This window comes from Cyrtonyx montezumae, unplaced genomic scaffold, assembly GCF_038088225.1.
Source record: "Cyrtonyx montezumae isolate F1298 unplaced genomic scaffold, pur_monq_1.0 scaffold_9, whole genome shotgun sequence".
Classification (NCBI taxonomy): Eukaryota; Metazoa; Chordata; class Aves; order Galliformes; family Odontophoridae; genus Cyrtonyx; species Cyrtonyx montezumae.
In genome coordinates, this window is record NW_027072100.1 from 11,929,689 (window position 1) to 11,993,851 (window position 64,163).

Genomic DNA, 64,163 nt, shown 5'->3' on the forward strand with positions numbered 1-64,163 from the left:
GTGCTCATGGTTGGCTGATCGAAGTGCACACATGGGAATGCTGCCACAAAGCACAGGGCTCCTGCAAAACCGCTGTGAGCTCTGCAGGCCCTTCAGTGGGCTCAGCAAAGGGACAGCATGCAGAGGAGAAAGCCCCAGCACAGCAGGCAGCGCTCACTCCTGCACCCATCCATGTACCTATGTGGGTACAGAGTGTACGTATGCTATCTCCCCTCTTCCAATTTAAAGCCATTTCCCCTTGTCCTGTCACTACATGCCCTTATATGAAGTCCCTCTCCATTTTTCCTGTAGGTTCTGGAAGGCCTCTCTCAGGTCCTCCCAAAGCTTTCTCTTCTCCAGGCTAAACACAGTGCACACCCCTCCATGCATACATGAATTCTCACATAGATATGAATACACGCGCAGCTGTTGATAGAAAATGTGCTGTGCATTCATGCATATAAGTTTCTAAAGAGATTTTTTTATGGATAAATATATAACTGATGTATAAATATATACACACACAAATTTGATCAGAAACAGGAAACGGAACTAATTTACCTTACTAAAATGAGTCCTGAGTAGTGCACAGTATTGAAAATAAGGTAGGATCTGAGGTTTGAAGGCTTTTTTTTTTCCCTTGAGGGCTCATTCTACATCTTTATGCCTACGATCTGCTAATTTTAAAGCCAGACCTCAGCAAAATAATGGTACCATGTATTCCTTTCATTTCGCTTTCATTTTGCAGGGCTCCAGGTTTACTTAGTGTGCTAGCATGTAAGAAGCAAACGTAAACACGAGAGGCTGATGTTACTCAAGAAAACAAATGGACGGCTGTATCTGTGCGCTCCCCAGTGTTTATCCACAGGGAGAGATTAAATGGGAACCACTCAGGCGAGCTTAGTCCAATTTTAAAAGGTCTTTTGAGTGTTGAACATGTAATAAGATGCTCAGTGCTATTTTGGAGGCACGACACTCCTCAGTGGTTTATAAAAGGCCACGCTCTCCTGCTTTGCAGGTCTAAAAGCTCCTCAAAATCCGCGGCTGGGACCCTGGGGCTCATCCTGTCAGTGGGAGATAGTGCCAGGCTGCTCAGCCACCTCCAAGCATGGGGCTGGAGCTCTCCTCTCACCTCGCTGCTCTGGATTATTTCTCCTTAAGCTTCTTTCCTGCGCTGCTGATGGAAGCTGGGTATGGTGGCTCGTACAGAAAGGTGCAGAACACCGTCCTGCAAGCAGCCAACGCTGACGTGCCCACACACAGCATTTCCTCTGCTTTGGTGGCTGAGGAGTTTGTGGCTCTCAGGCTGTCGTGCTTTTATTGCCCAGTTTCACCCTACATATTGCAGCACATGAAGCTCAAACCTCATCATCTGGGATGTCTCCATCTCCCCCCTCCCCATCCTGTCCCCCAGCCCCAGGGCTGCCAGGCTCTGAGCACACAGCTGATAAATCTGAGCCTGTCATTGCCCTCCCAAGTGGGGCCTTATCTGTGCCATTGTCCCTTGCTGTGCCATGGCACACCTCTGTGTTCCCAGGTTTGTGCCACGCTGTCAGCACAAGGATGAGGCTGCAGGGTGAGGACAGATCACCCAGTGGGAAGTGTCTGAGGCAGCGAGGTGGCTCAGGTCCCAAGAAGAACCTGCTCCTCTGCTCCCAAAGGGACAGTCAGTGCTCCCCCACACCGTCCCGCAGGGCTGCAGCTGTTGTATGGGTGCAGTCCTATCAGCAGTGTGGGGCTATCAGGCTGAGCAGAAGCTTTGCCAGGAACTATCTCGAGCAGCACATGACCGTGCCCGGCCGGCGATATGTGACAGGCATGAGGCAGCCCTGGTGCAGGCAGTTGACTTTGTTATTCAGACTATTTTAGTGATGGGGTTTTTAATCCCAGGCTTAAGGGTTTTTTGTGTTTTTTTTCTCTTTTTTTTTTCTTTCCTTTTTTTTTCTCTGAACAAGGGAATCTCTGCGCTGGCAGGATTCAGAGAGGCACAAAGGAGGGAAAAACAAGTTTCAGCCAGAAGTGAGGAAAAAAGAAAAGGATGCTGTTAGCATTCCCTGTATGTGAGGGGGTAAAACTGTTTTGCTGTGAACTCCTCATTTTAAAGGGCAAGTGCCACCAGCATCCCTGTTACCATGCCACCAAACCCCACCTCAGGCCTTTCCCTCGCAGACATGAAATGCTGGCTTTGCTGCAGGACGGGAAGTTGAGGGACGGGAAGTGATGCCCAGCTTGGCCCAGGTTCAGTGCTGGCACTGAAGGTGATGCTGACGTGTGACAGCAGGAGGATGTGCTGCAACTCAAAGCTCACCTGGATAGCCTCAGTGTGATGCTTTCCTAGGAAAAGCATTTGCATCTGTCTTGCAAATGACTGAGCATACAAGCACAGCTGCAGGGAGGTGGCCTGCAGCAGCATGACAAAGGCTGCCCAGCACAAGCTCTGGTCCCAGCTTGATGCTGGGACAGCATAAGCCCCACACGGCACAGGGAAAAGATGAGGCTGCATCAGGCAACCAACACACACAAAAGAATAATTAAGTCTTTAAACGATTGTAAGGCCATTTAAGCACTTTTCCTGGCAGATGTGTCTTCAGAGGCCTCGGTCTTCCTACTGAGGGAGAGGCAGGGCCGAGGTGCAGGCAGCAGCCGGTGCTCAGCCCTGCTGTGGGACTGCGTTGGGGCTTGGGGACAGGGATGCTGCAGGGCCAGGCACTTCCAGCAGCTCCCAGCCCCAGAGTGTGCCCCCACCAGTCACTCGTAACAGGGAGAAGGAACTGCTGAATAATCCCCATCCCAACAGGACTTCAAAGCCAGGCTCCAATGCCGCCAGCGCTGCGCTGGACGCGGTGCTCGGCTCTTACTCGTTTGGCAGCCCCACAGCTGTATACAGAAAGTAATTACTTAAAAAGGAAATAAATGTCACCCGCATGGTTGTAAGTAAAACCCCAAGCAGAGCTAACAGAGCACCATCAGGCTCTGCATTCTCATGCAGTAGAAGAAGGGAGGAATGAGCTGTTTCCATTCATCTAGATGGGCTGTTTACTCTGAAGCCTACTGATGACGTTAGACATGCCCGCTCTGTGCCTTCAACTTCAGCAGGGCAGTTGATCAGACACAGAACTGTCCTGCCTCTATTTCTGTCCTACGGCACCCTCCTCCCCATCACAGCATTGGGCATCATCACCTCTGAGCAGTAACACAACCTGGTGCCAAAGATGCAACACTTCTTGGCACCAGTCCTGCCATGGCCTTTGCAGAGATGAAATAGATTGCTGGCATGTTCAAGCAGAATCATTTTATTTACTTTTAAAAACAAATATTGGAAACCTCTCATCGTAAAACCTGAAAACCAAATTTCTAAAGCAGGTCAGTGAGGCCAAGTCACACGTGGCCACATGAGCAAAGCACAGGGGGCCCAGGGGATGCAGGCAGAACACTGCCTGCTGCCTGACAGCTCTGGGCTGAGCGGGGACCGCAGCTGCCTAGCTTTGCACTGAGGCTGCACGAGGTGTAAGCACTGCTGCACAGGGCAGCAGCATCCATCTGCCCTGCTCCACGCAGGCTGGCTGTGCTCAAGTACCAGAGCTGGGTGTCAGCACCAGAGACCACGCGGCCCCAGCACGGTGCTCTCAGAGCTCAGAAAGCCCCAGGTGACACGGGAGACACAGAGCAAACAAAGCACATGCTGTGCCCAGGCAGCACTGTGTTGAGGTCCCACCCTGGCACGGTCACAGCCCAGCTGCAGCAGCTTGGTTAGATACTCCCTTTGATGCTCTCCAGCCAAGCAAACATGACTCCATAACAGCATCCAATCATTTTAAAAGTTAAAATAGTTTATTGCTGTTCTTCGTAGAAATGCACTTAACTTACATTGCCTGTTCTCTCCCTTTATTTGGCTGTTGCATAATAAGCATTAAAAGGTCACGTTTACTCATTTGTTCAGTGACGTAACACCTTTCTTCCTTTTGCTCCACTCATGATATTCTCCTAAGCTTTGCTGGCCAACAGCCCCAAATCTCCGACATAAATACTGTCAATGTCTCCATAGTTTGCAGCATTGTAACAAAAGATCTACTGAAGTAGACAAAATGTTCTGTGTTCTTGGTTGGTTGGTTGGGTTTGTTGTTTGTTTTTTGCATTTTAAAAATATACCTAAATTTGAGATAATCTTAACAGAGTAACAATTACAATAAGAAAATAGTACAGTGCGTTGACTAAAGGAATATTCCGCTCTCCCTCGAGCCCATATTCCCTTTTGCAAGTTGAAGTGATTCAGCAATTACTTAGGAACTTTTAACTACATACAATAATTTAGTAAAATGAGAATTAAACAAGGCAGATACTTACTACTATTCTTCTGTCTGCAATTCACAGCTCATGCGAATAAAATCGCAATAAATATTAAAAAATAGTTTTTCTTTTTTTTCTTTTTTCTTTTTTTTTTTTTTTCTGTAAGGCATCTCTGAGTATTACAAAGTTTTTGTACAACCAAAAAAATAAGATTGCTTTTTTCCATGTTCTCCGAGTACCTCTGTACCTCAACAGTAAATAAGAAAACTGCAGGTTGGATGGGGGCAGGAGGAAGCCCACGGGTGATGGAAGCAGACTGCGACGTGTGCTGGGAGCTGCAGTTTTCCTGTGAATCATTTCAGCCACTTTAAGAGCATCTCCAAGACACGATCTGTCCAGACTGAAAAACAACTTACCCAAAGTCCTTCTTCGTGAGCACAGTCAGACTGCAAGGGTTTGGGTTTGCCCGTAACACTATAAATAGCTTAGGTATTGATATGCACCTAAATGAATGGGATAGAGGGTCAGGGTGATTTTTTTTTTCCTTGGTTTTTTATTTTTGGGTTGTTTTTTTTTTTGCCTTTTTTTTTTTTGCATCTTGGTTTTCATGTTTTCTTGGTGGTTTGCTTTTTGCTGCTGCTTTTGTTGTCCTAGTTGTATCCTTCCATTGCAAAGGACTGTCCCAGCTCACTGCATGCGGTCGGGCTGCAGCTGCTGGGGTTGGTACTGCACGAAGGCGGTGGCGGGCGCTGCCGGGGTGCTGGCGGTGATGGGGGGCTGCACAGCTCCTGTGTAGCTGTATCCCACGAAGCCTGCAGCAGGAGAGGCAGCGTAGGGGTACTGATCGTAGGCAGCTGTGGTGTACTGGGAGTAGGCTTGGCTGGCGGCGGTGTAGTCGATGTAGGGAGATGTGATGGACTGCACGGGGGTGGGGATCACCACGCTGGGCTGAATGATAGCTTGGGGGTAGACGTAGTGAGGCGTGAGGCTGTGGGAGGAAAGGGAGAGGGTCAGTGAGGGGTGTGCTGCCCGTGGCCATGGCCTCCAGGTCCACGCTCCCTCCCCAGGCCCCATCACGGCGGTGCTGGGAACAGCCTTCCTGCTGTTATCAGTTAGCACACATTTAGGCTGGTGTTTCCATAACATGAGATGTTTAGGGCAATGCTACAGGGTGTTTGTTGTAAAACACGAGATACTCATTCTGGTTTCCTTCCCTCCCTCCCCCCCCAACCCCCCCAAGTAATGCTCTTTGGTGGCTGCTGGGTCAGAGCCCCCCCCGCAGTGCTCCAGGACCACCAGTCTGTGCCCCACGAGCTGCAGCTGGCAGAATCCAAGCCAACTGAGCCATCCTGGGGATGCTTAATGCAGGATCACCTACTCATCTGCTAGGACCTGCTAATAAGGAGCTAATAAATAACTGAATAAAAAGAAAAAGAAAAGGCCCGTGAAAAGATCTGGGGCTGCCAAAGTAGCAGCTGACAGCATATTACAGCCAAAGAGCAGAGCCCCATGCCCCACAAGGGGCCTGCCATGGGCAAAGGCTCTGCATCCAGCTGCCAAGCTGCACTGGGTGACAGCAGTGACCCAAAGGCACCCCCAGAGAGCTCCTTATCCCCACCCCAGAACCCCACTTGCTTTGGCCAACAAAAACCAAAGTGAACTCTGCGCACCACGCTGATGTGGATTCAAACATTTGGGAGACTTTTGTGTGGATGTGTGTGACAGCACATTTTCAAACACAACCACTTTTAAAAGCCTCCCACAGGCTTTTCACACGCTGCAGGCTGCTGCGTGCCCGAAGTGCTTTGCAAAGCGGAGCTCAGCTGCTCAGGGACCCACTCATCCATTTGATCCCTGTCAGAAATAGGGCAGCAGAACCCCGTGCACTGTCCCAGCCATGGCCTGGAAGCTTCTGCAGGGCCTCTCATCTCCCTCACCCCATCTGAGCACTGCAGTGTGCTGGGGCTGTCCCTGCCACCACCTACAGGGCTGTTCCCTTTTGCTCTCCAGCCCTCACTGGATGCTTTCATCTGCTCTTCAGGCAGGAGAACGGCTTCTCCAAAACAAGCATACATATTAGCTGACTTCTCCTCTTGTTTTGTCACTCACACACTGTTTTTTTTTTTAGGCAATTTGCATGATGAGAGAACGATTGCTATCCTTCCCCCTCACAGTAACGCTGCCTCTGAAATCAGCATCCTCGAATGAAAGGAGGCGGCCCAGAGGAGCAGCAGCAGGCTGGGGGAAGGATGCGTGGCAGGGAGCAGCACCTCCATCCTTGGCTGATTAAATGCATGGCCACCTCCAGAGCTGTACAGAGAGGGAGCCCAAAGCCCTTCAGTCCAGAAATACACAGTACTCGATATCATCCTGTGACTAACAAGAACGAAATGAGGTGACAGACATTCCCCAGATCATTTCTGTTGCAGTTGTGATCCAAATTAAGACCAGCGTGGCTGAATCAGAGCAGGAGCTCCTGCCAGAGCTCAGACCTCAGGCTCAATGTCTCACACCCACATGGGGTCGTGGCAGCAGGCACCTCCTCCTCAGCCTGGCCATCCTCGCCTGCAGAACAGCCCCGATGGGCTGACAGCCCCAGCAGAACAACACCCCATGTGTGTGCTCCAGGAGCTGTCTCTAAGCACACAGCTCCTCTTGAAGTGTGCTCCAATGAGACAGGGAGCCTGCAACATCCTGGACTACCACTTCCTCAGCGAGGAAGATTTCCATCTCTTCAATGCCTCTTTGAATAAAAAAACACCATTAGCTGAGAAGACAGTAAGTATTCTTGCCCTCTGCTTCCAGAAATAAACCCCAGGCATGTTCAGATGCCTCCCCTTTCCATGTCTGCACAACAAGGCCCTGCAAAGCCACAAGGGAACTTCGTCTACCAGGCACAGCACGTGGAGGAAACGACACCCAAATGAGCAGCAATTGCCTCCATCCCATCATCCCCCACCAGCCCAAACAGCAAGCAAGGGAAATGGGCTCACTGGGCTCCCTCCCATCCCTCTCCCTCATTAGCAGCTCTGTCAGGCTGAGCTCATCTCAGAGGCACTTTAAATATATTTGATTATTTTAGGCCAGCTTTACACCTAAAATGTGCTTTATCCGCGCTGTCTCAGCTCCCTGCCATCCTGCAGGACTTCCTAAGCAAGAGTCACAGTACTGCTGCAAAGCACATGGGAATGGGAGGGCTGGAGCTCCCAGCCCCCCCCGAGCTCTGCCAGCCATACAGCCTTTGCCAAGGTGGGAGAGAAGTGCAGTCCTCAGTCAGGAGGGACATTGCATCACGCAAACACTTGGGAAACAAGCAGGGGCACAGGACTCCTGGCAGCCTCACAGATCAGCACACAAATGCCACTGCCATGGCCAGCCATTAATTCCTTGAAGAATACAAGAAACAGAGCCCTTTGTGTCTGTCACTGAAGGCACAAACTGCAGCATTTGACCCCAGGAATTTGGCCTCCATTTCCACCAGAGCTGACCTGTCAGCTGCTACAGGACACCCACACTACTCCAACATGTGATGCCAGGACAGACCGATGTGTCTGAGCCCTCTGGGTACTCAGCACCAGCAGTGGTATCACAGGATGATGGGCTCCCAAGAACGATGCCCCAGGGACAACATTCCTGAAGACAATCACACACACCTCGAGGAGCTGCCTGGGCTCTTTAACCCCAGGTGGAGCACTGGTGTCTAAACAATACCTACAGTACAACCAGCACCAGGCTGCAGAAATGCTACAAACTCAAGTCCTGTTCTCAAATCCAAACACGATGCAGAACAGTTTGGTGCAGACTGGGACACTGATTCTGCACCGACCACTCTACAGTCCATCAGCGTGTACTGCCACGGGCTTCAGCCACTGACATGACAAACTTGTGATTCCTGAAATGTCCCTATTAAAGTGTGCACTGAAATGTCAATGGCTTCTGCCTCCAGTCAGATTCCAAACAGACGAGGGTGAGCCCTGCAGCACCGTGGCTGTGGATTTTCCCTCACCTACTATACTGTGACACAAACCAAATTCTGCTCATCTTGTAACTAATTCACCTGCCTGTCTTCAGCTCATCCTCCTCTCATCCTTTAAGATTTACACAAGCAAACAGACACATGACTGGGTTTCCTGCTTGGCAGCCACAGGACCTCGATGTGCTAGTGGCCAGAGTGTCCCAGGCAGGAATCAGCACAGGGAGAAAGTGGTTATATTGCAGGATTCAGGGAGGACCCCTCCTGACTGCTGAGCCCATCACTGCTTACACAAACGTCAACTCAGAGTATCTATGATTTCAAACTGATATCATTTTGTCTGGAGAAAAAATAACAGCCCAAAAACGGAGGGAATAGGGAGCACTGCAGTAGCTGAGAACCCAACACAGCCCAGCGACGCCATCACTTTACAGCGTCAGCTTATCTTGACTTTATGATGCAAACTAACAAAGGTGCATCCCACAGAAACAAAAATAAACACAATCTACGCCTTCATCAGGAAGCACAGCCAGTGCAGAGGTGTGGAAAAGAAAAAAAATAAAAGAGGATGTCTATCAGAGCTGAGAACGCACCTCCTCCCAAAGATCCAATCCTTTTTCTTAACCACGAGCCAGAGAGTCACATCCTGAGCTCCACCACCAGCTAACCAGGCTCAACAATTCACAGCTGCATCCTCTGCATCTCGCTTCCCCCAGACTCATGGGAAAAAGAAGAGCAATAATAATCCCAAACAAAGGCACGTTGGGCCAGACCAAAAATAGTTTTGGAGAAGCAGGCTGAAAACTACTCAGGTAGCAGAGGTGGAGATAACATCTGCCTGAAATAAGAGCCATGTGGCACCAAGGGAAAAGCCACATGGAAGCTTATCCACAGCACAACCCAAACAGACACAAACTGACAGAAGAAGCTGAAAGCTCTTCACTTAAGACATCTGCAGGTGCCTTCAGCATCAAGGTGAGGAAGCCAGGAGGATGCTACACTCATTGAGTCCACACCAGTGGAAAACTAATGGCTTTGAGATTTTAATGTCCAGGAAGCCCCAGAAATTCCACCTTTAACTGAGCTTCCCCACGTTCTTCTGCAATTTGGGAAGGAGCAAAAGCTGCACAAACAACTTTAAAGTCTTCTCCAGAACCTGACAAGCTCGATTATAATAATATGTATTAAGTTGCCTACATTTAACTGACTCCATTTTTAGCAGCCTTCTTTTTATATGATTCTTTCCACTGTTTTTTAATTAAAACCCTCATACATTTACTGAAGTTCTTTTTTGGATATGCAAAATATTTTGAAGCAGAATGCTTTCTCTATGGCAGAAGCAATGAAATAATAGGTTTTATTTTATCAGAAATAGATAACTGATGAAACGAGCAGTTCCTCAGACAAGAAAGAAATTTTGGTGGTAAGAGTTTCTGGGGTTTCTCTCTCACCAACTGTACCTTTGGTGACTGCTTGGTGACTGCCCCAACCCCCAGCAAGGGCACAGGAGAGCTGACACACACAGGGAATCGCAGGGGTCAGTGTGATCCTGATTACGGGATCAAGAAATTAAGGAATAAGAGAGTGAGTTTTAACTCCGAGGTCCAGGACTTTCCCTCTTTTGTGATCATAAAGTATATTTAGCTCTGGTATGTAGCCCGCTCCATCTGTGGGGAACAAGTTCTTTATATCAGTCATATTTAGAAGTGACCCAGTGTCCTTGCTACCAAATTATCAGCACAACTGTTCCCTCCCTGTGTCCCCAGCTCAGAGGCAGGCTGGTCAGAGCTGCATTTATCATTCAAATGACCAGGCATGCGTTTAATACCACAAAGTCAGGGACCAGCAGCCAGCAGCTGCACGCAAGAAAGGCGAGAGCAGGAACAGGCTGGGCTGCCCTGAAAGTTCAGGCACGTGCACAGATCTGCTGCACTGGGATTAAAGTGGCACTGCATCAGAAGAGGACAGGCTCACATCTGCTGCTCCTCAGCTCCTTGCAGCCAGGGGAGAGGACCTGGGTCGCTGCTGCTTTTTTTTTGGGGGGGGGACAGCAAATCTGGTAATGTTGCCATGCAGAGGAGAGAGCACAGCCACGTGTTAATGAGACAAATCCAGGGCCAGCTCAGCCTTGCTGTCCTTCACGCACATCAGAATGGCACAGTGAAGCCCGAATCCACAGCTCAGCCCCTACAAAAGGTCCAGTGCTGCCCTGAGCTCAGCACTCAGCTGACACACACGGTCAGTCTACCAGGCTGTGCTCTCTTTTTGCAGCGTCTTTAAAGATGCAGGGCACGGGAATACTGCATCCAAAACAACAGCACCAAGGCTTTGGCCCCAGTACCAGCATTTGCCATCCTAAAGTAGACGTCTTAGAATAACTGCAAAGCCATCAGATCCATTTATAAATACAAGGCTATTCTTAAAAACAAGAAAAAAAAAAGGAAAAGATTTCTTCCTGACTGGGAAGCCTCGGGTCTGAACAGCAGTAAGCAAGCCTGAGAACTAGCAGCTGAAGCCATTTGGAAAACAAATTTGAGTGTTTCTTAGGAAATCATCCCCCCCCCAAAGCTTTCATGTTATTGGCACGCGACACACAACAGGTGCTGGGTGAGCCCGTCCCACAGGAGCAGCCAGGGGTCCTGCAGCAGCTTTGGGACGTGGTGCAATGGCAGTGAGAGCTGGGGGTGCCAGCTGTCAGCCCCAACAGAGCAAGGGCAGCCTGCGCCTGTCTGCGAGCATCACCACTCAAAGATGGAAGTTTGTTTCCTTTCATTTTTAACTCAATAGAGAAGTTTTAAGGATAAGCAGCTGCAAGGCAGGGTGGGCTGACACTGAGAGGGACCTCCTCCACTTCCCACTGCAGCAGGACCAATGCATGAAATGTGAAAATCACAGAGATTTAACCATTTCCAATGTTGCCTGCAATCACAAGCCAGCAAAATAAGCAACTGCAGAAGGATGGGAGCTGAAGTCTCTGAAGCAACAGATATGGAAAGATATGGAAAGAGCTGGATACTGCTGCAAGAGACAGCAGTTAAGTTTCCAAGAGCTCAGTCACTTACTCAGCCACTGGTAGATCTCCCACACAGATAGTTCATTTGCTGAGGCACAGCCACAGGAATGCAGCTGCCATGCACTGCCTGCATACAGAGCTGAGAGCGTGGCTGGGAAGAAGAGAACCAGGGAATCCCCTTTTCTGAGGGCTCAAGCCAGCCCAGAGCGCTGGGATCACACAACCATTATGGTTAGAAAAGACCTCGAAGATTACTGAGTCCAACTGCTGACCCACTCCCACCAAACCATGACCCTCAGTGCCACATCTACTTGCATCTTGAAAACCTCGGGGATGGTGACTGCACCTCTTCCCCGGGCAGCCCGTGCCAGTGCCTGACCACTCTGAAAAGACATTCTTCTTAATAACCAACCTGAACCTTCCCTGAGGAGGAGGTCCCAGAGAAGAGGGGGCACAAGGCAGCTCTGCCACACCAACGCCCCCAGCCAAGTGGCCTATGCAGGTGCTCCCAGCAGCTTCCAAAGATGCTTCAGACGTTTCTCAACATTTCTTTAAAGGGACATTTCTGCACTAAGACCTAAATCCATCTGCAGAGTCTCCCCATTCTCTGGTCAAATAAACACAGCTCCACGCTGGCTGGTAACCACAGCCAAATGCTGTGGCATTCCCACCTGCCTCCAAGCCAAATGCAACCTACAAGCCACAGGCTGAGCCCCATGGCTGCCTCCCTAGCCCCAGAAGCCAGATCTCCGAGTCACCCTGACACAGCCACATCCCTCACCTCACATTACTGTTAAGATCTCGGGTTACCACAGCCCAGAGACGTTCAGAACAGGATTTACTACCGACTCCGTGCTGTCTGCCATGCGTGTGCCTCCCCTGCCAGGACAGCAGGAGGAAGGAGAGAGGCTGCTCGTGCTTTCTCTTTCTGTTCCGCATACGCTGGGCAATATTTACAGCTGCATGTGGGTCCCTGGGGCTGGGGGGGCAGCCTTTGCTTTATAAATAATCTTTACCAATGTTTGGGTAGCTTTCATAGTTCCCATTCAAGTTTTACCAAAACCCCTGCATTTTGCAGCTTGTTTTCTCTTATCTGACTGCCTCACAGATGGTGGGTTGTTCATTCATTTCTTCCTTGCCACATCCAGCTTGCACACATAATACCTCACGTCCCATAAACAATCGTCTCTTGGAAACTGGATGGCAGTCCCTGGATCCAAGCACTTCACAGAGACAGAAGGTACAGGAGGGAGAACCCTGCAACACCTCACGCGTGGCAAAGCAGAGAAAACAGAGCTCTGTTTTGGGAAGACCGGGATTCACTCCACAGTGTGGACAGCAAATGGACAACAGCAAATTGGCCACGCTTCCGAAGACTGCCAGACCCCAATAAACTCCATCCTCAGACCCCACAGAGGACAAAGAACAGTGTGAGTTCAGGAGAGTATGAGAACAGAGCCCGGAAGGCTCTTGTTTCTGCTGATCTACTGACAAGACAAAGGGGAAACCAGCAGCCAAGCCCCACTGCTTGACTGAGCACCTGATGCTGTGCTCAGAAGCTGCAGAGCAGCCCCGGCCATGGTGCTCAGGTACACAGCTCCATGCTGTGCCAAACCCACACTTGTAGCCATTCTGCTCCAGCAGTGACCGAAAGCAATGAAATTCATGTTTACTGATGCTTGCAAATAACGATATATAATCCCCTCCCCTTCCACCCCTCCAGTCTCCAGGTTCTTGTCTCTTGGCAACTGATAAATAATTTATAGTGCTCTCTGCTGCACGCACTGAGCACAGCTCTGCTGGCTTAATGATGAAACCAATGCCTAGGAACTGGAACAGTAGCCACCTAGATCACAGGGAACACCTAGTCACTCGATCCCACACTTCTCCGGATTTGAAGCTAAAAAGTAAATTGCTCAAAAAGAAAAACCACGTTCCTCACAGCTGCAGAGCTGTGGCTGCTGGGAGGCACGCAGGAACAGCAGATTGTCTGCAAAGGGAGCAGGCGAGGGCCAGCTCCTGCCAGCACGCTTCTCCTGCTTGCTCTCCTCTGTTGGTGTGCATGGCAAGCCTCGTACCACACTGGGCTTTGTGTGGATCACTCATCTCTATTGTGAGTTCCTGTGCATTTTGGTGTTGCCTACCTCCAAGGCCCCAAGAGCTGCAGTAACTCCACTGCTCCTGAAGCACAGCAGCTTCTCCAGCCGTGCTGTTGAGGCCCTCTCACACACAAAAAAAAACCCTCCTCATTTCGCGACAGATGTCCTCCAAGCCTCTCCAACAGAGCTGTAACCGCTTATGAAAACCAGCATGTTTGAACCACACATCCACTGGGAGTGCACTATTGTGGAAACACAGCCTCCTGCACCCATAAACTCCTGGGAATGAGATGACCCAGGCAGTTGGCAACTGCAGGCACGAGGGCAAAGGAGTGAAAGTTTCTGTTTTGTTGTTAGCTCGGTTTTTTTTTCCCCCTCATCCCTCAAAAAAGGCAAAAGAAATGCTACCAACAGAGAACGGGGAAGGGATGAAATATTTCTGTTGACAAAGGCCAAAATCCCATCTATTTGTATTAGTCACATAAAAACCACAACAGAGCGGTGCTCAAAAGCCTTAAAAAATGCACCACTTTCCTAATGCTCTTAGAAAATCATAATAAAAAACCTTATCAATATTCACTTTCTGAAATGGTGTAAAAAAGGAACGGCATCAATCATTAAACAGTTAAATGAAGGCAGTATGACAGTCACTATTGTTCTCGTGAAGCACACTTGTCTTTTCCCGAGCAGCTGCCAGATCCTATTAGATGTATAAAAAGAGGACTTTTCTAACCGAGTAGGGATGGTATAAGCTATTGAAAACAGCAGACAAAAGCCCACTTTTGCAGACTATTCAAGCCTTGTATAACATCTGTCCAAAATCAATTTTTGACCTAGTGTTACTTTCATTAAGTAACAGACTTTGTTTCCAATGCAATTTGTTTGCCAGGATAAAACTGTACCCCAAGCGCTGTTACGTGGGAAACGGCGCAGAGGAAGCAGCTCTTATTTGGGAAACATGAGAACAGAATTTGCTTAATTGCTTTGACACCTTAAGTACTACAACAGAGGAACTATTTTCCATATATCTGAATTCTCGCGGATTCCTGAAGCCGGCAAAGAAGCGAGCAACACGCCGGGTTTATTATGACTGAGACTTACTGAGGATAAAGGAGGATCTCTGGGAATTATGTGAAAGCTGACAAATGCACAAAACTTCTGAAACCTCCACCAGAAATAAAGCACTCCCAGCACTAACAACAGCTGCCACAACTCCTCGCTCCTGAGCTGAGGCTCTTTTCACGCGCTGTAGATAATGAGGAAGCTGATTTGTGAATCTGATTTCCAACCGACTGTTAAGAAGCACTTCCACTTACCCAAAGGGTCTCTGGATGAAGGCTGGGTGGAGCTGCTGCACACCTATGGTAAAACCTGGAAAAAAAAACAGCCAGGAAAGCAGCGTGACCAAACAGCAGCCACTGTGCCCCTCAGCTCACGGTACACACAGCCGCAGCGCGCACGCACATCCATCTTGTGTGCAGCGTGTGTGAGCAAACTCTGAGCCCCGTTCAGAAGCAAGTTCGTGTGCACACATGGCACATACAGCAGAGGGGAATTCGGATGAAAGGAGGGTGTGTAAGTGCAGTTATCAGAGCAGACAACGGGCACAAGACTTGGGTTGTATTAAGGGGACAAAAACAATGAAATGGATCCTAGTGCTAATGGGGGTGTAACACAGGGGGGAGCAGGAAAGCAGATTGGCCACGGAGGAAAAGGGCTTTAACTCAGATCCACGAACTTGGGTGTGCTACACTGGTGTAACAGGTACGGGTAAGGGGACGTGGCACAGAGGCAATGCCACCACAGCGTGCCCTCTGTCAGCAGCGCCCAGGGACGAGCAGGCAGCAGGCTGGCACGGCACGGCACAGCACAGCCTGGGCACTCCTTCCCGTGCCACAGCAGCCCTAAGGGAGCGGGACGGACCTCTCGGGCTCCTCACCGGTTTGAATGCTCCTCGGCTTCGCTCCCAGATACGCCAGGTTCACGTTTGCTTTCCTACCATCGATGATGGGGTTGGGATCTTTGCACGCTCTCTCAGCCGCGGCTCTGTCTGCCATGGTCACCTGCGAACACAACCGCGTCGTTGGGAGCGACCGCGAGCACTCCGGCAGCCGGAGCCCGGCGCGCTTTGTTCGGCTCGGGCGCTCCGCTCCCCCCCGGCCCCGGAGCGGCCGCTCCTCCCCACTCCGCGCTGCGCTCCGCCGGCGCACGGCGGGGCCGCTCCCGGCAGTCCCAGCGGAGCTCCGAGGACCGCGCGTGGGGTGGGAGCGGGCGCGGCACTTACAAAGCCGTATCCCCGGGACTTGCCGGTCTGCCGGTCGGTGATCACCACCGCCTCCTCGATGTCCCCGAAGACCTCGAAGTACTTCCTGAGGGAGGAGTCGGTGGTGTGGTAAGGCAGCCCCCCGACGAAGATCTTGGTGAAGGTGGTGTCCTTCTGCACGGTGTGCATGGTGCCGGCCGCGACCGGCATCCACCCGCGGCCAGAACCCCTCCCCGGAGGCGGCGGCTCCCAGCGGCCTACAGCGGGCTCATGGCCGCGCTTTGTCCCGTCCGCGCGGCCGCCGCCCGCCCTCCCCTCCGCCGGTGCCGGTGAGTAACGGCCGCGCGCAGCACCGCCGCCTTTGTAGGGCCGCGCCCGGGCCCCGCCCCGCGCCGCACCGCCGCCGCGCAGAGGCGCTCGGGGCGCGTAGTCCGACCCCGGGCACCGGGCGGGGACTGCGAGGGCGCGGGGTCCCAGGACCCTCACCCTACCCCCGGGATCCGTCAGCCGGAGCCGCGGTGCCTTGGGCTCATCCCGCGGTGGAGGAAAGGGTTCTTGCCGCGCTGAAGTGCCCGGCTCCGTCCTTCGGCTTCTGAGCACACGCAGCCCCTGCGGACGTTTTCCGTCTACGCGGAGAAAAGGCGGTGGGATGCACTACTGTCTGCACTCCATCGTTATTCGTTAATATCTCTTTTCTTGCTGCTTCCATGGCTCCAGGCAGCCTGTACTTCGTAAAAGAAGAGAGGAAAGCCATTAAGCTTCTCGTTCCTGAAGCCCCAGACCTTAATGCTAGGACTCATTTCCACTGATGGCTGTAGAAGGCAGGCGGAGCCGGGCTGGCACAGCCCGCATCCCACAGCAGCATCCTCTGAACAGCAGCACAGGGCACGGCTCTGGGCTCAGAACGCAGCAGGGGCTGCTCCTCAGTGACACCACATCACTGCCCTCTGCCTGCGTGGCTTCCCCCACAAACTGCACATCAGCTGCTCTCTGGGCAGCCCGGTGAGTGACAGCCCAGCTGGCATTCGGTCACCGGCCCTAACAGAGCTCTCTGCTCTGAATGGTGGCAGAGATCAAAACCATGCACACGGGCTCCTGCCCCGAGGAAGGCAAGGTGCCTCAGAAGGGGGTCCTCAAGAGCTGCCACAAGCATCTCAGCTCCCGATGCTCACGTCCATCAGAACAAAAACCATCACACCTTCTGTTCTCTTTTCTGCCTCGCTGCACTCTCCTCTCTCTCAGGAAGAGTCCCAGATCCTCTTCCTTCACGAAGACAGCTCTCTCCAGCCAGAAGAAACGAGGATTAAACCTGCACTCCCAGTAGCACTGGCACTGCAGGGTGCAGATGTTTGCCACAGCCCACAAGCAGGACGGGAAATGAAATCTCCTGTCTCGTGGTGCAGCTATTACAAACACAGCCTGAAATGAGATGTTACCCAAACACAGCAAGAAGGAAAAGAGAAAGAAGAGAAAGTGAGTACGGGTAGATTTATGAGAGTTTATATGTATTGTAAATAATTGTGTATGTGTATATTATAGAAATACATATGATTACTTTTTTATAGGCCTCCCTATAACACCAAGCAATTCAGTTCAGCCACCAGGTCTGAAGGAGCTGGGCAGAGCTGCTTTGCTGACATCTTCCTGTGCTTTTATTATGACGAGGAGCACCTGAGAAGAACACATTGTGAGCTGCCTCGGGTCTCCTGCAGAGATTGGATGTATCTCACACTACAAAGCTGCCTTGGGAACACTGGCCAACACTCAGCACAAAGCTGAGGGAGGACTGCAAGCAAGAAGTCACACAAAACAGCAAAGTACCCCGCTCACTCCATACAGAGGCTGAGAGAAAAGTCATATCTGGCAGCAGTGTGCAACTGTCCCTGCTTCTGATGTACATGAACTGCACTGCACATCCAGAACGTCCCATTCTGATATGCGTTGGGAAGATTAATTTTATGATAATTAGACATCATTAAGAGAACTCGCTGATTTCTTATTTACATTAATACACTTCTACTCACATCAGCCTCCTCCTTGAGGCTCACGCAGAAGTGATACACAAAGGCTCCTCCCCGTGGGCTCCAGCAGCAGCAAATCCCACACCCGACACGGAGCAGCTGCTCACCAAACCGAGCTCCCGTAAGATCAAACAGGTAGAGGACCACAGACACATCCCTGTCTAAAGGGAGGAAAGCAAATGGTGGCAGAGGCAGCTGTGTGCCTGGCAGCACGAGAGCAGGATCAAAGAAAAGAGAGACAGCAAACTCATTGCAGGGGAAAAGCTAGCCCTGTCCCTTGCCTGCGGTACAGCCTCCCCTGCTCCTGTCCCCATCTTGCAGGGATGGGCAGAACAGATGCCACTGAGGCTCACTGGTGCTGTCCTCGTGTACGTTTCTCCCTTGTTTGGGAGAAGTGTGTTGAGACAGCACACATCTGATCTGAAAGCTATTGAAGAACATCCCTCGTTTCTTAAGAAACCAATGGGCTTTATTTTTAGATTGGAGCAGTGCTACTGTGCAGCTCTGACCTTTTTCAGTTTCTGCTGCTGCTCTGCCAAGGCTTCGTGGCTGCAGGGCAGTGCCCTCGGATTTTGTCATGGATACCCGCTCACTGGTTATTGCAACAGTAGATGAAACATGCCTTTCAGATGCTCAGCAGTTAAATAAGTTAGCTCAAGAGCAAGGGACTTAGTGTGGGAACAGTTTGCTCTGTTAGTTTTACTAATGCTCAGTCTGGATGCTGGCCACCAGCTCGGCTGTGAGCAGCAGTGTTGCAGGGAGACCTCGGGGGAAGCTGTGTTCAGTGGCATTTGGTTTAGGTTATGGCAGGAAATTCTGCATCTGGGCCCTTTGTCTGATTTTCTGCTTTGATGCCCTGAACACACCATGACCACTGCTTAATTCAGAGCTGCTGCAATGAGAATTAAAAAATAAGAATTCTTTCTCTTCAGGCCACTTTTAATAAAATATTTGAATAGAGGATGTTCCTAATCAGGAGTGCTCTTTGAATAGGCTATTGCATTAGTAGGAGTCTTCCAAAGGCATTAGTTTCTGTTCTGAAATATTTCAGAACTGGGGATGCTGGGCAAGCTCCGTATCCTTTGCTGGCTGCACTGGTTGCACAGAGGCAGACCATTAGCTCTAGTCGAACTGATTTAATGCTGCAGGTAACCTGCAATGAACCAGCACAACAGGATGCCCCATGGACATTCTATAGTCCAGAGAGCTGTGCTTTGTCCTTTGTTGATGGCATGCCTCCAGATCTTGCTATTTCTGGATTACCCCCCTTCCTCCAGTCCTGTACTTCATGGGCTCGATATGCTATGTCAGGAATCAAATTCTTTTGGATGGTAAATCACTTCTGATTGAGCTTCCCTTTGCTCCCAGCCACAAGATGAGCTGTGGCAGTAGGATCCCCGCAGCTCACTGGTACCCTCACCATCACTTTCCCTACGAGTTTCCTTAAATCAGGCTCAGCTGCAACACAGCAGCTTGACACTTTCACCTCCACCTGCTCTGGCACTCGGCATACACGTTACAGATCACCTGCACATTAAGACCATGCTTGGGACTGAGAGGTGTGGCTGTGAAGCACCTGTTGGGTAACAAACCCTTGATCAAATTGGGCCGTGGTGGTGAGAAAGGGAAAATAATCCAGTGACAATGTGCTGAGGACACAGGCAATCCGATCAGACCTGCAAGCTGGGAATGGTCACAGTCTGACAGCAGGAAGCTATGCTGGCTTTCTGAGTGATGAAAATTACAACAGTGATGTGTTTGCTGGCATCACTGGAATCAGTTTTATCGTCATCACTATGATGGTGTCTTTTCCATGAGTGATGTAGCCCTCACCAGCTGAGGGAGGACGGCCCTCTGGCCCATTTAGGTTGCTCCTTGGGATGCACAATGTAAAGGAGGCAGTGTCCTTCCTAAAAAAAAATCCCACTTGAGTCCAACTGCAAAGCTTTCCAACTCGTCCAACAAATGTTTTCACTAGTTAAACATGTAGTACGTAGGAGAAATATTAATTGTAACTTCAAACTTTTGTTAGCATTTTTAAAATCAATCATGAAATCCATTAGTTTAAAATGAGGAAGCAACCATTTCGTGTTCTTTAAAGGAAGGAAGCAGAACATTTCGGGCAATTTGAAACAACTTTTTTTTTCCCCTCCAAATATTTGCTGAGCTGTTAAAACCAAGGGGTATTTTCTGGTTAAAAGGAAAAAAAAGAAAGAAAGAAAGAAAGAAAAAATGCCAGAAGGTTTGTAACAATCTGCAGCAGAGCTGACGGCCACATCCCATGGCCTTTCCATGCGTTGTGTGTGACACCACAGAGCAAACAGAGCAGGAACTGTCCACCCACTCCAACCACAGAACGGTCACAGCGATGTAAAGCACTCAGCAGGATGTCTCACCTCCGAGACTGACAGCACGGTGGTACACACCTAACATTCCTAAGAGCTGAAGTGAGTGCAGAGCTGGAGCACATCAGCAGCGCTGGGCTGGAGCTGAGCTGGGCTCTTCTGTCCCACTTCACACAGATGAACCGTTGGCTCTCAGCCTTTAGACCTTCACAACACAAACTTGTCCCCTGCCACATCCAATGAGACAAATAATCCATCTACCCTGATATCCCTCTTCCAAACAAACTCTGATACTTGCAGAGGATATTTAATGCCTGCAGTGAAGCTGCCAAGCGCAGAGTGCCGCACACCAAAAAAACAGATGATCAGCATGAGGTCTAATTAACCTTCTTTGGAGATGTGGTTAGAAACTCTCAAAGCCTTCTAGTTGCCATGTCTACTCTGTTCAAACACCAGGCAGCAAAGATTCGTTGCAAGCAGTGGCTCTGCCCAGGGTATGAACACAATTGAGCTGTCTAGACATCAAAACAACATATCAATATTGGATACCAAAACGGTATCCACGGAGTCCAGAAAGGTATTAAAAAAAAACCAACAGTTACCTGGACTGAACTTCGGGCAGAACGACTCCAGCTTCTACACGACCTTGGGAGGCCTGCAGCTTGCCTTGGCTAAAAAACAAACCCTCAGCCACCACATTGCCACAGAAGAGCAGCAGGGTCATAGGCCACAGGAGCTCAAAGCTCTCAGGGCTGTGGCACCCAGCCCTTAGAGCACCCCTGCACCCAACTGCTGGCAGTCGGCATCACCACGAAGGGGGAAACGTCATCAATATCTTACCAAGCAATTGCCAGCCACACAGCAACAAAGAGGGTATAGAGAGAAGGTGGATGGATTAATTTCTATTTGAAATAAATTTGAGCTCGTGAATGGAGCATGTGGATTGGTACAGTATCAGGAAATAATTCTTCTGAAATAATACACCAGGACAGAATGGAAATCATCACCTCAAAGTAAACTTTCCTCAGTCTGCAAGGATAAAAAAACAACAGTAGTCTTTCCTTCCCAGGATTAACAGCACAGCCCAGGAAGATAAGGCCTTGTAAGAGCAAGAGAGAAGGAGGTATGAACCTATGAACCTATGAAGGTACATTCTCAGATGTCTCCATGATTGGAAACTTCCTGGTGGAGAATTCACCACATTCACCACAGTTTGGAGTGCTCAGTCTTCTTCTGTCAGTTCTCCACTGCTGCTGGCAAAACCACCAAAGAAAGGTGAACACCAAAGAAAGGTGGTGAACCAAACGACCAAAGCCGTTGTGAAAGACACGGGGCAGCGTTAGAGAAGCACTCAAACTGCATCACACAGCCCGTGTTTGAACAATAGCTCAGGAGAAAAAAAGGTTCAGTGAAAACGTTTATACGAAGCTGTTCTCTTTGAACAGACACTTCCCACCTTTCTGTGTTCTTGTGGAAAGCCATTTCGTCCCAGTGAATGTGTTTCTGAAATGCTACACGCTGTTTGACGTCGTCTGGCAGCTTTCAGCAAACGTTAAGTTGTTCTTCACACATAGAAACCGGTCCCTAAATTAAACATCAAAGCACAAACAATTAATTACTGCCTGCAGCCCTGCTGATTTAGACCAGAAACTAGCGGTACATAGAAAAAGGAGATCTCAAAGGGAAAAAGTGGTATCAGTCAGTACGTGGTATCAAAACGCATCTCCCTTCGTTGGGGGTTTGTAGCTGTATTGGAGGCTGGTGGACAAAGGTTGCTGAACCTTTTGACAGTGGCTCAGAAAAGGGCATTTGATCTTAAACTTCTCTGGCAGAAGGCACAACTGTGATTAAATACCATGGAAGGGGTTGAAGAAAATCTGTGGCTTGACACTGAACAGAAAGCATTGTGCCTCAGACTGAAAAATATTTGTCAAAACACCATAAAGTGAGACAAGAGACTCGCCTGTATTTAGAAGGCAGTTCTCAGCCTTCTTCCATTGTTCCAGCAGGCTCATCATTGGGCCTCAGCATACACATACTTCACATTTATAAAGCAGTTGTTGTCTGCAAAACATACACTGGACAGTAAAGGGTAAACTCCCATTTCAGAGCGAGGAGCATTACTTTAATCTTTTATCTGGGCCTGCTTTCCAGTGGCACTTGATACAGGAGCTATACCAAACACTTCCTTGAATACATAAAGCCAGGGATTGGGTTACACATGATCTGTGCCACTAGGAGGACAAAAGCTCCTATATTACCTGGCACATGCCTGCTAAATTATTGAAGTGTCTCTTCAGACTGAATATTCAGTGGATAATTAGTCAACAGAAGAAAACGGTCTCTCTTTACCAAGCTACTGCTGGCAGGTATTCTATCTTTTATGTACTGTAACAAAAAGTATTTGCAGGACTGCTGCAACACAAACATTTGGGGTTGCTCTACCCATGTGAAACCGTTCCAGAGGCCTCACTGCATCCTGCCTCCACCTCCTGCTGCCTCACAAGCAAGTCTTGAACTTCTTTCACCAAAAGTAGCACTATCCCTATTTCAGGAGCAGGGGGACGGTGTAAAAAACCAAAGGTTTCCTTTGTGTTTGAGGAACCATGGGATGGAAATGAAACAGATCCTTCAAGCCTGAGTCCAGCACAGCATCAGGTGGCAGTGCAGCGCTCTGTATTGCCTGCGTGGACAGTACTTCAGTTTACCTAGAAATAAGAAGAGGAGCACTCAGCTCCTGGAACACACACTGTCAGTTCTCCAAAGTTCAGCTCACGGTGGAGCTGAGCAGTGATGACATTCTGCCAATGCACATGCTGTTGCTCTTTGTTTTAAACCATGCCCAGCTATGTGAGGAAGCTACGTGAGGAATCTTAAATCATACTCAAACTTTATAACTCAGACTATTTCTCTCCTTCAGCGTCTTGCACGCTTGTTAGTTTTGAAAATGAAAATCCAAAGGCACATAATACTTTTGCCAAAAAGTGCACTTGTTTTTAGGTAACAGCACTGAGCTTACCTGCTGGTTACTGAAGCATGGGGACTGGCTTCTTTCTTGGCCCTGGTTTACATTCTCAGATTGATAACAGATACGTCCTTCTAAAATTTGAATTAAGACAAAAGCATTACAGTCTTACATACGTCCTTGCACTCTGTCAGTATTTTTGGGGGGATAGCTGGATGCTACAAACACAAAGTTTTTGTGACTTCTTTAAGAATTCAAAGCCGTATAAGCCAGTACAAAGGTGAGAAGCAACGAAGGTGCAGCGCTGTATTCCTGCACAGCTGCAGCTCAGTGTTGCACTGCGAGGGCAGCACAGCCGGGCTGCAGGGACGCATCCTGCCACCAACGCTGCCACCTCCTGGCTCAAAGGGAGATACATAGCCACAGGCTGAGATGGCTTCATGCATTCTATGCATTACCGCAGCTGTCAGCGTAGAAAATCTGTATCCCATCCGTTGTGCTTCGCTGCAGCGCTGCTGAGAGGTGCAGCTCTCACTCGGCTGTGAGCACAGGAACAGGGGAACGTTCTGCGGTGAAGCTCCACCGAAAACAATTCCTTCCTTTGGAAATAAGTGGGAATGGGGAAAGACCTCCAGCCTGTATGCTTTGCTGAAGCAGGTTCTGATTAAGCGATGAATCGTTGGGTTCCCAGAAATACAAAGCTCCAAGGAAAAGCTTCCACTCAATCAGAAAGTGAGTGTCAGTAACACGTGAAGAAATCCATCAGAGATGTCAAGTGCATCCAAACATCGCTCACTGCTTGGTGTGCCACATAGGAGACAGTGCAGAAGATCAGTTCTTTCTAGCAGACATCAGCAGCACTCGTGATCAGACATGATCATCTTTTCAAGCAGTGCCATCTCCACAGCAACATGTGACCGTGCTGTGCAGCCAAGCCTCCCTCACGTGGCTGTGAAAACATCTTCCCCTTTTCCTTCCCATTCTGCAGATGACAACAGGGAAACAGTAAAAGTGTAGAAAATTTGTTTAAAAATACATTGAGAAATGCATCAGGGAGCTGCAGGGTTTGGATTCTAACAGGTAATTCTGCTGTGCTCCAATATCAATTTAAGCTAGCCAGCGTGGGGACGTAAAACCCAACAGCATTACCCACAGGAAATTCCCGTGCCAAACAAATCTATTTTCTCTCTTCATTCACAAAGTTGTGTACTTAAAGCACCTGAGATTTTAAACAAGAGACAGCCTACACATTCCCCTCTTCCCTGTTTACCCCAGTGGGAGTTCTGCACATGGGACTGTTTTTGTTTTTCTGCCACCAGCAATCGCACACTCAGCCTTGAGGGCACTGCCTGCTGGCACTGAGCTGACTGCAAGAGCATGGGAACAGCCAAAGATCACAGCACAGTGAAAAGCAGCCCCACACACACAGGCCTAATGAAGCAAGCAGCTATTGCTGCAGCTGTTGGGAACTCTGCTCTACCTTAAAGAAAACTAATAGGCCATGAATGTGAAAACCAAAATCACACCATGGGAGCTGGGAATAACCTATCTTGAGAAACAAAGCCCAGAAAAGAGCACCTCTAAACAACACCAGTATGGGCCCTCCTCAAAGATGCACCAAGAAGGAAACAGACACCAAGAAGGCAAGCAAGGACTGATGAACACAGCAGAGAAAGTCTGGAGTCACAGGGCCAGCAAGCTAGAGGCTGCGAAGGGACTATTACTTTATGCTACCAGTCCTCAGATGTCTGGCTGCTACAACAGCAAGCAACTTGATTCACTCTCATAAAACAGAGGGCTCTTAATGTTACTCCTCTTAATTCTCTAAGGCAAAACCACAGGCATGATTCATAATGAAACAGCAGCTGGAAAATGCATTACATTTGCAGATAAGGCAGCTGGGGAAGAACTTTACTTTTAGAAGATGGATGAATTGCAGCAGGACATGAAGCTGCTCAGGGAAGCAGCACACCAACCCGTCCATGTGATTATAACACAGCTACAACATATAAAAAAGCATTTCGTAAAAACTTTATTTGAAACACAGCATGATTCCATGACCATAACTGTCACAACATTCAGTTTTACAGTTTGTACAACAGGACAAGTATTTTTACACATGCATCCCCTCGCCATGTTTATTTAGTTATCAAATGAGTTGAACAGGAACAGGAAGCATTCACCTCTAGGAAGAAACTTTGGCATGTATACAACTGGACAGTTCAAAGTAAACAGTGGTAGATTCAAATCAGAAAGAGATGCACATTGCTTTGCCTTCGCTTCACAGCATCTTTGATAGGGAGCAAACTCACCAGTATTATTCTCTAGTTAATACAAAAAAGAGCTTTCTTTTCAGTCCAGAAAGCCCTGTTAAGGGACAAGAAGTGTTAACAGAGATGCAGAAACTAACTCTTAGCTCAAAAACTGCCAGCTTTAAACAGTTTAGGCCACAGCTATTTTGCACTCACTGGTTCAGTCACAGACAGAACAAAACTTTCAACGGATTGCTCACATTACTGAACTGCAGCACCAGGCACACCTGGCAGTTTGGACTTTGGAACAGAGTGAGCATCGTTGGCTCAAAGGTCTTGTGGCATTGCTGGAGTGTAAAAGTAAAGGAAAAGAGAATTTGCACTTGTGTCCATCCATCTTCTGTCTTGAATTCATCACTGCTATACATACCTACCAAATTCATTAAAAAAAGGAAAACCATTTGCAAGGCATTTCCTCCCAGCACACAGCAGGCAGTACTTCTGTTACAAAAAATAAAGTCAACCAATGGAAGGATCCCTCAATCGTAAGGAAAAGCAAGCCTCCTTTGAGAAGAACTACGTGCAATTCTTCAAGAACTTACAAAAAACACAGCATGGTTACAAATTCTCCAGAACTATTACAATTAACAGATTTTAATTAGTACCAGTTAAAAAAAAAAGAAACGCCTGAGCTTCTAAGCAGGAATAACTAATGGGGATGTAAATTTTGCTGCAATTTCATTATTGCTTTGGAACAGACAGTGCTTGAGTCACATGAACACCACCCTCCCTTCCGATGCACACAAACATCATAGCGCCTAGCTCCACAAAGTCCTCCAGCAATCAATGCACAAACACATCACTGTTACACTTCTGTGACAAGTTAGGGATCCAAATCTGACAGAACTGCGGTGCAGTAGGGCACAAGTGGCAGGAGTATAGGCATGAATGGCAGAGACACAGCAGAGGAACACAAGTCAGACTCATACTCACTACTTCTTATTCCGAGGCTTTAACTCTTCTGCTGCATTTCGCAGAAAAATGTAGTTTTTCTTTTGTGGATTATAAAATTCGTGACCCTAAAAGAGAAAAATCATCTCTGTTTACTCTCTTCAAATGAGACAGTATTACCTTAAAACACAGGAATATGAATATCCCATTAGCTTTGTTTATTGAGATACACTCTTGAGGGCTTTCAGGTCAGGTTATCAAGCAACAGCACTGGATTATGAACAGCTCACCAGATGAGTAACTACAAGAATTGTGTAGAACTACTGAAGCCCAATGCACAACTTGAAACTTATCAGATCTACTTTATAGGAACAGATACAGAAAACAAACCTAGCATCTACTGGTGAACAGATCCAAAAGCTACTTTGGTACACACACACGTATCATTGCAGCCAAGCTGAGTACCTAGAACAGAATAATTCAGCTGCCAGTGTCTAACAAAGTTATTTTACTCTGTACAGCACTCTAAGGACTAGACATTAAGAAAGGAAATCAAATTTTGACTCTTTGGGACATGTGACAGAGCTCATTTGTGCTGTTTCTGCATTTGTTGAAGTAAAAAATGCAATGAATATAATTCTCAAATTTAAGAGTGTGAGCTACAACAGAAAATTAATACTTTCCTGTTGTTGCAATCCCATTAAAAGTCAGCTACAACTGTCCCCTTCATAAACTATTAGAAGAACTGATCCTCTGCCTCATTGCTTTTTCATGCTCTCGCACCTAGAGGAATTCTTGTTGAGTCAAGTTTTATCCAACTGCAGCTAAAAACCATACTGAAGAACACTGCTCCAGTGTTAGAATTCATCATTTTTCTGCCTACAGTGACCACTGTGAATTTTCTTGCATGGCTATGAAGTTAGAAAGCCTCTGTTACTACCTACAAAGAACAGTGTGATAGGATAATCATCTTAGTCATTGAGTACAAGAGTGAATATGGGTTTAAACCTCTCTTACCTTTGACCAGTCATAACTGGAAGCATATGCAAATATATTCCCATTATGGTTGAAGCAACAAGCAGATATTGGCTGGTCAAGTTGTTCTGATGTTTTTAGCTTTGTTCGAGCATCTTTATCCCAAAAGCTGAATCTGCCATCAGATCCCACTGTTGCAAGAGTACCATGGACAGGATGAAATGCTATTCCATTTACCTGCAGAAGCACACAGAATGCTAAGTACAACAGCACACTGATGCAGACAATTGGAACAAAACACATGCTGAATCCTGAGAGTAAATACATAAGAAAGGATTTTTGCAACTAGAGATACCTCTTGTTTTCAACAGTGTTTTACCAGATACATTCTTGAAACTAGGCACTGGAACAAGAACACCTTTACTGTAGCACCTAAATATTAAACGGGCAAGCCATTACACAACGTAATGAGCACTGGCTCAAAATCAGCAGTAACAGCAAGATTAACAAGTTTTATCTCCACAAAAAGGATGAAATGAGTAACTAATCTGACTTCTGTTTTAAAGAAAGTGCAAAGAACTGCTTTTCATCAAAGCACGACAGTGACTGCACTTTAAGCAGAGACCAACACAACTTCTACCCGAAGCTGAAGGAAAATCAGTAACTCATAGCAGGTTTCACGTTAAGAACTTACATTTTCCTACACATATGAGCTAGACTTGTAAGCTCAGAACTTACAGCATAGATATCCTGAGGTGCTGATGTGTTTGTTCCATTGGAGCGATGACATTTGAAAGTGAAATTATCTTTTGCACTAAAAAACAACAACAACAAAAAAGAGGTGGGTTTTTGTTCATGTTCTTCATTGCAAACTGAGCAGTCAAGAATGATTTAAAAAGCAATACTCACGGATTCGGAGGGTTGATATAATGAATTGCTACTCTTCCTTCAATACTTCCAAGGGCGAATCCTGTAGGTTTGTTCACTTTGTCTTTAAAAATAGCAACACAGCGATGCTGAATTTGAGAAAGATACAGAGTATTTTAGACAGAAACGTGAGGGCCACATTTTCTCAACGCTGCTTTGCATTGCTCCATACAATGATGCAAAGTAAAGCACACAGAAAAGATCAAGAGGCAGATCAAATTCTATTGAGAATTGGGGGCATATTGCTTACATTTGTAAATCTTTATCAAGATCAGCAATAGGAATTTCTCCAACAGAAAATAAAGTCCATATACTTAATCACTCAGGTGAAGAAAAGACCCAAAACATTATGAAGTCCAGACAATATGCATTTAGAAGACCTCACAGAAGTCCATTTCTGCTCTGATATTAATGAAATATTGGCAGCTCCACCTTCTCAGAATAAGTATTATCACCATACTCATAGACTATAACCATTTGCAAAGTTTCAAACAACCAGAAAGAAACAGTCTGAGTTCAGCACACTCGGTATCTTCTAAACCCTCTCACAAAAGCCCCACATAGAACAGATCTGCAGGGCATGACAAAGCTCAGTTTAAATACTGAGCATACAGGTAAAGAGATTTACGTACAGCAGTAATAACTTTGTGATTCTTATGTAAAGAAAAGACAAAAAATTGCACTTATTTCTATAAAGAAGGCTTCTGAAATTACTTGTGCTTCACATACAGCAGCTTCAGATACAGAAAGATGGATGAGGGAGGAAGGAAAAAGGTAATGCCAAAACACTTCTGTTGAACTCAAAGAGCGTACCAAGGAACTCCTTTCAGTCCCTGCAGTCCCACCACAGGGAGCAAACAGACTCCAAGATGCAGGAGGGGGCAATTTATTTTAGTACAGCAACACAATAAACATCGAAGTAGGACATGTGCCATACCAAAGAAAAGCACTCCACCTTTGAAATAATCTGCTCTTTTCATCAAGAACCGCACACACAATTTCAACAGTCTGTACAAATGCACTCATACCAAATCCAACTATTTACCTGGTGTTTAAGAGGTGACTCTATTCTTCTAAACTCAGACGGTTGGTTCTCTAACTGATAAACTATCAAACCCCTTTCTGCGGTGGCCACAGCAGCCATAGGATGAACCTAGATGAGGTTACAGAACAGGTTGGAAGAGAGGCAGTTGTGTTCATAGCACGACAGAGAACTCTACTTGTTATTTTGCAGAAATCCCTGAAGAATTTTACAGCATCATTTCTCCCTGGGGAGGTGAGAAGAGTTCACCTGTACGCAAATCTCCCAACAAAACAAATCAGCTCTCCACTGCCACTGAGAGCCACACCAAAGCCCCCTCATTATTACATGATTTTTCCAATGTGAATTCCAGCAGCAGTATTCAACCTCATCTGCAAATAAGGGAAGGCCAGTCCTACTGCTAATTTGTCTTTGGGATGGTGCAGGCATGCCAAGCCTACTTTTCTTTCCACAGGTCTGATCAAGAACATCGTGATCACTCAGAGATCAAATACTAACAGCCAGCACTTAGTGCAAACCTACAAAACCCCCAAAGACACCCACTCCACTCACCCCGTTGACACTACTTTACTACACATCATGGCTTACCACATCTGCACAGTAACATCTTTCAGGGAGCTGCAGTGTCATCATAGGCGTTGGTGAACGGGTATCCCAGAACTGATGGAACAAAACCAAAACAAACACAGGCTCAGAGTCGAGCAAGCAGTACCAAGCTGTGTCATTCCCGTTACAGTCAGACACTACAACTCCCCATGAAGCAGGGCTACATTTATCTGCTTCTGTAGCAGCGTGTTTAAGGAAATATTTTCACTCACATAAATACTGTCAGGAACAGACTGTTAGCACGCTCTGCACCCACTTGTTCAGGTAAAAGTCGTACCTTCAAAGTTTTATCCCAGCTTCCTGTCATCACACAGCTGTAATTTGGTGCTTTAATCCAATGGATAGTCTTCACAGGAGCATCATGCTGTAGAAGAAAATAAAAAAGAAAAAAAAAACTAGGGCAATAACTCACATTCCTTGTTATCCCCCTCATGTGTTTGAATATATTTACGCTTCAAAATCATTCAAGAAAATCTCTCTCATATTACTACCTACCTCAGAAGCACTAAACATTAGCATAGCTAACAAAGGTAGCTTTTAATCAAAACAGAAATTCACAATAGCTTGGGACTTACTTGTGCAATCTGAATAGCCTGATTACTGTTGAGATCCCACATTTTGGCAGTTTTATCACAGGAAGCAGTAAATACTTTACTGCCATCCTGAAAAACAAAAGAAAACCCAAGAGATTAAAATATCTGCATCAGAAAATTGTCAAGTCTTACTCTCCTCCACTACGATAACAGTAATGTAACACATACAGGCACTGCAAGACAAACTGAAGTTTATTTAGGGTTATGATTAAATATCATTGCTTATTTTTAAACTGAAACATACATCACTCCAGCAGCCATCTAGTACAGGCCCCGTGTGCATCTGCTGAGCCTTTGGGATCGTCTGCCCATTATCCTGAACTTCCCAGCAGCGAACCTGGAACAGGAGACACGTATACAGATGTGACACACAGAAGTAACACTACAGAGATACAAGACTTCTCATCCTGACGATTTCTCACCTTGAAGATCCCAACCTCACTTAATCCAATCCAATTGTGAACACTGAGCTCTTTTTCAGAGCTACTGAGACCCTATTTCCTCTGGCTACGCTCCCTTCACCCACACTCAGCCCCCAACTTCCATTCCACTTCCTCATGTAGCACCCTGCACTGTTCTCCTACTGAACACGGGAGCCAGGAATGAACTGCTGCAGGCCACAAGGCCAGAATGGTTAAAACCTGCACTTGTGTTTCAGTCCTACTCTCTCTCTTTGCTGGTTCGTAACATGCACTTCAATCCCAACAGAAATTTCAGTAAGGCTGTAAAAGCCTCTGAGACAAACCTGTCAAACCAGCTAAGATTTATCTGCATTCACGGTTCTTCCACTGTGCAAAGATGTCAAAATAACAAAAACTCAGCATAAAATATATTGATTACACATTCTGAGCTGAAACAAAAGTAGGTAGAGGAATGACTAACGTGAGATCACAACTCAACACTCAGCTGAAGCTGCTGTGTCAAAGATCTTAGTGCCAAGGCATTAAGATGCACATTTTGCAACTGCAAAGAGGAAGACTTTCAGTTCCATGGCATTAAGCTTTAAGGACCACATTTTGCATTTCAGGCACTGACGCTTTCACTTTGTTCATCTGTGTGACTGTGGGTACTCACATCATTTGCCCACGATCCTGCGATAAGGAAATTGCCCGGCAGCGTTGGTGGACTGAATGCTAAACAAGATATGCTGTCATCAGGCGGAGACGTTACTTCAATATCCTATACAAAAACAAAGGACACCATAAAATTAGCCACATTTGGGAACAGCGTCGCTGAAACCTTTACCTCTCCGGGGCGTCAGGGTGCACTGCTGCGACACACGGGAACACAGCAGAACGGGCAGGGCTTCCCACGGGGCTCTCGCACGCGCCTTCATTGGGTTGTGGTTATCCGCCGTAGTGCTGCCGAACATGCTGGTACCGCCGGTACCGAACCCGGAGGTGGACCCGAACAGACTCATCCTCGCTCTGCGAACACGAAAGCGGCACAATGAGAACAGCGCGCGGTGTGCAGCCGGGGTGCGACGAAGTACGCCATGCCGAGAACCTCGCGCCCTTCCCGGCAGAGCCCCGGCATGGCCTCGGGCACCGCGTGCCTACGGGCCGGCCGACGAGCAGGCCGGCACGGCGGGCGGGCGGGGCAGCGCCACGCCGCGGGCTCCGCTCCGCTACCGGCAGCGAGAGGGACGAGACCGCCGCGAAGCGCGATCGCTCAGGAGCCCACCGGAATCACCGAGAGCGGAGCGACGCGAGGCCGCGCGAGGGCTCCGGGTACCGCCCGGCCCGGCCCGGCCCGGCCCTCACTCACCGAGCACCGAACGCCGCCTCCCGCAGTACGGCCGTGCGGAGCGCTGCGTGCAAGGCAGGCCGCGCCTCTCCGCGCAGGCGCCACGAGCGGCGGGGCGGTGACAGCGCATGCGCACTGGCGGCGGGGGCGGGAGGGGGCGGGGCGGTACCGCGCGGTGCGCGGTGCGCGGGCGCGGGCGGCTCCGCGCGTTCACCCTCAGCGCGCTGCAGTGCGGCGCAGCCCGAGGAGCTCGTGGGGTTACCGTGGCAGTCCTCATGTAGCTACGGGCACAGGCAACCCTCACCTCGTTACAGTAACACACCGACCAAGATGCTGATTCGCACTCCTTCATTTCTACACTTTTTTTTCTAAATGTAGTCAAGAAAATAAATCAAGGCAAAGAAAAGCAGCTCGTTGCCAGACGGGAATTCATATCCATCCGCGAAATTGCAATTTGTTTGGTAGATACACTCTGGAAAGATAATCTGATGAAAGAGAAGTTAAAACTTGGATTTCAGCCTTCATTTTAGATGCTGCCATAATTTCCAGCTGAAAAAAAAAAAAGAAAAGAAGAAGAATGAATCAGTGTGTGACGGTGTAAGAGCCAGACCCAGCAGCAGGGAGTTATTCGGGGATTACACCTGCTGGATGTGCACGTTGAGCTGCAAGGTTAGCGTTACAGAAGTGGTGCTGTGAAATCCTTATCACTGAGCTGAGGCTCATCCTGTGTTTGTGCACCTCACAGGGCCACGAGACATTGGCACAGTGCATCTGGGCAGGAAGGGGGAAGCACACAGTACTTCAGAAATCAGTAGAGCCTCAGGTACAGCTTCAGATCGTTAGAGGACCGGTGCCAGGACAGCTTCAAAAGCTGCCAGTGCTGGGCCCTGAACCACTGAGTTCCAGTGACCTGGGCAGACAGTGTGCATAGACTTTCTCAGTCGTGTCTTTGTTTACTGTCATAAAACCCTTCATGCCCTACTAAGAGTTTATAAGAATAAGAAGGGACAGGATTGCAGGTGTTAGGAGCAGGAAACCACCAGTTTATACATACCTCTTTTTTCCACATTGGCTGATGAGCCATGTAAGGTCTCTTCTGTAAACTTGCTAACTTATTTTCATCTTGCTTTGTAAATGGAATCAGGACATCTTTCTGTATATTTAACCTGAAAAGTAAATAAAGTTATTAGATTTTCTCATATAGCTCAGAAGTACTGATCCTCAGTGAGTTCCTTATAAGCCAAAATAATGGATGAGAACAGAGAACAGTAATAGATTTAAGTGTCAGATATCAGTTTTGGTGCTGCTGCTTTGTTTGTTTGATGAATTAAGTCGGATTTTATTTACTATGGAAGAGAAGAAGGCTTTCTTTCCTTTCGGGGAATAACTAACCTCTTGATATCAGATGGAAGGAGGCCAAGCCACTTTATGCACGGAACGGTGAGTTGGTGAGCCTCAAAAGACATTGACTAGAACAAGAAAAGCCAGCTGTAACATCCAGCAATCAGAACTTTACAGGAGGAGAGAGTGCAACTGGAGCTTACCAAACCCCATTACTGAGAACAGTTTCTCTTTTATGGCTTCAGCCATGAGAGGTTAAAGTCTGGTCCATTTTAGCCTGATCTAGTCTGAATAGTTTTATTTTGTTCTCTGTCCTTTTTATTTTGTTTTTGTCTGTTTGTTTGCAGTCAGCGTGAGTTTGATTGCCAAACAAAGCCGAAGCCAGGAGAAACAGTAGCAGCTACAAGTGCCAATTCCTGATCTTCCTGCTGTGAGTACCACGTTACATATGATCAGTGAATTTCACCAGGTAAGATTATCAGAAACCTGGTCATTTATTTTAATCTTGGAAGACACTGTTCTATGAATTTACACACATTTCTGGGAGGGCTGAAATCCTGACAGATCACCTGAGAACGCACAGCTTGTTTCCACAGAGGGCCCTGAGGCATGTGTTATGAGATCCTACACTGCCATTTTCCAGAAGGTGGGTTTTGTTCACTTGTTTGTTTGTTTTCTTTAGATGTTCTTTCTCTATCACCCTAGCAAACTGTTTCTGCTCTCTGCCACCTGCCTGCCTTCCACACTGTCTTTCTTTACGTATTCTTTTAGCGACCTAACACTTGGTTCCCTTTGCCTCTTCCTCCATAATATTCCACACTAAAATATGTATCCATACACAAATTCTCACCCTAAACTAAAACCTTTACCAACACAGTGAGATTCTTTGGAGAACCACACCGTGTACCCGTCTCACAAGTTATGTCCTTTTCCTCCCCAGCTCCTTCCAGCCATCATTTGTCTTCTAAAGCAGAAAGAAAGCAAAATGCAGAATGCTTTCATATTTGGCTTTCCAGAAAACTGTTTGTGCAGCAGGAAGAAATGGAAGTACAGTAAATGAAACACCTGACATTATCATCCATTTTCCTTTTGTTACAGGAAGAAGCTCTTTTTGCAGATACACAAGACCTATAAGTGGTGCCTGTGTTCAAAGGAAGTATGAAGAGGTAGTAACCATTCTAACCCATCATACATCCAAACTTCAAGAACTACAAGAACTACAGAGCAATGTATTGGAATGAAAATGATACTCACCACGGATCCATACTTGTAGATACACATTATTTCTACACCTGCATTGAAGAATACCTGTTGTCAGTTATCTGCTATCTTCTCACTGGGAATGCTTATGAAGACTGCATTAACAATCCACTTTTATGGCATAACAGTTGTGGCACTATGATTAGTGAGGATCTTTGTGGTTTATAATTACTTTTAGAGCATGTCAGAACAATCAGAGTTTGAGCACTGTATGTCACCTTTATATAGTCAAGTGTTTCATACTGTTAGTGCAGTCATTTCAGAAACAAGGATAATCAGCTCTTTTACACATCGTCCCACATCTGTCAGGAAAATTGCCTTCTGTTTTTAACCTGTGTAATCCATGTATATTAACAGTATTGCTTTGGGCTGATATTTCTCCTTCAGCAGCGATCTCCCTAATTTCAGCTGGTTTCAGTATAGATATATGGAGAGAACTGCTACATTGGTGTAAGTCAATCTGCTGCTTCAAAGAAATCTCACACTCACTGCTGATGTAATAGAGCAGCTCCAGTGAAAACATCCAGAACGTGTCTTATCTGTATTACTACAAAGATAGTTTGAGGTGTTTTCATCTTTACCACTTCAGGTCCTCATCAAGAGCCAGATTTGTTCCTAAAGCACAGTGACAAATTCAGCTCCACTGGAGAAAATTATAGCAACTGCAGTGAGTATGTACCTTCTTAAAGTGGATTATAGGAATGTTCTGTACTTAGCTTGGTCAAAATTTCAGTTACAGTCTGAGAAGTGGAAAGTGCTCACAGAAGAAAACCACCCAGCTGTGTACTCAGCTTTTGTTAGAACACCGTATGCTCTGGCTAAGTTAGCTCTGTTCAGATATTCCTAGGACCTCCTGAGACTTCTAATAGTGTTCAAGTGCATAACTCATTAAAATCAGCAGGTTGTAAAATTGCACGATAGTTACTTCCATTTTTAGGCCCACAGGTACTTGGAAAATCTAACTCCAATCCAAAGCTGCAAATTCTATAAAAAAAAATCTTTCTCTTTTTCAGGTACAGTGTAAGGTGTTATTAAGACCTCAGGGAACAGCCAATGGTCACAGATAGTAAGGGCATATTCAATGTGGGCATGACAGTGCTGATATCTTGGTTAAATTTCCACGTCTACATGCATTCTGCATAGATCAGGATCATTCCAATTCTGATTCCCTGTCTATGTCATCCCGTAAAAGTGCAAAATGAGACTCAAAGTAAATCCTGCTCTCTTCTTACATTATAGAACCTCTACAGACTTACCGTGTGGATCTGCATCCACGAGGGTGAAAATTGGAACTTGAAACGTATCCCACAGCTTTCTGACCAGAAGTCGTGTATTAAGATCTGGTATACCTCTTCCCTAAGGAAACAAAATAAAGCAGACAGTTTTAAATGAATTAAAACAACATCTGGCTCCATATCTGTTTACATTTGCCATGTAAAACGAGCAAAGAAAACGCCTGCAGAATTCCTGCAGCAGCCCTTAAGCATTAAAAGGAAACGGACACTTTTTTTCTTCTCGGAGGTGTTTGTGGCACTAAAGAAACAATGTGAAACAAGGCACAAACGGTGTGCTACACAGTATAAATGCTTGTCTCTCTCAGGTGCCGGACTAAGTTCGCTCACTGCCCAACGCTTTGTCCAGAACATGCAGGTAAGAATATTTACACATCCCTCCAGTTCTTAATTAATGAATTAATTCTCCAAGCTTCACCAGTACAAGCTCTTTTAGTATAAAAATATATATATTTGTATTTCACTTGGGCTTGCTAAGTTCAGGATCCTGGAGGACAGAAGATTACTCAAAGTCAGGTCTTTCTGTGCCTTTGCAGCACCTGGATGAGTTAGGTAAGCTAGTGGGCACTAAGCAGTATAATAAATCAGTATGAATATAGTAAGATATACTATTTTATTACTGTCTTTTGACCAAGTTTGGGCACCATTATGAAGCATCTTGTAAACTCTTACATGTAAGTGGGCAATGCAAAATGTAAGCTACATACCGTAATCATTATACATGGGGCTGATTTAATGCAGAACTCATCATCCAGGAGTCTCTGAAAAGTTGCATCTTTTTCTACAATTAATATAAATTTGGCATGTGAGTATAAATCTTTGATGTTAAGGCTACCTGTGTGTAAAACAGTCCGTCACACCAATCAATTCAGTCTGAACGTTCTAAAATAGTGATTCTGGAGCCAAAAGCAGCTCGTGACTCAATTTCAGAGCCAACAGGCAGAGAAAAAATTACCAGAACATTGTTTAACTTGGAATATTCTTTGTTTTTACTTTATTTTTTTAGTCTACAATGAGAGTTTCTGCTCAAAGGATACTTTTGATTCCTTGAACATTAGATGGCACAGTAACAGCCTAAAACAAGAAAAAGAAAATCAATCATTTATGGTAGAGAAAATGATACATTCTACAATAACAACGTTAGGTAACGAAGGACACCATTACACCCTAAAACAACCATTCATCTCCTAATATACAAGATGAATCTTGACATTTTCACTGCTTTATAAATACATTCAACCACCTATGTCCTGCTCTATTGCATGCTTTTCTAAAAGTGCATCTGTGCTGCTGCCACAGAAGATCATTCAGCGTATGGGCTTTACAGAGAAAACAATGTCCTGATTCATTTTGTATCTCTTTTGGCCAGGACAGAAGTCAGCGTGGTGCCAATTTAAGATTGCAAATGTAATCCAGGTTTAAAGCATTTGGGCATTCACTTTGGAAGACCATTTAATCCTTTCTTTTATTAACCTGTAACCTGCTTTTATAACTATATTGCTGCAACAGTTTAAGGCACGGTAATGTTTACTTTACATCTCATATTTAGGATAGGGTCAATCTGGCAAGCATGTGGATAACAGAGCAGGAACTGGAGGAAGAACTTGGCAAAAGAATGTGTCTATATTGAAGTGTGTGGTCTGTTTTTATTTCTGACTGCTAAATCACCTCTGGTGCCAACAAATAAAACCATGAAGAGCTGTAGAAGAGTATTAACAACAGGGGTCTTCACGCTTTGCTTAAAAACAAAGTATGATGGGCAGCTGAAGTAATCTTCCCATTTGGAAGTGACTGGATTGAGCTTACAATGAGCATGTTTTTCAGGAACTCATGACCACAGTCAGCAAGTTCTGCTTCCACTTCATAATCTGAACAGCGATAGCAATCAGCTCTTGACTGCTTATACAGCTGTGGTTATAAACATCTCTATAGCTCAGTATCACCTATGATAACATCAGTTGACAATACAAACCCTTCTAATGCTTGCAAGTCCTGTATTAGTGATATTCTGAGACTAAATAGCCTGATATTATATTCTTTGACTTTAGTTGTACGTTACTGGGCATGTGATGAGGATATTACCTTTTATGCTAACAGTATTATTATCCAACTTGTGTAAATGAGAACACAGTTCAGGTCCAGAAATATAATTAATTCTCTAACAATTGTTGCTCAGTTTAATCCTACTTCTGCATTGTTGCTACTAAAGAAGTTAGGTAGGGTTAGTGTCAGGTCTGTTTAATAAATGTATGTAGCAACCTGAGCTACATGAAGGACAGGGTATCACACAGAGGCAGTTGATCCACGTAGCTCCTTTCCAAATGCAGCTATTCTATTTATTCTAATTACTGTTATTGTTACATAATACATACTGTTGCACCACAGGTACAATTCACTTTTGTACCATCTTCCTCAGTATAACTTAAATTGCCAGCAACAAAACCTCTATTTGTAGATAGCTGAAAAAAATAAAAATAAAATAAGAAGTTGCATACAGTACATTGGAAATTACATGCTTTTATTTTACTGCATTGCATAGGCAATCCAAGAAGCTTCTGGAAAAAAATCTGACTGGTAACAAGCAGTTAAAGGCAGACACCACCTTAAAACACTAAGCAACGTTGTTGACATCTTAGATATAAAGGTAGATTTACAATAAGTTATAGTATCAAATGCATTTGAGTACACAAAAGAATTCTTGTGAAGCATGAGGTACAAGGAAATTAGAAGGTTATATCTCTGAGTCACTTGAAATTTACACTTAAACCCCATGCTACCAAGTTATATAAACTGCTAAGCAGATGGCTGGTGCTCTGAAGATGAAGCCTACCCAGGCAATAGCAAAAGGCCTTTTGATTTTGGCTAGCAGTTTGTGCCACTCTTTGAAGCAAGCAAACTGTGAATTTTCTCTGACGACAGGAACCTTTCAAATGTTATGGTAGAACTTAATCAGGTTTAATTGATATTTCAGCTTAACACACAACCCATTTGATTTGGGAATAATTACAGAGTAAAAGCACTAATCACAAGCCACTTACTATGTGTAGACTTCTTCGAGGTATCTTAAGCATGCAAGAGATTTCATTGATTAAATTGTCCACAACACTCTGGCTGCCAAACAGGAGCGTATCTGAGTAGTATATGTCTCTGTCACAAAAAAAAAACATGTGTCTGTTACTCAATATTGAAAAAGTGATCAGGTTGTCAGAACTCAGCTGAGGGCATGGATGATCAAACCACTGTAAAGCTTTTCACACGGACAAATCTGTTATCTGCAAGAGTTGCATCCCACACTGTTCTCCTGCTAGCATTCTTAAAATACAACTGCATTTGAAATTACAGAAACATCACTGTACCTTTTGGTTGCGTAAGAATTGCTCTGCACCATCTTGTAGATCATAGACAATATCTTGAGCATTAGAGCTGAAAAAATGCAGAACAGATTTATTTTTCTCAATTTTCAGAAATGCACATGCAATAATCTGTATTTATGTTGACCAACATTTGTGTCTCGTACAATAAAATAGTGAAGAAGGAATGTGATCAGTGCACATATTTTAACGTGTTGTGAAATACTGAGTCACTGCTCCACTCAGGACACTCAGTAATTTGTAGCATAGTTAGAAAACAGTATATATAATGGAGCTGAGTGAGGGAATACATGCCCTACTAAGAAATACACTGACTGACATGGCAAGTGAAATGAGCTTCTCGTCTGTATTGCAGGAGTCCTTCACCAGTTGGCTCTTTGAAGGAGAGTGGTGTTTTTCATGTAGGCTTTGTGCATATGCCTTCATCTGATGTTCTGTCAGGCAGGACAGAAGCTGTACAAACCTTGTACAGTTATGTATGATGCAATAGAGAAAAGCTGAAGAGCTTTTCAATAATAAGTTATATTAGTCTTTCACTTCTAATGCACAAGGCATAATTTATTACTTTTACAAAGTTTCAAACTAAAATACAAGAAAAAAAAGTTGAGAATTCTGCTCTGGTACTTACCAAACTTCATTGCTGTTTCAGGGCAGTCACTTCTTATTTTTTTTGTAGTAGAACGTGGTATCATTTGTAGACCTACAGAATCTTTAAATCTGACATATTGCAAACAAATGCAGTGAAACAGTAAGCTTACAAAGGAAGGATACGTAAATGGTTCTATCCAAGATCATTGAGACTAAGACCCCTCTCCTAAAGTCAAGGATGCTCCTTGTATTTTCAGGCTCAATGGACCAGCAATGAACAAAGGGTAGAGGTGTGATTTGTTATTAGTATGCAGTTCAAGACATATATATTATATTATACAGTAACTTTCTGATGCAGAATGTATGAGGAAGTGTAATTATTCGATTTCACAATTGTATGATCTAATTTACGCCCTTAATTTTTTACCAGAATAACTCAATTCAAGTTTTGGAACTTTTGGGAACAAAAATGTGGGGCATCCTCTTCACTAAACAGTTGCCCCATCTAAATGATCTGCACCATCAAATTATTTATCTGAAGGTGCACCTTTCACCAAAAGAGCCAGTGTTTTCTTAGCAGCGTTTCATTGTGGTGCCCTGAGGCATTGTCAGCCTGTGTGCATAGCACTCTTTTCCACGCCAGAGCTCTGTACGTACGGTGAAACGACCATCGTTTTACACAAAGCCACGCCTTGTTTCTCTAAACCTTCCCTTGCTCCACGCATCCTTTGGGTGGCAGACGCAACAAGCGCTGCGGCAGCTCCCGGCCGTTGGCAGTAAGCGCCTTTGTGCTGCAGCACTGAGAAGGCTGTGCGCTTCTCACTGCCCCACTCCCTACATCATATCTGCACAGCGGCACTCAGCTCCCTTAAGGTCAATGGGAACACTTATTTTAGAGAACGCTCTGCCTAAGAACCGAACCCCACGGCCCTCGCAGATAGCTCCCAAGGGACGGGCAGCCCAGCTGTCCTCCCTGGCCTTGCATGGGTCCTGGCAGGGTAACTTTAAATAAAGGACCATCCTGCTTCAGGCCTGGCATTCTCACGGGTTGACCTCATTCCCAGGTAAATCTCTCTCTGGGGATCTACAAATGTTTACGAGGGACATTTCAAACATGAAATCATTCTCTAATTTCTGCTAGTTCCTGCCTAGTTCCAGCTGTGCAGATTGGGTATGGGTAGATGCCTATATAGGGAAGGAAAAAAACAAACCCACTAACTCACTTCTACTTCCTTCTTATTACATTTGGGGACTTTGTTGCTTTTTTTTATATATTTTTATTATTTGCTTATTGATTTGTATATAAACTTCTTAAAATCCCTTCTGTATGAGAGCAGGATGATTGTCATCACTCAATAGAATGCCTAAGTAGGGTTATATTTCTCCACCATAAATAATGCTTCAGCTTTTTAAATTTGACCAGTGTGCCTTATTGTTAATGTACTGTGATGTTAACTTGTTTTTCTTTGAACATTTTCGCCCTATGTGTTCTGATGGCAGGTTACATTTGTTTTCCAAGCCTGGAATGACCATTCCCCTAAGTCTGCTGAAGACAGCAAAGCTTTGTGATGGTATTTTCATTTCACAGACATCGAAGGGACAAGTTTGGTGTCTGTCCTGAAAGCTACAAAATCAAATTTATATTTGTGTCATATTTATTAATATAAGTCAAGACTTTAAAACACAGTACTTACTCTATATTCCTCCAATCTGATCTATTAGCCAGGGTGAGAACTGGTGCTTGTTTTTTGGCCAGACTTTTAAGCACATCTAGAATAACATTTTCTATTGCTTCAAGAACTTCAGAGCTGAGAGAAAGAAAACAATTATGCAGCTCATATGACTTAATACAGTTCTACTTTGTATTTTGATCACCTAAGCCCATCCTTACAGAAATCATGTAATTCAAAACTGCTTCAAAGATGTAAATACATATATATTTCAAAAACTCCTTAGGTTTTGCATTTCTTTCTTCTTAGTTTCCACGTACGATTTGACTTTCCATTCCAGATTCATGACTGAGAGCACAATTAAAAGTACATTTCTATTCAACCCTGAAACCATCAGCTTTTTCACCAGCTGAGCTTTCAGACCAGCTGGCTGCTTTCTGACTAATGATTAATGTTTTACTTCAGATGATGTAATATTGGCCTTGGCTATGACTTGTGCTAAGTTGTTTTTAAATGCTGTAAATTTAAATAATGTTCAACAGTACAAATACTTCCTGTCGTACCATTGCACATTAACCTTTTGATCTGTTGCCCTAAACAAACTGTTAAGGGTTTTAATTATACAAAGGCTTGATCTCAACAGATGCAAAAAAACAGAACCTGCATCTTTCACCTAAAAAGAGCAAGTAACCTTGCAAGTAGATGCATTACATCAAAACTTAAGGCTGCTCTGGGTGTTATGACAGATGCCCTTTATTTTCCTTAGCAATCTGACACCAACATTTCAGCTGTCCTTAACATTACAACTCTGCTGTATGCCGTCCTAAATATGGGTGGAGAGTAGAAAACCAAAAGCAAAAAAAGAAACAAAAACTTACATTAGCACAAAGATGCATCAGCAAAGACTGATTTGGTCCTTAAGTAATCACATCTGCACTGTGATAAAGCAGTACACTCCAAACCCCAGAGCTGCACTCCTAGAGCCACGCACTCCCCATGTCCTGACACAGAGAGCGTGAGCAATCCGTGTTGTATTATCGTTATCCGTTTCCTCTTAAGATACCTCCTAGATATTCCCTGCCTGTCATATCTTCATGATATTCAGCATGTTGTCACTGCTTTCTGCACTGCTCTCTGTAGCTACAAACTGGCTGGGAAGTCTGGAGAGCCCAGCTGTGCTTTGGACAGCCCGAGAGCTGCTCTCTCCTGTGTTTTTGCAGCAGAGTGTGTTTTTCACTTTTGCACAAGCCCATTACCACTGCACCAGCACAGCCCAGTGCAGCATTTCCCAGCTGTTACCTGGGGACGTGGCTGCCATGAGCTGACACGCTGGCTTCCTCAGAGCCATCCTCACTCCCAGCCAGCGCCTCAGCACCGTGCTCCTCCATGGCGGGCACTGCACACACACAACCTCCCTGGAAGGGTTGAAGCTGTTTTAAAGAGACTGCCCTATTAGAAAAGGCTGCTCTAGATCGTAAAGCTCATTCTCTGAAGGGAAACTTCAGGGGCAGCCGTGCAGGGAAAGCAGAAGTTTGCTGCAGGAGCTCGAGTCGAAGGACGGCTTTTCCTGACTGACTGAGGGGTTTTCCCGCCCTTTCTAAGGGGGGAACTGGCTGCGGCCTTTCCCGCCCTGACTGACCGACCCACTGACCCACTGGGACGGACCCACTGGGACGGACTGCATTAGCAGCTGAAGCCAAAATCCCAGTCATCCTCCAGGGTTGCTGTACCTCAGCAGCTGTTTAAGCAAAGCCCTGCAGCACGCAGATCCCTGCAGGCACTAGAATCAGAAAAATGATGGATCAGAAAATGGCTGCGTGGTTCATCAACACTTTTCTCCCCCTTCCTGAGCAATCAGTGATTTTTTTTCTTCCCCCAGTAACAATTTATCTCTTCCTGACAGCTTTCAGTGGCTGGAAGAAAGCCGAAAGCCCCAGTGCCAAGCTGAGAAATCAGTTTCCTTTCCCAAAATGAAATTCATCTTCTAATGAGATCACATATTTAATACTGACCATTTTAAACCCCTTGACTACATCACAGCAACTGACTGACTGAAAGCAGTCATTTTGTGAATATTACTCCTTACACAGGAGATAAATACCTCAAAGGCTTGTCCTTTCTATTGAAAATCCTAGCGAACCCACCACTGATCCACTGATTACATCGCCTTTTGTGCACAGCAGGCACCAACACTGGAAGCTGTGCTGTATCTAGCTCACCGCCAGCAGCACTTCAAAAGTCACCATGCTCAGGCTTGTTGTTAGCCAGGTAGATGACACAGGGCATAAAACGTTGGAGACAGCAGGTTTCTGCTGCTGCTCCATTAGCTGCTGCCTATGAAGCTTTCTTCTCTGGTACTCATGAGAGTAAGCAGTCCAAACCCAGCATGAGTAGGTAATTAAAAGAATCATGCATTGATTTATCTGAGGAAAGCCCCAGGCTATGAAGATACGAACACAAGGTGCTTCAGTTAGCAGAGGCAAGCAGAAGAAAGGGGAAATAATAAATTGAAATGTTCACTTCTTTCATGTTCAGGCTTTTGGCCTTCAGGTACCTTGAGATCACTCCGGAAATATTTATGTAAAAACTCTGTAGTTCTTTCCAACAATTCAACATCAAAATCAACAGATTTTTGTTTGATGTAGAACTGACAACACTATAACTTGCTCCTAGGAACGCATGGCAAATAAAACTGTATATATCAACATGAGAGAAGACAGTTTAATGACTTGTCCCTTCCTCATAGCAGCAAATAGCAACCAGAGAAAAGCAGGACCAAGATTTTCAGTGCTTGTATCCAAATTAACAGAAAAGAAGCAATATATATATACATGTGTGTATGTGTGAATGCATATGTAAAGAAATAAACTAGTATCCAGAACAATAAACGAACAACTATCAGTAATTGAACTAGCAGGTTTACCTCTTAAGGTCCCGTTTAATTATGCATTTTCACTTTATGAGCTCTCTTTAGTAAGAAAATATTTTTTTTAAAAGCAGTTTGATTATAAATGCTGAATGCATTTTTATGTGTGTTAGAGGGAAAAGGACCGGGAAAAGTAACCATAAACCATTATCAAACGCTCAGATGGAAAGAAAAATGTGAAGAAGAGAGGTATGAGGAATGCAGCTGCATCTGAGCTTGCCTTGCTCCTACAAAGACGGGCAGCAGAGGGCACCACAGATGGCACACAGGAGAGCTGCAGCTTCACAGCTTTGATAAAACTGGTACGATAGGTAACTAAAGCTCTGTTTCATAAGTCAGCCTGTATCAATAATTCCCATAAGACTGCCTGCTTTTTATAACCATGTGCTCTTATCAGAACACTCGTGGAGGATGCTCTGCTGTGAAATAGTCTATATGAGATGACTGATGTCGATTTCCAAGAGTGTTCTGTAACTGCAGAAGAGCCTGTCTGGATCAAAAACTATTGTAGTCATTACATGCTATGAATAAAAGAGCAACACAGAGCAAAAATGTGCACATACTTTAGTGCCAAGGTATTAAACTGCTTGATTCTGACTTTTCCTACATAAATCACTGCATCAATAGAATAAATGAAATTACGTTATTTCCTTTTCTTTGTTGCATGCCTTATCAGATGTTTTCTCTTTTTATGTGCAGTTAGATTCCTACAGTAAGCTTACACAATTGCACTGGTAAGTATTTCTCACTGAGGGGTCTGTCTTTACCTCTTTTAGAGGACTGGCTGGCAGACCAGTGGGTCTGGTAGGCGTATTTTGAGTTCACATCAAACAGCACAGGAAATCCAGTACCTCACTCATGCCTAAAACAAAGACAAACTTCTCCAAATTGTAGTGATTCAGTGCATCAGAAGTGTTTGGATCGGAGAGGAGTGTTAAGGGAAGAGATGGAAGCTTAAACACAACAGCAAGAACAGGAAAAATCAAAATCCCAACCGCCCATTTAAGGGCTTATTGGGAGTATGCCTACTACGTTCCAGCAAGCTTCAGCCTCTTGCTGCCTCCCTTGGCTGTGGTGTGGACAATTGCTGGAAGGACAGACATTTCGTGAGCCAGCGGATTTTACTGAGCAAAGTTAGGATGCAACTGGAGCCAGATCTGTCACCTGCCAGTTACACAGAAAGTTACTGATCTTTTTCTAATGAGCAAAGCCCGGAGGAAAAAGGGAAGAACAGAGACAAATAGTCATTCTCTGCTAACAGCTAACAACCTCAAACAGGGTTGCTCCTTCCAGCTATTACGTTAGGGTTCTGGGGGGGGAAAAAAAAAAAAGAGAAGAACTTAGATTTTCAGTTTACCTAGAGAAACACCTGCAGCAATCTGTTCTGCAGGGAATTAAATCACCATGAGAGCAAGTGGGGCTTTCCATTACCATCTCTTCCTGTTGTTTTGTTTTTCAGAAGCAAACTCTAGCTGGCCTTTCTTAAAAAGGAGAAATGATTTTCACCTAATTTCTGTTACAGGGAATTTCAGATCCAACACTTTCTTGTGCATTTAGAAGCAATAATTTATTTTAGGCAGCAGGACAGTTGTCTGAGACAAACACCAAGTGAACAAAATAATGTCTTTTCCAAATTTAGCCTAAGTGCCATGAGAAGTTCACTGACAATCATTAAGCAGCAAACAGAATTATGTCTGAGCTCTCAAATGGACAAACTTTATGTGCTGAGAAGTTTGAGCTTCATCAGTACTATCATAACCATTATATTCCCATCACACACTGGTCTCCAAACTGCCATAACAGGGCATTCCTGAGACTCACTGAATATTGAGGAATTCTCTCTCTGGAGTCCAAATCACTGTATCAACTTCCCTGTATTAAAACTGCTGCAGGGATGCAACTGCAAACATTAAAGTACAATAATTTAAAAGGAAATCAGCTGCTCTAGGACGTGCAAAAGTTACATGAAAATGAGAACAGGCTTTTATAATGGGAACTTGGGCGTTCTATTACTTTTATTATCCTTTTGAAGAGCATGTTGGTAGGAAACACAAAGCGAGAAGATATTTTGAAACATCCCAACCTCTGTGGAAGTGACTCAGCTGGAAATAGAACACCAAGATTGCGTTGCTGTTGAATAAACTACTGGTCTCTCACATACAAATAACAAATATAAACCTCAGACCCTTTATCTGCTGCCTTCTGTATCAAAACTCCTTGAGTGCTGAATTATAAAAGAATCAGGCAAATAAACAGCACCACCTTCTGCAGTGAACACCTGCTTGCCAACACACCCACTTGCCAGCAGTGCTACGTATCATCCCGTGGAAGTAGCAAGCACATTTAACGGACTGATTTGTAAACATTTATATACTTGTAAAATTCCAAATCTGGTTTAACTGAACACTGAATGAACACGCTATTAGGAAAAGTTCTGATGATTAAAAAAATGTGCTAGAGGGAAAATATGTTGAAACAAACAAATGAAAGACGTTTGCGTTAAAACGTAACTGGAAAGCAAAAAATGTCTTCTGTTCCAACGCTGATGTGACAGCGTGAACATAATGGTCAATAGAACATACTCTTGGAAACAGCTGCACCATTTCCTCAGGATTAGGGAAAGGTAAAATGTCTTGCTTATTTTTTATTCTCCTTTTGTTGGCAAAGTTCTCGAGAGCATGAGGGCTCAGGTGTGATTTTGCTCCTTAAACCCAAAATTGCCAGCTGCTGTACATTAAAAATACTTGTGCCAAAATCTGTTCTTTCGTTTATGTGCAAGCTACACTGCTGCTGTCATGGCCACAGATTTATGCCAACAGGTAAAACTCGGGATGGCCTGCAGACCTTCGTTATTAACTATTTAATAATGCCTGGGGAAAGCGAAGTAAGAGGGTGACGTAGCAGCCTGCTCTGATACTGAGTACTGTGGGCCATATGAATAACGAGAAGGGTGGGGCAGGTGATTAACACAATCCTGCTTCATCTTTGAAAGCCTAGATTAAAATCAGCTCTATGTCACTACTGAGAATGCATCTGGAGATTTTAATTTAAGTTAGTAACGTTAATTGGTCCGCACCGCAAAAACGCCGGGGGCACCGTGATGCAATTGGGACAAACAGCAGCTTTGCTTCGGAGGGTCCAGGGGCTCAGTACAGAACGTGAAATACAGAACAGTACAGATGTGTTGGTTGGTTTGCTCCTTTTTGTTTGTTTGTTTTTTCACTGGAGGAGAGGTGAAAACACAATGCAAACACACACAGGAATTGAACCAAAACGTGTCTTACCGGGTTGTGGTGTAAGCAGTTCTGGATGCAGCAAGATTAACTGTCCTTCAGCGAAGACTTCTCCACACCTTCTTCTCAGATACACCAGTATTCCTTTCACACGCTGTGCAAAATCTCTTTCTACACACATTTGTAGACCACTCTTTTCTCTCTACTCTGAGAAAGCTCAAATGCTGTAATCCATCTTCTATATTTGGGCACGGAAGAAGGTAAGATATTTTGTTTTGTTTTGCACTGATTCACTGCTGTTGGCAATGAAAACGACAACCATCCTGAGCTTGGCTTGGGGGGATCTTCTTCCAGGCCACCTTCTGTCTTGTTCTGGGACAGGGCTCCAGGGAGTACTGAGCCAGAAGAGCCGTGAGAACGTCCTGCAGCCAAAAAGGTATCGAGCTCACAGTTAGAAGAAGGTATTAATTCAAAGTTTCATTAATAGATTACAGAATCTGTGGGCATAAAGACAAATTCCTATAATGTAAAGTTCTCCCTGGCTGATCCCAAAGGGAGCTCAGTGCTTAAAGAATGGAATAGAACAAATTTATACTATTCTCTGAAGACAAAATCTTCTGGCACGAACGGGAGTTTGGAGCTAAGGACTGAAAGTTTTTTTGCACTGGAAAATTGACTGGAATTCCTATTGCAGAACAAGCTATTCTGCAACAGCTTACCATCTGACCCGTGACTTTTCCAGACCAGAATATCCACACAGGGAACCATTATGGAACAGTTTATTCAGAAATAGCTATTGTGGTTAGTCATCCTGCACAGATAAATGCACGGTGTCCATGCAAATCTACAGAGAGAGGGAGAAAAAAAAGGCATATTTTTGTTTCTTTGTTTTGTTTTTATATTACGGGATGACACTTCATGTCTGATATACAGCATGGCCAAGTGGTAAAGCAGACAGGGAACTTCCAGCCAGGTCCTCGTGCCACTGACTAACTGCCATCATAGAATTCCATAACGTAAGACATACTACAGTCACTTACATGCTAAGAACATCTCTACATCTGTGAGGCTGTGTTCTTCACAGGATGTTGCATCAGCTAAACTAAATAATTAAAAACATCCCTAATTAAATATGTAAAAAAAGCCGTTAACAAACACATTTGTTGTAGTCTCCGATTGACAGATCTCACACCTCAGTCATCACTCCCAATAACATCAGGCACATTGTTAGAAAGAAATATACTACAGTTCCACACATCTGCAACAACCAATCATTTTTGGTATTAGCTTATTAATTTTAATAAATGAGTGACAAATAGCCAACTGATGCCAGCAGGACCTCGTTTGGGTCGAGGATTCCTGTTTGTGCCATAGGCAGGGGCGGCTGACAGGTGGATCTAGCACTCTTGACCAGAGAGACAGTTCCTTTCTAAAAATCTGAGCCAGCATTCATTTATTAGTTCACTGTTTCTGCATGTCCTCTGCTCTGTAACAGTGAAGGGTCTCTCACTCTTTGTGAAGAAAATGTATATCCTATAGAAACTATGTTGGCTGAAATTTAAATTTACCACCAGAAACTGCATTCAACAGCTAATGGCATCATTAAACGAAGGGAGAGTGGACAGGAAAACAAGTTGATAAATCTCATAGTTTTAAAAACAATTTTGTCTTTAAATAGCTTTTCAAGGACTCGTGATTATAAAGACCATAAAATATGTATCCAAAATATCATATTGTATATATGAATATATTATGATATTCATTTGTATATTAGAGATTCTGCCAAAGAAATACGGCATCTTACATAAGCAGACAGTTTTTGCCAACAAACAAAGAAAATCAGTTGCTGCAGGGAAACAAATGCTCAAACCCACCCCAACATCTCAGCAGTCAAATGCTGATTGGAATAAGTGACACGAGGAAGATGGTCAGACCACACCAGCTGTGGGGAAGGGCCCAAACCTCTGTGCAGATCTGTGCAGGCAGTGAGAGCGCTGGCGCTGCGGCAGGCCCTGCTGGCCTGGCATTTGGAAGCAATTCCTGCTCTTCTAAGAAGTGCTGTGCTGGAGGGATGTTTTCTGGGAATCGTGGCTCTGCCCATGGGAACGGATGGGAATCAGGCTGCCTGCTCATGCTGACAGGACGGATGGCCATGAGAATCATTCGGCATCATTTCTTTGGGGAGAGAAAAAGCTGTGGCAAAGGGTTCCCAGGGAGTCCTGGGAAAAAAAATGAATGAAGTTTCATTCTGGTCCAGCAATCCATGACAAGGTTATTACCCAAAGCCTTTCTTGTCACACTTACCCTGGAAAACACCAAAAAATGGCAAGTAGGAAGAAAACTAGACAGCTCGTGGGCTGTGACTTGGAAGAAACCAGATATAAAAAATACTGAATAATAGAAATCAGCTGAGCATCAGAAGGAGTTCAAACCCTTATTTTAAAAACCTAGGGAACAAACAATCTTCAAAGTCACAGACTCCAGGTCTGAAAGAGTGCCTGAGAGGTTTTCTAACGCCCATCTCTCAACCTCAGAAACTTCTGTCACATCTGCTCTGCACTTAGTGTCCTCGTGCACAGGGAGGAACAGCAAAGCACAAGCAGAGGAAGACACCGTCCTCATGTCAGAGGCATTCAGCCACTAACAACGCATCCTCTGCTGGAAATAAATCAGTAATTTACATGATGCAAAAGACAACATTTTTCACCCCCAATGAAAAACTTCCGTCACAGCTTGCAAGATGCTTGTTTCACAACATAAGATCCAACAGAACGTAGTGATGATGCACAGACAGATTAATTTTCCACCACTATGAGACCTCAGTCCTTTTTTCCCCTTTGTTACAAAATGTTCACTCTTTTGCTGGAAGTTTAAACTGAGAGAACTTTTACTTTGAAATGATCCATGTGCTTCAGTGTTTTACATGAGACATTTGTAATAAATATATCAAGTAATGCACTGAGGTCAAACTGGTGTCCCTGCCTATGGCAGGAGGTTGAAAATAGATGATCTTAAAGGTCCCTTCCAACTTAAAACCCAAGTCGCTTTACGATTCTGTTATGTGAAACATACAAAAACACTGCAGTAAAAATACTTTTCACTGAACATTTGAGAAATTATCAATAACTATTCAAGTTATCACTACGAAATCAGAAAGCTGACTTGACATTGGAGAAACATTTCTGTGCAGCACAGATGCATATTCTTATCATAACTTCTAACATAAAATTGGTGCTATAAGTTTTGCCAACTGACCCCCAAGGTACAGGAATTTATAGCTGCCTATAAATGCACTGAGGCAGAATGAGTTTAATGAGATGAAAAGTTCATCTTTGTGCTCACTTCCTTCACTCTTGTATGAACTGGCAAGATTAGTAATAGTGTATCCACGCTCATTTATACCAGCTATTTACTGTCCCCAGGGCACAGACACGAGTTATGCAGCCATGGGAAGAACCACCATGCTCTCCCTCTCACATGGATCTGTGTTGCAATGGAGCCCCCGAACACAGCTATGGAGGGGTTAGATGGCAGAAGGAGGAGTGATGGCATGCGCTGCACTGCAGAAGGTCAGCTGAAAATTAGGAAACTGTGATTCCTTTTTCAGGCATTCCTTGGAGAAAAACAAACAAGTGAACAAATAACAACGACAAAATCATGACAAAAATGATGCCCCAGTAAAAATGCAACTGAAGAACCCAATATAAAATAATAAATTGTCATCCTCTGGTTTCTTACTCCTTCAGATATCTCCTAGCTTCATTATTATACATATTGCTCTACTACACATTTTATCTTGCATGTATGTAACTACATCTGCTGTCTGTAGGCTACATTTTTCTTTACATTTCTTCATATTCACCTATTAGTTGAATGCCTGCAGGATGATACTGAGATGGGGAGTAAGAGCAGGAAAAAAACAAACAAGGAGTAAACTAAATGGAAGGAACAAGTAACAATTCCACATAAGAGCCTCCATCTCATTTTGGATGATACAGGCAGCAAGATTCAAAAGCAATAGTGGCCGTCAGAGTTGGCTGGAAGCTACAGAGCCCCTTTGTTCCTCCCTTCCCCCATAAATGTCAGCTCTGACAATGGAAAAAAAAAAATGCTTTAAATTCCCTGACATTTGGGCACACGAGGCAGGTCTCACCTCTCTTACACTCCCCGCCATCTCACTGATGTCAGCCCTGGGGAATCTGAGGTCATCGTTTGGCTCCAAGGAAACTCACAGGAGTACATTAGAGCGATACACCATCTTTTCTCAGCACTGAAGGGAACGTTTTTGCCCCAGCCTGAAAAAGGGCTTGGGTGTGATTGAGATAAAATAGATTATGGAGAATTTGATCTGCACATAAATGTCTCCAGATATTTAATCAATGGGGAAGCAGTGGAACAGGTTTGGGCAGCCCACTGGTCGATGACCTGTTCTGATAAAGACCAGCGGACTACAGAAGTCATTCAATATCCATCCTTCCTGCAGTTTCTCATGGATAGCTTGCTACACGGAGCACAGGTACCTAATTTCATTGCTTTCACATCTCACCTTCCTACAGATTTTTGCATTATGATAGAAGAAATCAAACTGAAAAGAACACTGACGTTTCACCTATCTATTAAAAAAAAAATCTACATTATATACCCAGATGGAGATGGAAAGGAGATGAACAGGAAATATTGGCTTGCAGTCCTATTATATGCAGAGACATGAAATCTTGGCTGCCCACTGTATGAGCTAAAATGTTGGATAGTAACAGTGCTCTAGAAAAGATTGATCCCTAGGGCTTACTGCTAGGCAGTGATGGATTTAATTAGCAGGGTGTGTCTAGAGGGAATGAAGGAGATTCTTCTCAGTACATGCCTACACTTGAAACTTTGCGTGCTTTTTTGTGCATCTCTGTTAAAGGATTGCAAAAAGCATCGTGTGATCAATGCACGCACCCCATAACGCTGTACAGCACACGTGAAATTCTTATTTTCTATCACCGTGGATTCTCATGCAATAAAAGTGCACCTTTTATGAGCTCAGTTTGATTTCTTGTCTTCTTCAAACTCCCTTGGTGCTTTGTGCTATTTCCTACACTCCCGGCTGTGAATCATTTCCCACCTTTCCAGTTACAAATAGGATAAAACCCTGCAGATGAGCGTCAACGCTGGCAGCTGTGGATCTGCAACAAAAACATCCAGTGAAAACTGTAGTGCTTTTGTTGCCCCTCCTCAGCACGCTTCATTAAACAGCGCGTTTCCACGCGTGCAGCATTCGATTCTGCTGCCCAATAAATCTACAGGATCTTCTATCAAGAGGAAAGAGTTGATCTTACAGAACTTCAACTTTGTTTCAGGAAATGAATTAATACTTATCATAAGAGATTCAGTCTCTTAATTCAAAAGTTCCTGTTCCACTCAGCAGTTTTAATTGTTCTTCAATTTGCAGGAGTCTGTACCAGGAAATAATTTAACAGAAAATCCAAGAGGACAGGGACGTGCACGGCAAGCTTGCGTGCAGACCAGAAACGAGATCCCATGAGCTGCACTGAGAGCCTCGAAGACCTCCGATCTCTGGGCATTCACGCGTTGGCCGCTGTCTGTGAAGTGGAAATAGAGCATTAGCTTAATCTCGCTCAGCTGCCGTTCCTGCAGCATCCATACCTGCGCTGCGAGCACTGAACGTAACAAAATCAAAGAAAGCGGGATTAGGTTTCATGGATGGGAAACACTGCGTTCACAAGAGCCTTTCTCACGCGACTTTACCCTCCGACAAAAGACAAGGAAGTTACTATTAAATGCATTATATTGCATTACAGGAGGAAAAAAAAAAAAAAGAAAGCACTGCCATATTTCTGTTTTGCCAAGAGGAGGAAATCAGCACTGAGCCACACTACGCAGAAAAATGTTGGCATACGGAGAGCAGTGCTGTACCCAGACTGCGCCCCAGTGCGCGCATTTCGTTTGCAAAACAGCTGCCGGGATTGTGCAGAGCACCCCCTGCTCCTCCAGCCCCGGCCCTCCCCGGCCGCTCTCAGTGCTTCGCTTGCTCTCTCTGGCTGTGAAGTCTGAAAGGAGTTCACCGAGCAGCAACGGGATCAGACCTCCCCTCTCACCTTCTGCTGCAGAAAAAGAAAAGGGCTTGATTAAGTCCTCTACAAGTATTTCAGACTGAATCAGGCCGCAAAAAGAAACAAAAAACCCCACCAACCTATGCTCTATACTCACAAAAAACGTCACCTTCCTAACGCCTGGAGTCAAATCCTTTCGAGCTGCTGTTTACAATCAAACACACTCAAACATCTTCAAGCCCTAACACAGGTGATACCAAAATGACCATTTGCTGCTCCTTTTAAGTGCTCTGTATGTCTGGGTTTAGCTCCCATTGAAACCCGCTGGGAGGACCTATCACCAGGGATGCACACACATACACACGCGCACATATTTCATCCAACCCATCGCTACCAGCCCCAGCTCGCTCTGATTAACGCTTTGCACATAAACACACTTTTTCTTCCTTGAAATGTTAATGCCTGCTTGGCGTAAGGTGAAAGTCTATCCAACGACCGAATCCTTTAAGAGTGTTAATTAAACAGGACAATAATAATCCACCGGTGATTTATGGCGAGGTGGATGACTAGCCCATAGTAGTTGGTCTGATAGGCATTTATTGCCTACTTAACCATTTAAGTATAACAAAAAAAATCATTCTGGTACAAAAGGTGATGAATGTTTCTGCTAAAACAGTCCATTAAGATGATTCATTAACATTACAAAGAGGTCTGCAGCCTGCGTGCCACTCCGAGCCCGTAAAAGTCTGGGAAAGTGAGAGACATTACCATAGGAAATGCTTTATGCTAAATGAGCGCTGATAGAATCTAAAGTCCACTTTCTGCAGATAACATCGCGTTTTACGTTTTGCACTACAAGGTCTGAGGATGCTTTGTACTTCTTATTTCTGCAGCTAGAGAATGTATCTTCCTCACAGAGAAGTGCGGGAGGAGAGCAGTAATAAAAGTCGCAACGCTCTGGCACACATCTGAGCCTCTCGTGCTTCCCTTTGAACTGATGGCGCTGGAATGCCGAGCCGCTGGTTGCACCACCGCCGAGCGGCCGAGAGCCGTGAGTTATAGTCACAGTGCTCACAGCTTTATTAAACGCACACCAAGAACTGCTACTACAGACATCTTTTCAGGTCAAATAACAGCAGATTCCTGCTGTGGGACAGCGAGGAGATATGCCACGGACGGCGGATACATGAAACTGTAGAAGGGTTAAATCTGAGTGTAAACGCATCTACAGACACCAAAATTACGGTCCCGATGCCTTCCTGAGAGATGATTCTCACTAATGCAGCTTGTTTCCTTATGGATTTATGTCACATCTCTCACACCTCCCCATCAGAACAACACCCCTGTCCCCGTGTCCTCTGCCATAGCCATGCTGCACCACCCCTGTGTCCCCCAGCCAGCCCCAGGATTTTCGGATTTGCCAGCCGAAGAAAACAGTGCATTTGCTAAGGAGTGATGGAGCAACATGCAAATCAGAACCATTTGCTGTTATCAACCACAGTGAAGAATTGCTACATTCTGCCTTCTTCTCAATGGGAGTATCAATATGGATTCCTTCTCAGAAGGTGCTAACCCATGCAGAACTGCTGAGGACACAGTGCCTTGGAAAGTCCTCTGTAACCTGTGACAAACGTGTCAGCATATTGGAAACTGGGTCAGACAAACAACGAGATGGTGTAAGCAGCTCCCAAGGGAGCCAGACGAAGAGCAAGATAGGATCTCCACTGCCCAGAAGTTGCTAGAGTCTTGTTAATGTATTTCATCTGAGCTAGAGCATCCCCAGTGCTTCCTCAATTACAGGAAGTGTGTGCAGCACCTGTTCAGACTGCCTGGGCGAGCTCCAAACAAGCTAGACCGGGTTCCAGGAGCACAAGACACTTGCTAACAAACTCTGCTTCTCAGTAGGTAATTAGCCGACTTTACTTCTCGGTAAGGGAATTAGCACAGCTACTCTACATCCTGCAGATGGATTCTGTGCTTCTGATGTCTGTGCACGGCGTTTGTTTTCATCTGCCCACACCTCGGTTGGTCAGAAGTGAGTGTTCAAAGTGAAACATTACAGATGCTGAATCTGTACTTGGGAACAAAGCTGAGAGGCAGACATGGTATCAAACACAGAATTTAACTGCCTGGGAACTGGGCAAGCCATATTTAATATCCGATGCAAAATATATTTCCACTTTGTTCTCCCATGGAAACAAGGCAATGACCGCGTACATGATCTGTAATAATGCCTTATTACAGGGCACACTGAAGTGAGCTGACTCCATCTGCAGCGATGCCACAACTATTTTCAAGTAGAACCATTAACCCAGCAACAGTCTTCCTAATAACCAGCTGCAGAAATGGGGACTTCTTTAAAATGAACCGTGCTGATTAATGAATTGAGAGCGCTTTGCTGAGATGTGCGGTCTCCACCTTCACACGCTGCTTTGGATTCCACTGAGACAATTTCAGGTCTCTCTTCTTAGCCAAGAATGCCCAAGGGCCCAAGCACCAGGGAAGTGCATCCGCAGTGGGAGCAGGCAGCTCTGGAAGGCAGACAGCACGAAGGAAGAAGGAACGCGGGTGGTGGGAAGCTGGCAGGAGGGGCTGAACCTGAAGGAGAAGCCGGGCACGTACGGCCAGCAGAGCCTGGGTGTCAGGGTGGGAGGTGGGATTGGGAACAGGCACAAAAGGGTTGGACTGCAAGCTCCGTGCTTGCGAAGCAAAGCAGGTGAACTGAAACTCTGACCCAGTAAGTTGTGTGTTGTTGTTGTTGCTTTTTTTTATGGCCTGAATTACAATTAATTTCAGTATTCATCAAACTCATGTTGCCAAGAGCTTTTTACATTTGGCTCTTTTTGAACACACACACGGAGTTAACACCCCAGCCCATTTCACTCATCTCTGCATAAACCTACAAAAAATACTGAAGGTGAATTGTGTTTGTTCAGCACAATTACACCTCAGCTCAGAAAAGGTGCTTGGGAATTCAGGGGAAAGTGCTTTTTGCTGCCAGGAAATGCCAATTAGTGAAAAATATACCTTTTAAATCTATTGATTCACACAGAAATAAGTTGTGGCAGGTTCAGATATTTCCATGACAAAAAAAAGGAATCTGCTCTGGATGTGAATATTACTTTAATCACTCCTGAAGTCAGAAAAATCCCCAAACGTGCACAACATCCCTCAGCACACAGCGGGTCGGTGCCTGGCTGCCCTCACGGCCGCTTTGCTTTGCTGTCAGAGGGCAGATTCCCCACAGCCAAAGAGCCCAGCAGCTCAGGCACACCTCCGAAACACTCGCCTCCAAGTCAGCTCCTCTTCGATCCGCTTCAGAGCCCAGATTTGAGTCTGACAAAAATAATGTTGAAAACATTATGTCAAATGTCTGCTCCAAATCCCATAAAGCGCTGCCTGGACAGGGCCCAACTCAATACCCCAGCCACTGGATGCTGGCTATTCTGGGATGCCTCATTCTTTCTATTCATGTTTTGTTTTTTAAATCGTTCTGTGACAAATCTAAAACAAATGTCCGAACCGTTCGCTTTTTTGTACGCTAGATATTTCTTTGTTTCTGAACAACACGGTTCTCAGTGCAGCACCCCACACTCCTCAGCTCACGTTTTTCCCCCACAGTCCCATCCAGGACAACAGCTTCCAGTGAGCGAGAGACATTTTGCTCTTGCGTAGGGAAAATCTATTTGATTTGTGCTTTCTGTATCATCTCGTGTCATTGGTTTTTAAAAGGTGCTTCACAAAACGAGAACTGCTTTTACAGAAATCCAGAAGTGCAAATAAGGCACCTGGCTGGATGTGACATAAAGAATTGGCCGCCTCTGAAGGCTGCAGATCTGAACACTCTGAAGATCACTGATTTATACCAATGGATTTGTGCCTCGCTGCTGCTAATGTAAGCTGAAAGCTCGCAATAAGCTTTTATGTGCACTGGAATAAATAACAACTAGCAACACTAAAATCTGAGGGAACCACAGGGCTGCACGGAAGACAGCCATGCACACGCGCTCTGGCTTTGGAGATCCATGAATAACCACATTCAGGAGAAAGCAGTTTTGCTTCAAGGTTAATTGAAAGCCCACAGCTTTACCTTTATCCTCATCATCACCCCAACGCAGTCATAAGGGAACCTGAAGAAAAATCCTCCTTGACACTGCTGTTCCCCATAATTAACAATCAATTAAGACATTTCTATCATGACCCCTAAACATGGTAAATGTGAGAGCTTCTAGTCAAATGCTCACATAAAATCTGCCATTTGACATCGTTAGAAACACACACATTCATTTATGCTGATAAATAATTCCCGAAAGCTTCTGTGGATGCATTCAGAAAACAAGGCCATCTTCCTGCCTATCCTCTAGGATTTTTTACCAAAAGGACTTTGAACCAAAGGCAGCAAGTTTTACTCAGGGAAAGGTGGCCATTTTTCCTGCAATTTTTCAGTAAAAGCAGTCCTAAAATGTGGATTTTTGAGGACAGATGTGAGAAAATCAATACTGTGCTATAGTGCCATGCTGTCACATTAGGCAGTTATCATACTTAACGCTGAAAATCAGATCTACAGCACTCTGCACATTGGCTTTGTGCATACAAATAAGAAAAAATAATTTGCCTTTGTGGGATGCATTGGCACATGGGCACATGCTTAGGGACCTGCACTGAGCTGCAATGGAAAGGGACGGCTTTCACAAGGGCCAGGTCAGGCCCTGCACTGCCCTTGAGCAGCAGTGCTCTCTGTGCCCGTGCTGCGGTGGCACAGCGTGCAGTGGGGACATGAGTTATGCTCTGTGCTTTATTAGCACCCTCGACGTCCAAACTGCTCCTCCATACACACCAAATATAGTCAACAGCAAGGCTCTGCTTTTTGTTCTCGCCTCGGGGCTGAGAACAATTCTGCACAACTTGCAAATCCCTTCATTTTGCATCCCCATTCCCCCCATCTGACTGCTAACTGTATCTTTCACAAAGATCCTTTTGTTTCGACTGCAGATTTCCCGAAGTTTCCTTTGACGTTTCCCTTCCTCCCCCTATCCTGTCACAGGGCATTGGGCTTTCATCCTGCCCATACCCAAACACTCTGTTTTTCCAGGCTGCCCCAAAACCTCCCACCCCAATCCCTTGCAGAGGAAGAACACGGGTAAAGAGTCTGTGCCCAGAGAAGAGGGCACTGCCAACAAGTGAGCCCACAGCCAGCGGGGACCCTGAGCCCTCAGAACACTGTGGAGACCTGAAGGTGCTCCGACACCTGCAGGAGGAATTTTCTCCATGATTTATCTTCTGATCAGAATACATGGTTCCCATCTCCACGGATGTTTTCTCTCCTTCCATCTCTCCCTGTCTGTTTCTGACCGACATGGTAGCTCACGTGTTAAGCTGGAAATCCCCCTGGTAAATCAGATGCTAGAACACAAACTGTGGCTTCTCCCAGAAGAAATTGACATTTCTACTTGCAAATGTAATCGGTGCAATTCCCAAATCACCCAAATAAAGGACTTCTGCTGTCTGACCTATCAACACTTCCTAATTACATACAATGAAGATGCTCTGTAAATAGGTTTTTGTTTAAATGGAAGGTCTCCCATGCTATTGTTCTCATGCTCTCAGGGCACAGAAATAGGGGCAGAACTAATCAGGAAGCGATTCATAATTTCCATGGCCTTCAACCATGCGCAGACACACTGAGTGCAGCAGTTATCTATGGGAGCACCCTGCAGTTCCCGGACACAACAACGTCTTCAGTGGTTTCAATTTATCTCCATAACTCCACTTTCTCCGGACACCAGAGGACAGAACCCTGTCCCTGCACAGGGCCTTCCCCACCCACGATCAGCACAGGTAACCCCCAAAGGTGACTTTCAGCCCAGAAACAAATGTAAGAATTTTACTGGGGTGTGCAGACCCTAAAATCCCGGGATTTTATGCTTGCACAATTTTCACACGAGCAAAGGAAGCAATTGAACTGACCTCCCCCAATTAATTAAATAAAGAAACAAATAAAGTAAAACTTTCGCGTGGGACTCGTAAGAGCCATTCCACAGGGCCCTGACTTCAGGGAGCTGTTCCCTCCTGCCTCTTCCCCGCACGCTCGGTGCTCCGTGCAGGATGCTCGCGGTGGAAACGCAGCTTCCGAGGGATTATTCGGGTTCCCTCGGACGACACCGACAGCGCCGCGGGGACAGAGGGCCCTTGTTGGGGCTCCGCTGTTTGTGGACGGGGTCATTAGGAACAGTTTAGTCGGAACAAAAGGGGGTTTGTTTCCATTGTCCCGCTTGCAGTTTGACGTTGTCTTAATTGAAAAATTATCTTAATAGCTCAACAGTATATATTTGCCGATGGGGCTCAGGCGACTGTAGAGAAAGGCTTCGGATGAATGCTGAAAGGATGCACTTGACAAAGCAGCCTCAGTGCGAACCGAGCACTGCTGAGCGAGCAAAAAGGTTCCGACTGAAAGCTTAGAAGCCCCAATCTCCGAGGGGCAACCGCTGATAGCGCTGCGCTCCGACCGACGGATCCGCCACAAAAGGAGCAGCCGCGATCCCAGGCGCTCGCTGCAGCCACCCAGGTGGGCTCCCCCGCGGCACCGCCGCTGCTATGCCGGCGTACGCCAGCAGAGGAAACGGTCCCTTCGTACCATCTCAGACCGCTCTGACCGCGGCTCCGTGCGCGCTCCCCGGCCCTGCCGCGATCAGCTCCGACGGCAGCGGAACGGAGCTGCAGGCGGCGGCTGCCACCGCCTTACGGTACCGCTGGACCCGGTGCTGCTTCCTGCTCCTTTCAGCGCGCAAGAGCGATAAGCCTCGACGGGAGAGAAGGTGCGGCCGTTACATACGTGCTCTCTCCCTGACCGGTCTCCAAAAATCTCTCCGCTCCAGCAGCACAAGTTCCATGATTCAGGGGCACGGTACATATGGTTTAGCATACACACCCCAGTTTTCCATGCAACCTCCCCTGCTACGATTACTAATACTTGTGGCATGAGCAGTTTGTGCAGCAGCTGTGCAAGGGTTATGCAAGCATTTATGTGCACGCTGGAATAAAGGCACAAGATAATGGTTCTTTTGAGGCATTACCCTGCACCTACCTGCAGAGAAAAAGCAAAGCCATCCAAATTTGTCTCATAGCATCTCACAGGTCAGCATCAGCTATTGCTGTTGTTCACCTTGAAAACAGGAACAGCTTTATGTGCTTTTCCTTCATGGATGATTCCAAAAATTAAAACCTGCCTTTAGTGAACGCCAACAGCAGAGAACTCAAACACTCCAGAGCACAGAAATACACGCTGAGAAGAAGAGCCCCGATAACCTGATGATGCACTGTGCAGCAAAGAGTGTGAGCTGTGCAGGAGCATTGCCAGCGGGCAGGCTTTCCGTGCTGCAGAGCTGCTGCTGTGTTATGTGCACTCCACAGTCCGGTGTCCTCAGCACGGGCTCTCACAGACCAAGGCCGAGACTGCTGTGTGTTCAGAGTGCATTGCCTCCCCTGAAGGAAACGCCTGGGTTATGCCAAAAGCTTCAGCTAAATCAAGTGTACGCAGAACGGCTTATCAGCACAAAATTCAAGTCAGTTTTGCTCAGGCAGCTTTGGCTATATATGGATCTAAAAGTGGTCCTCTGCTATAGAAGCATACTACTTACAGTAAATGTAACATTACTGCACACTGCTGCATTTACACATACACAGCTGCACACAAACACAGAAGGTGCAGCACAGGGCTATACCCAGGCTGAGAACAGGCGTGTGATGAATACTGTACTACAAATGGTTCAGTGTTACAATCCCAACTCTACGTTCTCGGGGGTACTAACAGCACAGGTACCCCACGGGGATCTCGTTTGGTCAGGTGCTCCCACGTGCTGCGCAGTGAAGGGCTGAGCTCTGCCCGCCTCACACAGCGGAGGAATTCAGCATTATAGCACAGTGTCACAAACACTGAGATCATGGCCGAGCTGTCGCGACCACCTCCAGAAGCAACAATGCCCTCTCACGCCCCAGACGTCAGCTTGCAGCTCCTCCTCCCCTCCCAGCAGCAGCGCTGAGAACCAACACTTGAGTTTCTCCCTGTAACCAGCGCGGTCCATCCCAGCCCCGACCTGTTCCAGTTCCTGGATTAGAGCTCATACAATGGCTTACCCGTAATGCGATTACTTGTGTTGGTGAATACGTTCTCAGTAATAACGCTGAAGAGATGAATAGAAACTTTTGATAATGATAATCCAATATGGCATAATTAAATCTGCAAGCTAATTATGCACTCTTATACAAATAATAATGCTATTATTGTTGTTGTATAAGTGTTTTGCGTGTGCGGAGCCCAGAGGAACAACCCCAGATTCCCCAAACACGTTTTAGTTCAGTGGGAATATTTGGAAGAGGAAAAAAGTTCGCTGTAATTTAGGATTTGTACTTTGTTTGAGACAAATGAGAGAAGATGCAAAACAGAACGGAAAAGAAATATGGTTAAAGTTGAAAAGAGGACATGAAAGCGGGAAGGGAAAGAGCTCACAAGTGATTCAGCAGAAATGAGGAAAAATGCTTTGTGTCTGATCACTGAATACAGCCCTGAAATGTGTTGGTGAGCAGAGCCCACACTTTACCATCCGTGTGGTAAAACTGAATGCAAACGGCCAAATTCTGCCGCTGGAATATTGCCTAGCAGGACCGCACAGCGCTGGTATGAGCACAGACAAATCCATCAAGCACATGCCTGAATTTTGCACATTTTGTTTTCAAACAAGACTCCTAAAGATGTACTTCCAAGCATACTGACTTAACACCAACAAAAGCAGCACCAGCAGTTGGTACAAAAATCAGATAAGAGCACATATGTGAAGCTCAGAGACAGCAAAAAGTTACTCAGTTGTGAACATGCCTTGCATGGAACTTCAAGAAACACGGGGAGGTTGTGTTTACAGAAATGAGCCGAAGCAGCAAGTGTCAGCAAACAGAGATTGCTTCACCATCAGCATTTACTTTTCCAATTCAAGAGAAGGAAAGACAGGAGCAGAGAAGAGGAAAAACTGGTTTCTTAATTGGTCCAGGAAGGAGGAGGAAGATGACGATGACATGAGGGTGCCAACATTTCAGCACGCTGTCTGCGGTGGAACCGACCCTACGGAAGCAGGATGGCGGTCACGGAGCAGGAAGAAAGGAGGGAAGAGAAGGATGTTGTCCACGAGAAAGACAATCCCCTTTGTACCTTCCTTGTCTGAATGGGATTTGAAATTCAAGCTCAGATCTGAGGGCTGGAGCACTGCAGCCTGAGCTGCATCATCCTTCATTGTGTGCAGCAGAATAAACGCTGCTTTGTGTCCCACAGCAAGCAGAAGTCAATCGCTGTGAACCTCACATTAAAGAAATGACTCTTTTTAACAGATTCCCTCTCATCTCACACTCACAGCGGTTTTGTTTTGCCTTTTTATGAATACGTGCAAGCAGCACCCTCACTGCAACTATAGTGCATTTCTGTAACGCTCTACCTGGTGCAATAGAGGCACAGAAAACACTGCAAGAAATGATTACCTGCTCCCCCTATGAAAGCAGGGATACAGTTTCAGCATTCCCCCCTTTTTAAAGAATGTATCCTACATTCAACCAGGAAGTATCCAATCTCAGACAAAACCAGACCACCTAAGCAAACAAAACAAGAAGGAATAGATTCAAACATCACTTCACAAGAAATACATCAAACCATGAGGCTTCAAGGTTTGCATTTCTTCCACTGCTATTTCTTCAATGACACATACTGCTTCAGCCACTGTTACCTAAGGTGTTGAGTCACGATCCAAACCTTCCAAACGGCACTTTCCTTTTCTTTTCCCTCAGAGTGATGTCATTTCAAAACACAACACTGATCTGAGGTTTATTCAGTTTGAAAATGTGTGCCAGGAGCACCTCAGATGTAAGTAGCTCAGGCAGCAGGGCCACCTGCTCTCCTTCCCACTGGTCCACCCTTACAGTCTCCCTGACCCCAAGGGAGGCGAGTCCCCTTGTCCTGCTGTGTGACAGAAGACCGACTCTGCCTACAAGGAACAAAATAGAAAGTGAAATTGAGATGTCTGCGATGCCCAGTCACCTCCTTGCCCTTCCACGACTGGTTTAGGGACACACCAGGCATCCCTGCCCAGCCCCACCACCTTCTCCTTGCCCCCAGCTGTGCATTCCTGTGGCCTCCCTCGTTCCAGCACCATCCTTAATGCACTCAGTTGGAACAAGGAGCTGATCCAGCAGAAAATTAACTCAGCAAAAACAAATAAGAAATGGTTTGAAAAAGATTATGTTTAAAAACAGAACAGGCTTCCTGACCTGTGTGCAGATGTGAGCCCCAGCACCAGCAGGGCAGGGAGCCTGCAGCTGGAGGGCTGCACAGGGATTCAGCAGCTTGTGTTT

General features: G+C 45.6%; 3 protein-coding genes across 3 annotated transcripts; all 3 read right to left on the reverse strand.

Annotated features, from left to right (window-relative positions):
• Window positions 1-4,953: 4,953 nt before the first annotated feature.
• RBM38 (RNA binding motif protein 38) lies at window positions 4,954-15,865 on the reverse strand. The gene is made up of 4 exons (XM_065754452.1): window positions 15,636-15,865; window positions 15,291-15,414; window positions 14,668-14,722; window positions 4,954-5,254 (listed from the first exon to the last, which is right to left on the reverse strand). Exons 1-4 carry the CDS (start codon window positions 15,822-15,824, stop codon window positions 4,954-4,956), a joined length of 669 nt encoding a protein of 222 aa, XP_065610524.1. The 5' UTR covers window positions 15,825-15,865.
• A 9,354-nt stretch (window positions 15,866-25,219) lies between these two features.
• On the reverse strand, window positions 25,220-32,076 carry RAE1 (ribonucleic acid export 1). Its single transcript, XM_065754459.1, has 12 exons — window positions 32,059-32,076; window positions 31,622-31,718; window positions 31,366-31,470; window positions 30,536-30,628; window positions 30,274-30,360; window positions 29,976-30,062; window positions 29,681-29,752; window positions 29,096-29,203; window positions 28,033-28,139; window positions 27,862-27,937; window positions 27,166-27,360; window positions 25,220-26,276 (listed from the first exon to the last, which is right to left on the reverse strand). The coding sequence occupies exons 2-12, from the start codon at window positions 31,709-31,711 to the stop codon at window positions 26,190-26,192; spliced, it is 1,107 nt and encodes a 368-aa protein (XP_065610531.1). The 5' UTR covers window positions 31,712-31,718; window positions 32,059-32,076; the 3' UTR covers window positions 25,220-26,189.
• Window positions 32,077-32,466: 390 nt separating this feature from the next.
• On the reverse strand, window positions 32,467-42,947 carry SPO11 (SPO11 initiator of meiotic double strand breaks). The gene is made up of 13 exons (XM_065754497.1): window positions 42,859-42,947; window positions 41,584-41,697; window positions 39,930-40,018; window positions 39,287-39,353; window positions 38,969-39,077; window positions 38,303-38,389; window positions 36,968-37,004; window positions 36,638-36,747; window positions 35,895-35,994; window positions 34,633-34,670; window positions 33,430-33,506; window positions 33,092-33,203; window positions 32,467-32,586 (listed from the first exon to the last, which is right to left on the reverse strand). Exons 1-13 carry the CDS (start codon window positions 42,945-42,947, stop codon window positions 32,467-32,469), a joined length of 1,149 nt encoding a protein of 382 aa, XP_065610569.1.
• Window positions 42,948-64,163: the final 21,216 nt, after the last annotated feature.

Excerpts from the sequence above, each read along its gene's own strand:
- RAE1 (XM_065754459.1), bottom strand. The coding sequence starts at position 31,711 with ATGAGTCTGTTCGGGTCCACCTCCGGGTTCGGTACCGGCGGTACCAGC. Across the intron at positions 31,471-31,621 it reads ATAACCACAACCCAATGAAG|GATATTGAAGTAACGTCTCC; the intron begins GCGCGTGCGAGA and ends GTTTTTGTATAG. Across the intron at positions 30,629-31,365 it reads CAGGATCGTGGGCAAATGAT|GTTCGCTGCTGGGAAGTTCA; the intron begins GTGAGTACCCAC and ends CTCCTGTTCCAG.
- RBM38 (XM_065754452.1), bottom strand. The coding sequence starts at position 15,824 with ATGCCGGTCGCGGCCGGCACCATGCACACCGTGCAGAAGGACACCACC. Across the intron at positions 15,415-15,635 it reads AGTCCCGGGGATACGGCTTT|GTGACCATGGCAGACAGAGC; the intron begins GTAAGTGCCGCG and ends TTGTGTTCGCAG. Across the intron at positions 5,255-14,667 it reads TTCATCCAGAGACCCTTTGG|CCTCACGCCTCACTACGTCT; the intron begins GTAAGTGGAAGT and ends TTCCTCCCACAG.
- SPO11 (XM_065754497.1), bottom strand. The coding sequence starts at position 42,947 with ATGGAGGAGCACGGTGCTGAGGCGCTGGCTGGGAGTGAGGATGGCTCT. Across the intron at positions 37,005-38,302 it reads ATTGTACCTGTGGTGCAACA|GCTGTTACTGTGCCATCTAA; the intron begins GTATGTATTATG and ends TTCTTGTTTTAG. Across the intron at positions 34,671-35,894 it reads CGTGGATGCAGATCCACACG|GTGTAGAAATAATGTGTATC; the intron begins GTAAGTCTGTAG and ends TCTTCAATGCAG.